We start from the raw sequence: 53130 nt of genomic DNA, 5'->3' as shown, positions 1-53130 counted from the left end.
CTAGCTTCGAGCTGTAGGCCGCCTCATCCGTCGAGAAATGGAGCTCATGAATGTATTTCATGACAGAGGAGGCCGCAACAGACCCCAACGAGCGAGTTTTCTCGTATACCTTCTTTGCCACATGAAAGTAGCACATCAGAAATACAAATTCCCCCTCTTGCCCAAACACGTCGTTCACCGCGTTCCATTGGGCTGCGTCAGCATCTCCCATCACATAGCGTACCCGGAGAAATTTACCAACTATGGTTTGGTACATCTTACACACGAGCGCAAGCACCTCGGTGTAGTGTAGTTGCTGCTGTTGCGAGACAATAAATATTGCCAACAAATGAAATCGTCTTGCCCTGTCCGAAATCCCGACAACGATAACTGGATACCCGACCTGCGTGAGCTTGTAGGTCGCGTCCAAGTGAAAGATGAAAGACTCTGGATCACGGTCGGCACGGCGTAGGAGTTTCTTCGAGCTAACACCGACCACAAACGGATCAGCGTCACTGCCATTGCCAGTGATTGGCTTACCGTCTGTATCACTGCGGCTTGTGAATGTGAACGGAGCTGCTTCATCTTCGTGTCCCGTAAACCCTGAGTCCTTGATTTTTCTGCGTACGGAGTCCAGAAGGTCACTTCCCCCAAGCCGTCCCGTAACATGGTGATGCGCAAAACGCTGCACAGTTGATAGAGAGGGCGCAGTCGCCTCGGTCAGGTTGAAACGCTGAAGAAGTGCATTATAGATGCGCTTGGGCTTCAGTCCCTGGGCTGCCCAGTCCTTCACCACCTCCTTCATTGGTGGGGTCAGCACCAGCTTGCGTGGCGAGCGTGCTGAAGTGGCATGGGTGTATGCCTCCTCGACCGTCACTAAGCCTTGCTCTTGACAGGACATGACCCGGGCTCGCCACGGACACTATTGTGCCGACGTTACGTCAGCGCAAGCCTTGCACGCGCAAAACAGGCGCTGAATTCTCATGGGATGCGGGGCAGGGGCCATGCATACGGAGCACGGGGCCAGCTCACTCTTCGCCACCCTAGTCTGCTTGAAACCATCCAGAAGGTTCGCTGCCTGGACGCATGGCATTGCTGAGGCGAGAAGCTGCCAGGGGTGTCGAATGGTCATTTCAAAATGAAGGAGCTGGAAGAATGAGCTTGATGCGGCTGGTTGGAAAATGATCTTGCCTTAACCCCCCCTCGCCGGGGAACTGCGCTCGTTGGACGATATTTCTGTGACGATCAGGCTGGGGATTGGGCAAAATTAGCGATTGAATTATGGTTGGTGCAGGACGTACTATTGCGGTGGTCAGTCTTAAAAATTGGTGATGCTCGTGATATTACTGTGCTAGCCGTGCTTTAGCGGTGCCGATAGTATAGTTTTGGTGTTTTCGTGTTTTTATTGGTGTAAACAGTACGTGCTCGGCCCAGGCTGGGGTCGGTGTTAAATAACATTTGAGCCTGCATCTTTTAGCATAATTGCACAAATCCCCGCATGTTTCAGAGATCTCCCGTTAAAATATTTTCCAACTATAATTACTCCGTTAAATAATTTCCGACGGCGTGAACCCATCTCGCCTTCGGAATCACTGTATGCCGTCGTCGGAGACAACAAACACGCCAACACCACCAGAATCGCTTCAACATGGTCACAACCTTTGGCCGACGGCGAAGTCCACTAGAACCGTCGGAAAAAAACTACATGTACTTCGAAGTACTAGGGTACGATGCTAGGCTCTTAGCTGTAGCTCCTTCCGACACAAGCTTCTGGTCACTGTTCATTCCTCTATTTGCCAACTCAAGTGCATTTGACCATCAAGGCTTCATCTTTTGTAATGGCCGGGGCTGTGACGGACTCTCCTACCAACAAACGGCCGCTCATGACGGAGACCGACAAGAAGGACGGCAATCGCATCCCCGTGACACTCCTATCGGGTTTCCTGGGTAGTGGTAAGACCACGTTGTTACAACACATTCTCAAGAACAAGGACCACGCACTACGCGTGGCTGTGATTGTCAATGACATGGGCGAGCTCAACATCGATGCCGACCTTGTGGCATCTGCCGGTGTACTCCAGCGCGAAGAGCAGCTCGTTCGCCTTGAGAACGGCTGCATTTGTTGCACGCTTCGTGTGGACTTGCTCGAGCAGATCGCACGTATCGCTCAGCAGGGTGAAGTTGATTACATTGTCATCGAGAGCTCTGGTATCAGTGAGCCTATGCAAGTGGCCGAGACGTTTGTGTTCGAGCTGCCTGAAGGCGCCGAGGAAGAGGTGAAGGCCGACCCTGCTCTGTCTCCCAGCAGCTCCAAGCGCTCTCGTACGGATTCCGGAGCGTCGTCGGGAGACGATACCGGTGCCAGTGCCCCGCCCTCTGCCCCTACTGGCATCCCTACGGTTCAGCTCGACGAGCTTCTTGTGCGTGACGGAGAGAAACTACCACTATTGCGTGACATCGCTCTGCTCGACACTTGTGTGACGGTTGTTGATGCTGCCACCTTCTTCCACGTCTTCGACGATCCGCGTATGCTCGCCGACGTTGAAGAGAACCGTAAGCAGCTTCCTGAGGGAGACACCCGTACCATCACTGACCTATTGATCGATCAGATCGAGTTCGCAGACATCATTCTACTCAACAAGACCGACCTCGTGCCTGCCAAGGACGTGGAAGCTATTGAGAAGGTCCTGCGTCGTTTGAACTCGTACGCCAAGATCGAACGTACGGTCAAGGGCCGTGTGAACCCCAAGATGATCCTCGGCACCAAGCTCTTCTCTTTCGAGCGTGCGTCACAGCAGACAGGCTGGCTTGAGTCTCTCACGGTTCCTCACACACCGGAGACGCTCGAATACGGCATTGGGTCGTTCCTGTACAAGGCTTCGCGTCCGTTTCACCCTGCACGACTGACTGGCATCATTCAGGATGAGTTCGTGATCGTCGAGTCTCCAACGCTGCCTCCGTTCCCTTCTGAAGACGACGATGGTCATGACCACGACCACGAAGAAGAAGAAGAAGAAGAAGAGAAGGAAGAAGAAGCCACAGAAGAGGACCAAGAAATGGAGACTGAAGAAGACGGGGAGCCTCTGGGTCAGCAGGAGATCGCGAAGCGTCTGGAAGGCAAGCAGAACGGTCTGTTTAAGAACCTGCTGCGTAGTAAGGGCGTCTTTTGGCTCGGTACACGGCCACACAACTACGCTACCTGGTCCCAAGCGGGTCTGTACTGCACTCTGGCAAACGGAGGCATGTGGATCGCCGCTATTCCAGAGGAGGAACGCACTCGAACTATGAAGGAGCTACCGAACTACAAGGAACTCATGGCGCGTGAGTATGGTGACCGTGGTCAGGAACTCGTGTTTATTGGCCGTTTCTCCCAGGAGGACGACGAGATTGCAAAGATTCGTGCAGCGCTGGACTCGTGCTTACTCACAGACGAGGAGATGAAGCAATACAAGGCCGATGACTTTGAGGAGTGGGAGGACCCGTTTGAGCCATGGGAGTACTATAGTTTCGAAGACTAAGTGTGCTAGGTTAGTACTTTAAAGTAGTAATAGAAAGCTCTTCAGTATTTTTTGTAACAGCGCCGACGATTTGGAAAAAAAACTCTCATTTGGCAATTAGATAAATGGAGTGGATGATGACCAACCTAACCCCTCACGATTTGATTAAACTTTTTATTTTGAAATGTCTCGCTTTTCTAAGCAATAGATAATATATGATTGGCCATTAATGCTTAAATTAAACTTAAGAGAGATCGGATAAGTGATGATATTTGTTATTTGTTTTAAAATACACAACAATTTCATCCACGCCGCCTTCTTGCACAAAGTGATGGTATTTCTAGACCAGAACGACGCCCTTAAAGTAGACGAGAAGGCGAACAGCACCGTCGACGACGTACTTGAGGCGAGTTATCAACTCGTAGCGGTGGCTGAGGAGCTCCTCGCGTCGCACTCGGATAACACAAGAGAACACACCGTCAGCTCTGATACGAAGTCATTCGAGGAAGACAAAAGCGAAACTCCTATTGACAAACTCTCCGACGAAAAGCAACGTGAAACACAGAACGCTCTGGCTGCACAGCGTCGACTACGCCACCGTCAAAAAATAAAATAGGGAGACATTAAAGCAGCAAGCGAGTGAGCTTTCCTGTCAGTTGAATGGGCTGCACGCTTCCCAAGCGGTGCTGAAGGCCCGACAAGCAAGTAACTTGATGTTCAGCGCATGGAGGGCATGTGCAGCGCGGCAGTTGGAGAGACGCATGCAAGCGGAACAGCAGCAGAAAGTTCTGAGAGCGCAAGTGGTTGGCAAAGCGAGACTGCTTCACCAAATGACTTTGTTACTGGAAGAGCGACTGCATAGTAACCAACAAGACGTACCCATTTCGATAGAAATGATCAGTGGGGCTGGCGACTCGGCACCTTTCAAAAGGATGCTGGTAGAACTGGACGTTGCGTATTTACGGTCCGATGATATGTTGAATTTGTTGGAACTCAAGTCTGTGAAACCCGCGCTGTACAATTTGACACGAAAGGAGAAAGACGGTGTGTTGTACTATGACGGTGCGGACCGAATAGTGTTCCCGTATAGTTTTGAACAAACTGTCGACGGTCTGTCAACGGTGATAATGAGCAGTCCTGACGTGGACTATACGACTGTAAAGGTTGAGGACTTGAAGGACACACTAAAGATCAAGTACCAAGTGAAATACCAGCTCAGTAAAACAGAAAGCGTGTCGTGTCGGGTCCATGGGACAGCGAAGAAATGGCGAGAGAAACATCGCTTGGTCTTTCTGTGGCAATGCTATACAGAGGGACTTGGGGAGTTTGTGGTGAAACAACGTGGATGGTTACTCGTCCGTTGGTTGAAAAGACAAAAGGGAGCAGCGATCAAAGCTGTAGTACTGTTCTGGAGAGCTATACGCGTTTAATACCCACTGGAACTGACTTTACGTCTGCGTGTGACGACTCAGTGGATCGGTTCGTAAATATCGTCGCGAGATCGGGTGAAGAGGAATTCAATCAAATGATGCAAATGATGGAGACGGTGATGACCAACGACCAGTAGCGGATTTATCGTGTTTTTTTTTACAATGACATCACATAATTCAGTATGTTATTCCTAAAATGGAACTGCAAGTATTAATATGAGACCACGCAAAACAAAATGATACATGTACTAGCGAACCATTTAGAGTTATCGAGATAATCGAGCTTAAAGTTGGCCAATTGATTGTCGCACTTAATCGGAACTGTGACATTTGGCGTAAACTTCCAGCGAAAAACCTGTAAAACTACCCTTCTTCAATTGCTTTTAACAAATGCTTTAAAATAATACTTGACTTTTTTAAATTGAAAAATATTAAGTCCTACATGTATCGTCATTTCGAGGGCCCATAAATGGAGAAAATATTTTTGATCGATCACAACTTCTTCGGTTTTAAGCATTCTGTTGCTTAAAGTGGGCTCAAGAGATAGAGCGCCCCGCTTTCGCTTAGAGTGCTTAAATCGCGATTCGTACTTAGAAGATTCGTAAGTATCATTTTGTTATGCGTGGTCTCATATTAAAACAACAAAACCGCAAAAGAATATAAGTCTAACTTCAAAGTGTTTTGCTTTTTTAAATGCTGTATATTTCTTTGTCTCTATCGCTAGTTAAAGCTGATCTTCAAGGTACTGAGTGCGATCGCTCTCAGTTTGTGGATAAGTACATGTAATACTACCACCGCTCTGCTTCAAACGTGCATTCGAAATTTTTTTTACGCATAGCGCCGCCTCGTTTTTTCGGTTATTAGATCATTTCCGCCGGTAGAGTGAGAGATAAGGTAAATATCCCCTCGTTTGGGGTGCGACTAGGTAGCGTCGTAAATTTACGCCAGACTAGTTCAAAGTAAAATCGGAGTAAAATAGCTTGCGACGAGTCTTCTGTACAGTGCTGGTAGAGACAAAGAACGTTTAAGACGTCCGTTTGTTTAAACATACGTCTATTCCCCTTTTTACAGACACTCAAAAGACACCTGCGGGTAATTACGGGTGCGGTTTTGACTTGAATTGATTATCATGCTTGATCGGGGACAGTCCACTAATCGGTATATAGCTCATGATGAACCATCCTGATTTTTTACTTGCGTCTGCACGCAGAGTCCACTATTCGGTCGCTGACAGTAGTCAATAGTACACAGTACCTTTTGAACAGACGTCTGTTTAGTTCCTTCAAAAGACAATGGACACTTTAGACACTGTTTAAGCATGTCCGTTGTAAAGACGTCGTATCTTTCCACTGCCAGCACTTCTCTGTAGCTATTGTATTTGATCGAGGCAACAGAACGGCGTAGAATAAAGTATGATTTCGGTTATTGCTCGTCCACTTGATGTGACGAGGACTGAATGGCTTAAAAAAGGGAAGGCTGTCGACTCACATCCAGCAGCCTGGTTCACCGCCATCGTCACGGTGCAAGACCTGCACTGCAAACACATTTTCAGGTACATTGCTGATTTTTGCTGTTGTCATACTCATCTGAGATCCCATTGAAAGACTTCCGAAAATCTCCTAAAGCAAGTACCAAACCCAAATTTAGGCTAGACATGATACATCACTTGGGACCGGTTTAGTCCCAGCTTGGTCGACGATGTGACACCAAAAATGGATCAAGGGCTCGCAACGTTATACTCTCCGCACAGCAACAGAGGAGGCGCTACGGAAACTGTATGCGATGTAGGCGGTAGGAGGGCGATCTAGGTGGTGTTGATGTAGGTGGTAGAGCCATTCAGAGGGCCTCCTACATGTACGCAGCTCTTGACCTAGATTTGAATTTGTATGGTGGTTTTCGTATAACACTGAAATTGGGGTTAACCCTTCTAATCAGATTGCTTGGTCCGAACCAAGCGCATGGGTTGGTAAGACGTAATTTGGGTCTGACCAACGTTTGGTACCAGTTTAGTACGCACATGGTCCACCAGATGGGAGAGGTTTGGTCAACGTGATTGGGCGATTTTTGGAAGTCTTTCATTGGCCAACCGGTTTGCCATTGTCCACCACAGCAAGGGACATATTTGACTCTGGGATCCTCTCATTTTACGCTGCCCGTTGGCATAAAAGCTGCACGTTTTCTCAGACCGCGCAGTTGTATTTTGAGGGAAAATACAGCTTCTGCTTCATGTTTATCTCTGTCAGTGGCAGTGCTCTTAAAGACTAAGAAGTTGCTTCCTCTCATCAATTTTGCAATTTCTAAAACTGCCTTCTTTCAGCTGGAGTTTTCGTAAACTGAGAGAAAAACATGATAATGCACCAGAGTAGAAATGAGTCAAGATCAGACGGCGCTTGGGACATAGGGCATAGAGGTTCCGCCTGGAGTGTTACTCGAGCGCGCTTGTAAGGGGAGTGCCGGGACGCATCAACTTGACCTTGTGTAGATGCCTCAGAAGGAAACCCGCGCATACAAATAGTGGTCTACGTTCATTGTCAGTTGCACTTAATTTGCGTATAACATTGGGCGGACATCCTTGTGCTGGGGTGTAAGTAGTGGGCGCGTCCAATGCAGAGCGCGTCGTAGATATTTTCTTTCAGTTATTGCTAGATGGCCTGCAGCAATTTGTAGCTACCAACAGGCACGCTTGCCAAGCGCTACTAGAGTTCCACCTGACCACTTTTTTACGAACGCGGTGACTTCACATCGTACGCTAATCTGCAGCGCCTATAGTGATCATGTTGAACTCAGGTCCTCAGACCATGGTGGGCTCTTGCAGTAGCGCTAACGAGGTTAGCAATGCAAAAGCTAGAGTGAGATTAAGGTGCTAATCCTATTTGTCGTTCTTCATCATCGGGACTTTGTGAGACACACAGATTTCAGTAGCTCAAGCCGTATCTTGCTCCTGGGCCTCCAGCACAGGTCTAGAGCAGCTGTTCGACGTTTATCATGCCGGCACCTCGCACAGACCTGGCTCCATTTCAACACTCCTCCTCGTCGAGCTGCGCGACCCTTTGTCTCCCTGATCATTGCAGAGAAAATATGATAAACACCCTGATTTCCTGATGTCAGCACCACAAAACCGAGCAAATCCCAGCACCACATCCGCCACTCGTCCTTCCACGCCCGTCTGTCTCCCTCGCCACAGAGCATCCCCTGCCCTAGAACGGCGCTGGCGACGCCGCCACCGGAGCGCCGCCGAGGGCACGCCACAGAGAGCTGGGATAGCGCCACCGAGGGTAGGGCGAGCACAAGCGCCACGAGCGCCGCTGAGGGCAGGGAAAGCAGGGCAAGCACGAGGACCGCCAAGGGCAGGGCGCGGTTTCTGCCAGGACACGAGAAGCCGGAAGCGCCACCAGTAGAAAAGGGTGCCGCCAAGACCAGGCGGAGCTCGCTCCCGAAGCAGAAGCAGCGCTGGGAGCAAGGTGTGCGTGACCGCCGCTGAAGGGCGAGCACGACCACTGTCATCACCGAGGCCATGAGAACCGCTGCCCCCTCACCGCAAGAAAAGCTGAGACCGTCTGGATGCTGCTCATGAGGCGCCTACTGCTGACGATGCTCAATTTTGCGCCTCAAGGTAATGGCATTGCATTGTTTCCTGTACGTTGAAACTAACTAACGAAGCTGACCTCTATTCTACTAGGAGAGAAGCACTATTCTCTGCTGGTCGTCCTGCAGGCTGTCCATTAACAGCGAGGCGCCGGGCCTTGTTTGGCCCTCGGTAGTAGAGGGTCTCCCGTCGACCTGACGCGCTCATCCCTCTGTTCGAAAGTATGAGCAGAAGGTGAACGCACGTGGCAAACTTCTCGAAGTAAAGGCACTCGCAGGTTCTTTCCGGCACGTTGACCGCCCAGCCAGACGCAGGCATCCCCTCCAGCTCTTTCCGAGCATTGCAGCTAGACATTTTAGCAGTGGTGAGAATGGCTTCGCTCCTGCGACCGGTAGCTGGATCAAGTACACGTTCACAGCGCGTGGATACGACACGCACGACATCCCCAGCGCCCGCTTCAAAGTCATCCTGAAGCAGATAAGCCATGCTGTTGCGAGGAGGGAGCGGAACGTAGAGCTTTCGCTCGCGCCTCAACTCGCGCATTCGTCGCTGCAGTGATGGCGATGGTGCGACCGACGTGCTGAACGGCTTCAGGGTCATGCCTTCAGCTCGACAGCAGGCGCTCAGCTGCATAAGGAGGCTGCCCATTTTCAGACGTGCATGCAGCGTGTACACGCGCTTGAGGGTGCGGTTAAACTGTTCGACGGGGTTGTTCGTCGTAGCAAACCCCCGTGGCGTATGGAACATTTGCCACCTCGTGAATCTTTCAGTAAGCCATTGCCGCACAAAGTAGGATCGAAATGCCTCCAGGTCGTGGTTGCTATCTTATTCGGCAAGCACCCTCTCTTTAGTAGCCAAAAACGTTTCATTGTTAGCACTGTAGTGCATGTCCCCGACATCCTTCAGTACTTTGGCAGCGACGGAAGGGCGTAGTGATCGAGAGCGCTGAAAAACCTTGGCAACAACGTGGTAGTAGCACATGAGAGGGACCAAATGCGGGCTTGCAGTAATCGATTCCTTATGGCTTCCACTTGACTGAGCCGACCCAAGTACAGATATCGTTGCCTCGTACTGGGCATCGTCGGCATCAGACATGGCGTAGCGGACACACAGCGGTCTACCCACCACATTTTGATTCACTTTTTGCAGTGAGGCATAGACTTGTAAACGATCGGAAATTCTGCGCTGGGAGATAACGAAGAGCGCGACTAGGTGGAATGACCGGCTAGTATCGGAAATACCGACAACGAAAACTGGATATCCTGCTTAATTCAGCTTGAACGTTGCATCTCCATGCAAGACAAACCTGTTGGAGTCGCAGTCCATTCGTCGAAGCAGGCGCTCCGACGTCAAGCCAACGATAAATGACTCGTCGTCGGTGCCGGAGCCGACCTGAGGAATGCCATCAGCATTGGTTTCCCACGTAAACGTGAACGGTTCACCGTCTTGTTGCCCCGGCGTAATCACCATTCGTTCTACTTGAGCTTGCACATCGTCAAAGCTGTCACTGCCACCTAGCCGCGTGCGCGCGAAATGCTGCGCAAAATGCTGAACGGTTGGCAACGATGGTGCGCTGGTTTCATCCAAGCGAAACTGGCGCACTAACTCATTACGGATACGCTGGGGTTTAAGCCCCTGCGCCGTCATTCCCTCTATCGTCTCCTTCATGGTACTGGTTAGGGGGGCCGAGCGTGGCGAGCGCAGCTCAGTCAGGTGCCCGTAGCACTCCATGAGAGCCACCTCGCCGAGTAGCAGACACGTCTGCGTCTTCCCCCGCCACGGGCACTTCCCAAGTGGCGCCGCTTCAGCACAACACGTAGACTTGCACGCTAAGATGCGTCGGCGCATGTTGTGGGGGAGCTGCTGCGACGAACAGTGACATGTCTTCAACTCACTCTTTTCAGTTTTATAGCTTTTGAAGTCCATAAGAAGGAGATCCGCATCCTTCTTAGACACGTTGTCGGCGAGTACGGTCCAGGGTAGCTGGGTAGGTATGGTGGCGTACGTGAAGGCGGCTTCGAGGTGGCTAGTTCTGCAAAGCACTTTGAGAGGAAAGTGCTGTACTAGAAAGGAAAGTGCTTGTCAATAAAAATCGGTGGTTGCAGTTGCACAATTTAGGGTGCTGAAACACAATTTAGGGTGCTGAAACACAATCCAAGGAGCTTGTGGTGTTTTTCTATTTTTGTCATCATTGCAGCCCCTTAAGCTCACGTAGCCAGTCCAGCCGCGGTGCGGCCAATCTGAGTGGGCACATTAACAGGTATCTTTCCGCTCTCACAGTGCTCTGGTTTCAATACTTCGCTCCACGTGTGGAGCATCACGAATTTTATGCGCACATCAATATGTTTCGCCTTCAAGGTCGCCTTTTCTCCTTTTAGCTGCTTCAGCGCAGCTTCCGCATATCGATCGGTTGCGCGCATGCAGCCTTCTGTTATCTTAGCAGCTCGTGTATCCCGAGCATGTCGCTCAGCGACGCCTGTACGATCACGGACGCAGCCGTGTACTCGACTTACGGTTAGCAATGATATGCCACCTTGTTTCCTGCAGATCCACATCATTGTCATGCCGTCAGCAATTTCAAACCCACCAGACACGGACTTTCTTTCCGTCTTATCCGCGACAAAATCCGTGTCGCTGTACCAAGTCACACTCATATCTTTTCGAGCGCTTCTGTTGCCCTGTATCCGCAAACGCAAGTTCTTAGTATCAACAAGGTACCTTACGACGCTTCGCGAGTTTCCAGTCCATCCCCGTCTGCAAATGTGCCCGCCGCGACGTCTTATGCATAGCGAACGCAGAATCAGGCCGTATGCACCTGGTAAGTCACAAAAGGCTGCCCACCAAAGCCTGGAACTTGGTGATAGTCACAGCGTCAACATCTCCAGTACCCTGCAACAACTTTGCATTAGTTATAGGCAGCTCGTTCCATTTCTCTCCGATCGGTGCTCTGACAGCATTCGCCATCTCCATTCCGAACTCCTTCAAAATGCTCAAAATCGTGAGCTCTTATAATTACCGACGCCATTGTACGTTATTCTCATCCCGGGAAACTTGTATGCTCTTCCGGAGCCTTAATCGACAAAGACGCCAATTCTCCGAGGAAATAATCCACAGCATCCTGCTCTTTCCCCGTGACCAGGCGACCATCGACGTAAGCTCCAACAACGGTAAGAATCCCCCTCTTCTCCGAAAGTACACACACAGACCAATTAGACTCTGTGCGAGCCCGATCTCGACCGACGTGAGGTGCAGGAGCTTTCTCCATCGCCTGCCTACTTGCTTGCTTGAGTCCGTACAAGGCTTTTCGTAGCGTCAAGGCTACTTCGTCCTCCCACATATCGCAAAACTTCATCAGGAATCTTCATTCCTTGTGGAATGTGCAAGCATATATCAAACTCTCCCTCGTTGTCTGTATCCACGTAGGTGCTTAACATGTGGCCATGTTTGGCGAGCACACGCCACTCTCTGGATAGCATGAGTATCACCTTTACGCTCGTCATCTCGATGACTGCGGAGACCGTGATGCTGCAATTGACCTTAAACCTTGCTCGTTCCTGCACGCCACCAGGCGCGACTTCAGACGATCAATCAGCCCCTGCATCACGCTTCGACTTGTAGATCCAGTTACGTGCGCGCCACGCGGCATCTTCACAGCGTGGCAGACCCCGTTCGCCTAAAAAAAACAAGCTCCTCAGCCATAGGCTCTCTCTCACATACAATGCGTAGTCTGCAGAAGGACGGATAGCCTTCATCCATCCGTCCTTCTGCAGACTACGCATTGTATGTCCATAGTTCTTAGGATCCAGGTCTACGACATTGTTGACCACGTGTTGGTCGTTCCCCTCCCGAGAGGCGAACTCGTCCGAGTTCGGTGCAGCCTTGCGACCAGTCGATCGCGTCACCGGCTTCTTCCTCGGCCATGACTTTTTCTTCTTGGACTTATTATTGGGTTTCCGTACGTTTTACGCGACCGCTCGTGGTCAGCTTATCCACCCCGGTGGCTCCCGCAATATTCCTCGCAGGCTTCTCCTCAGCAGCACTATCTTCCTCACTCAGGTACAGGCGCTGCACCTGCTCGTTCTTAGCCTTGTCGAGGGTTTCTATTTTATAACATCCTGAGCTGTAATCACTTTCTTGGTCACACTCAGCGGTTCACCATTCGGCTGCAGGCACACGTCATCACAGCACTTCACTTCGTCGAGCCACGACTTGTCACCAACGAGGTGACGCCTATTTCCGACATCCAGTGTCTGGACATCGTCGCCGACACCGGCAGTGTCAAGTATGGCCCGTTCGCTCCCCCCCCCCGGACAGACGGCCGCACCCGTGACACCGTCTCTGTCCTCTATCCCTTCCTTCGCCTACAGTGGCAACAACCTCACGCCCAAGGTTACGATCTCGAACCGGTCTAAGGTCCCTAGACTGTTCGAAGTAAGCGAGCTCCTCTACTTGCTATAGGTAGTCTGATCTTGTGATGTTCATCTTGACCATCACATCGTGCGTAGCTCCCCGGACGCGTACCGCACGATGTTGTTCAGCACCGAATAGTCAATGCCTCCTCCTGACGCTTCGAACACAACCACGAAGTGCATGTAACGCTCAGGCCACGTGCGTTTATCGTCTTTAGATGCCGTGAAAAAATCGCATCGCCTGAGCAGGTTTAATGTTGTTCTTGAACGCCTCCAGTATCGTTTCCATCGCTTACTGCAACGTGGGTTAGTGTCCCCACTAGACATCATTCTGCTTGTTGTAGTACCTTTCAGCCGCACCGGCTAAGCTGTGTCCCAATAGATCTACTTAAAATCCTCAGGCTAGCCTAATCCACAGGTCACCTGAGCGATGTTTACTTGGCGCTCGAACCTGCGTCCCCACGTGAAGATGCTCGACCACCCGAGTCCGACGTAAAGCTCTTTTCCATCAAAAGATCGTATAGCCAGCTTCTTATGTTGCGCGTCGGGGAAATGCACCCATAAGGCATCTCGATTCTGGACAGGGAGCCGTCCGACACCAGGCTGCGGCTGTGAAGCTTGATGCTGAGGAGCAGGACCCACAGGTCATTGTGCAACTTGCACTGTGTGGTGAGTAGCCCCCATTAGTAAACTACTAGAAACATCGGTTCCCACAGCCCGTAGTTGGGCAGCTCGTAATTTCCACTCACGACCTAAGCATCCTTGTAGCCACCTTGTCGCAGTCAGGTTTACATCAACGACATCTCAACTGCGCCTGGACCGCTTGTCTTGCAGCGGTAGCAGCGCCAATTCCCCCTGTCGTTCTTTACATTACTGCAGCCGTAGTGTTGCTCTGAATTCTTTGATTTTTTTCTTCAACAGTCGTCTCACAGCTCATATTTTCTCCAAGGGCCTACTACCTCGGGACTTGATCCTCGTGCTTCTTCAAACGCTTCGTTCAGTGTATATTCACATCACGGCCACATTGTTTCACAGAATTCGGTACCCTCGTCACTGCTGGTACGCGCACGATTTCTTATACGGAATCGAGCGCGTCGCCGTCGTCCTTGATCTAAGCCGCCGCACGCACGCCCCTATTTGCTTTCGTAGACAAACGCACGACACCGTTGTCACTTGCATTGCATTACTTGCGCCACCTGCGCCACCTCGAGCAATCTTGACCACTTTGCAGACTTCCTCCATTACCTTTAGGAGCTTGACCTGTCGTTAACGGGCGGTGCAAATATCTTGCACTTCCCGCAGTCCCGCAATGCGTTCCCGCGTGATTGATCGCATCGCATGTTTACCTCCGACCGGCGCTGTCTCCTTCTGGCAGCGAACTCTGCGCCACCACTCGTGCATGGACACACAATGGTCCTTATGGAAATGCCGGTGTGACTACCGCTCCATCGTCGTCTGAGCATCCTTGGGTTTCATGCACATCGCTACCGCCCACGTGAGCACCGTCGCTCTGCCTACTTCCGCATCCTTCGGTATTTTGATCATCGTCCTTTTTCCTCAGCGCACTCGTCGCATACATCGCCACCGCCTCCACTTGACGTGCTACCTCATCCACCTCTGTCGATTCGAACACCACTTTGACGTTTCCTTAGTGTATGCACGCCGGTCCCTTGCTCGTACCCGATTCTGCTATGGCTTTTTCTTCTGTATCCTCACTGAGGGATCAGAGCTGGCCGCACTCTCCCCTGCACCTTTCTTCACAATCCGGTGAGAATTCCCAGGGGTACTATAATAGGGGGGTATTTTTCGGAGGGTTTATTTAGGGGAAGGCAGGGTTGTCTAGATAATAAAAACTTACATGTTGGCGCCTACTTATTTCATAAAACGGACCGCTAAAAAAAGCTTCTGTTTTGTGGTCTTTTAATTCGCAAAAAATAAGTAGTTCAGGGACCTGCTTTTTCTATGGATCCTGCTTTTATATTGAAAAGGCAAGGAATCCGGCATCACAGCGGACAAGATGAAGGGGCCATGGACATCGACAGTGACACACCAAGTGCATACCCCGATACAGCTCCTCGGTCTATGCACGTCTGCAGCGAGATGAGAGCAGCGGATTTCGCTCTGAATGCTACCGTTCGCGCTGTAGACGTCCACAGAAGAGCATCAGCTGCATAAGGCTTTAACCCCGATGCTCTTTTTACTGAAATTGAAGGAGAGGTGGCAAGTGAAGCAGGCTTCGATGCTGATCTTTGTGCGGAGGATATCAACAGAGGAAGGCCACCTACAGCTATCTTTGCAGTAGATAAAGGAATGGCAGGTCTTTACCAGATTACCGAAAAGCTACATCAGAAAATTGCGAAGAAAAACGACCGCCTCGCACGGTGCGACTCATTCATTTTACGGTGTACCGGTAGCTGCATCACCTTGAACTACCACTACTCATTGTCGCGTTGATAGAACCGATCCGCGTGCATGCTTCTCCTTTGAATTGCTAAATTAACCTCCTCCTGCGCTCGCTCCCAACCTTGGTCAAAGTTTTCCATCACTTCCTAACTTCATGTCTTGTTTTTCTTTTTGACTCGTCATCGCTGACACTTTGTCGCCTATGTCAATCAGCAGATTGTGCAGCACCGCGGCGACACAGATTATCATCACATTTGTGATGTGGGCTTTCCGATCATTTACACCATGCAGCACTTAAACCTTGCCTTAATCTTGCCGAAGACACGATCCACGATGATTCGCGTTTGGGAGAGATGATAATTGTAGCTACGAACAGTTATATAAACACACATTATTAGCTTTATAATATATCTTGTAAGACTAGATTACCATCTCAGCTTCCGCGTCAAGCGCTGACCGCTACGTTCATCGGATGGCATCATCAGAAACAGCCACAGTTTGGAGCCAACATCTCCCAGCCAATTGACATTTGGCGGGCACAGATCTCTAGCCTTGGCTCCAAGAACGACAGACTGGTTCCACTTAGATTGATGCCACTAAGAAGATACCGAAACTTGTATCTGTAGTCGATAGCGGTTAGACAATTAAAGGACGGTTTCCCACTCACGTCGTAGAAGCCCTACAATGATGCAAACACACAATAGTCAATGTCCAAATGTGAAATTCAACAATGTTTGGAGGACATCAATACTTGGTGGTCGCGAGGCCTGCGCGTTCGAATCCGCGTGCCGTCAAGAACACATGCAAAATCTGAAAAATCGGCGCCACGCGCTGCAAAACCATTTCCCAACTCGCTCCACTCATCGTCTGCTCTTGGTGCTGACAAATAGATGACATCGTCCAGCAGCTCGAAAAGTAGTTTCTCTATGATTCTGATAAAGCCTCTGGAAGCAGCCCGAAACATCCCTAGCTGGGCCATCGCGCCTCCAATACCGTCCCCATCTTCTCCACATCCATTTCCGTAATATGCCATTATAATACGGAGCCCCAATCAAAAGAATTTTTAGCTTTTTGTCCAGGAAATCCGTATTTCTTGTAATATAACGGTTCAAATTAGACACATAGAGCGTCTAATGAAGCAGGCGAACACTGAATCGTCTTCCTGTAAGCAGTTCGGGATCTTTGTGTCTTCAGCTTGGCGTAGAAGTCTGATCGTACAGTAATCTTCTAACGGGGTGGAACCTGAAGAGATCCTTAGTCTAATGTGCCAAACCTGATAGCGAGCGCAAGGAGCAGCATAAATACGATTATGACTTCCTCTTCATCAAGGTATCAGAACCGTTTACATCTGCTGCGGATTCTTCTTCTTCCTGTAAATCAATAGATACGGCAACACCATAATAATAAGACACATCTCAAACGGTATAATACGACGTAATAAATATAATACCAGGCTCGCGTTCGGGTTCTCTGCATGGGCGTCAGAAAGCAGAGCTGCACTGGTCGCTTGTTGCGCAGCGTGGGCGGATTCCATCGAAGACATTAGATTGCCGACGAGCTGCACAACGTCAACATTTGGTTGTAGAGGGTTTCGGCGACCAGCCCACACCCTCTCAATTGATGCAAACCGAGCCTAAGTCTAGTGTCCACCAGACGCTTCAAACTTGTTCTTAGTGTCCACCAGACCCCTTAAACTTGTTCTTTGAGTCTGACGCTCAGATTGTTTCTTTGACTTCTCTGTTTGTTTTTGCTCTTTCGCGAGCTTGGCTTGGCGTATCGAAGCAACCACCGTCGGACAAATATGATTCACTTTGGCCACTGCTAGGCAAATCACCACCGGCTGCAGTGCCCGACTTGGTTAATGATTCACCAGTGCACCCCGGGCGGTGAAAAAACACGCACAAAGAAATGGCCACAATCCCGCATTTCCGCGCCCAAAGCATCGCGGTACCGCTGATGAACATTGAGGGGATCATGCGTGCGATTTTTGCTCGCTTCGAGTCAGTCAAAGTTCAATGCAGCCGGCGGAAGAGACTCGAGAAAATAATCCAGAAGCATTTCTGGATATTTGCGAATTTCTTTACTCTCATCGCTGTCGGAGTGGCTGTCACGGACGCGAGTGACCATTAAACGAGATCGCTTTAATTTGTAAGCTGATCGAATGCGTAACGGGGTTACATGGTGTAGAGCACACAGGGGTACGGAGTACCCGGATTGTTAACAAAATCTTAGTACATAAGTTGGAGAGTTAACAAGGTCTATCAGTACGTTGGCTGAAAGCCACACGTTATGCATTTGATTAGGTTTAACTATGCTTGAAAGTTAAACAGAAGGAAGTTTGGCCGCAATAAAAGTAAATAAAACACTTCTGGTTTTGAAGCATAAAAGTTGAGGTATTAACTTTAAGCCCTGGTCGTCGGCTGTAAGTTTCTTTGGATAAAGAAATTAGTAGTACTGACTCTTTGAGTCGAACGTCTTCCTCTGACGCTAAAGCCACGGCAGCCCCGCTGCAGAATGCTGTTCAGCTTGTTCTTGAGCTGTTTGATGGACATCACCTGGGGTACATCATTTTTCCATGCGTGCTCAGCCAAAACGCGTTGATTGAACACATTGATAGTATCCCCCACACGTCCCGGATTGCCTTCGTATCGGAGGCTTTCGAAGCAAACTTGTCCAGAATCAGCTTGTTCTTTAAGCGAACCACATCTGCCAGACCAGCAGGCTCAACAGTCCAGCGCATATTTGTTCCTTGCCTGGTCTTTTCAGCAGCGGGTTTTGAGACTTTACGGACCTTCTTGTTAGAGGGCTGTGCACTGATGCCATCAGCTGCGCTTCTCTCGGCTGAGGTGATCTTACTCTTCTTGACCTTTTCGCTGTCTTAACGGCTAACGACTGATTTTTTGGTCCTGAAGCTAGTCTAGTCCGTTACAGTATTGGCGCTGGATGCTGTATGGGAACCTTGGCGCCTCTTTCGTGTCATTGATAGACACTTGAGCTGGCGTAGTTAACTGTGCAGAAAGACTTGAGCCTCGCGCTCTCTTTGGTGGTGCATCGTGATCAAGCGTATATTGCGATGCGCCTGCTAGCTCGTGTCTTTCTTGCAAGCTTTTTCTGAGAGATGCTCTTCAAAGTGTGCGTAATAGGACGGCAACCCGAGCGATGGTGGGGGTTTGGAGGCTCCTGCTATGTGCAGGCTACCCACATGAAATTAGTCAGCTTGGTCCATGAGTAGAGAGGCAATCGTCGGCGACGACTGCAGCAAAACAATGCCTGTTACGAGCTTACCAGGATGAACCTTTTAATAAGAATGTTGTATGCAATATCATAGGTTTTGTCAACAAAAGTTGGCTGGTCGATTATTGGGTAAGCTTAGAGCGCTGTCCAAATAGAAAAGTGAGCTATTTTTCTCACTTTTTTTTTTTGTGAAGTAGCGCTAAGAAAAACGAGGTGCCGCAGACGCTTCATTTTAAAAGAAAGAGGCTCGCCACCTATTTCTTTCGAGTCGCGCTTTATTTTTTAGTGTTGAAGTGGCGAGTCGAGTGCGAAATGGAGGAAGCTTTCTGCGCGGAGCAACTTCTTTAAAGCGTGCATTTACACACAAGCGTCGCGGATGGCGTAACGGAGAGCGGAGGGTGTGATGCCGATGGTCATTGACTCTTGTGCGTCTAATCGTCATGATCCTACTTGATGCTTGCTTTAACTGGGATGATGCCGTCATTGTGCTAGAAAACAGCAACTATGAAACAAATACGACGCTGGCAAGGGAGCTAGGGGCTGTCCAGATTCCGACAAGGAGGACAGACCACGTTTGTTTAGCATAGAAGGTGGTGGCGAGAGAAGACTGTCGAGTAGCTCATCAACACGGAGCCAACTCGCAGACTACAGTGCCTCTCGCTACGCTGGAATGACACAGCTGCGTGGAGATCTTGATGAAGCTGCTGATGGCATGGACGACGAGGAAGGAGACCATTTCGTTGACCTGGACGTAGAGGAGATCTTGGCGCTGTGCTTGCTGTACATTCTTTTGGTTGTGTCGGTCGGTCAACTGGACGGAAGATCGATTCGTGGACCTACTCAAGAGAAAATCATAGTCCGGGCTGACGTTTTTGCACGTCTGAAGTCACAACGATCTCATACAGCCTACAGGAAGACAGTGCGCTGCAGCCCGGAGTCATTTGATGCCCTGGTAGCCTGGCTCGAGCCGTTGTATTACCGCAAGTATGGTTTACCTGGGTCAAACACTCAGTACAACTTTGATTTCGGGCTCGCTGTCTTGTTAACCTATTACGGCAATGGCTGTGGCATTGATGGTGACGGGATAGGAGGGGCAGCTGTGCAACTAGGAACGTCAAGAGCTGTTGCTGGAGTTTACATTAAACGCCTTGAAGATCTTCTCTACGACATGATGCATGATGTCATTTTTTTCCCAGCGCCCGATGCTGTAGACGAATGGGATGGACTGGTGGAAGGGTTTGCTCGACGCGGAAGTGATTTTCCGGATGTGGCATGTGTCTTTGACGGCACTATTATTCGAACTCGCCGTCCAAGGAATCACATGGTCTGGCGCTGTTTGATTTTGCTACTGCGATGCGTGCGCTAATGGTTTGATGTGGTCGCTTCGCTCAGGGTTTCTACGACAAGAGCGGAAATCCATCCTACAACTGTTTGGCTGCTGTCGACTATCGTGGTAAATTTCGATACTTTGGTGTGTTCACTGGAAGTAATTCCGATCAATCGATGTGGAATCAATCTGAAGTACTTGGGCCCCGCGCACGATACTTGTGTCCTCCTGGGATCAACTGGCTAGCCGATGCAGAATTCAAGATTTGGCCGTTTCTTACGGTTCCTTTTGACAAACGACGAGGAAATCGGTTGTCGCGAAAACAACGATAGTAAGTTGAACGGTGACCTCTGTACTCGTGCCACGGCCCAACATTGATGTATTAACTAATGTATTCACTTATTGAACAGCTTCAATTTTCACCTTTCATCAACACGCATATTTGTTGAGTGTGTGTTCGGGAAAATCAAAGGGCGTTTCAAAGTGCTGAATGGCGTGACAGATCGTCATGCACACACGACGAATGCACGAATGATATGTAGCACAGCAGTACTTCACAACCTGCTCGTTGACATAGGTGATGAAGAGGAGTTTGAATGGAATCGAGACGATGTATCACGTAGAACGGCAATGCCAGCAATGCACGCATTTGACCCTCACTGGGAGCGAACGGAAGAGGAAATCAATTTGGGTGAGGCGAAGAGAAACACGTACATGGAGCAATTTTACCGCCATGATAACGAATAAAGTAAAAGTATCGTAGCCCGGAATGGCTACAATTCCGGCATTTTGCATCAGACGTTGACACCATATAGCTGCTCCTTCACCTTCGCAAAAATTTCAACCGCAGATGCTGACATCTGCTGGAGACTCTCCATGCTTTGCCGCAATGCTTGGCCCGCATCGCGTTGCATCTTCAAAAATGCAGCTTTACTAGCGTTGGCGGCCTCAATTGTCGACGTCAACTTAACGATTGCTTCGTTTATACCCCCCCCTCACCAGACCTCGTAGACTGTCCAGTCGTCAGAATCCGCTCGATGGATCCGAATCCAGCTTCCAACGACCCTGCAATCGCATCCACAGGTAGATTCGAACTTGGTTTGGCTGATTGAGAACGGGCCTTGGCATTGGCTTTGGCTTCTTTGCGTGCATCCAGCGATGTATCGGAGCACGCTTCGTCACATTCGTCACCGTTCACGTAAACACTATGCTCATCGTCTACGTCTTCAGTAAGTCGGTCGCGCGAAACCCCAGACTCAATGATTGGTTCACCTGTGCAGCCGGGATTACCTGAAAAGACGTCGCAAAGCAGTGGCCACAAGGCCGTGAGCTCTTTGCCAAGAGCGACACGGTACTTTGGGTTAACATCCATTGGATCACATGTGAAGTTGCCGTCGATATTTTCTGACGACTGAAGAAAAAATTGCGCGGCATCTCCGCGTATTGTCCCTCCTCCTCCTCGTCTTCTGATCCAGACGTATCCTCCAGCGCTTTGTTTCCAGTTGCGAGCAGCTGCGTACGCTTCGCTCGATATGCAGTGCGAACAGCATTAAGCTTGTTTTTGAACTGGTCCACGCTCACGTCGCGTGGCTGCTCCGCATCACCCCAGGCGTTATCAATCAAGGCTTGCTCCAAACATGTGTGGACCGTGGCTTCCCACTATGCACGCATCATCTTCGTGTCTGCTGTCGACACTGCAAATTTCTTCAGCACACGCGGGTTTTTGTAGCGAGTCTCGATTGCTAGCGCTGTCAGCGGGACCGTCCAGCGCATCGGTGGGGCTGGGGTATTAGATTTTTTCGGAGCGGATGTCTTCTTAGCAGGAGCGCTCTTCTTGGGAGCTGCCTTCTTCGTCTTCTTGCTTCTTCTTGAAAACAGCCTTCTTCTTGGTCGGGATGCTCGTACGTGATGCTCTCACGTTAACTTGATCTGAGGCCAGTCGAGCTTTCATTGTCGGTGGGGCTTCAGTAGCTTCGCTTGACGATTGCTGAGAGTCTTCCCCGCTTTCGATGCTGGAGGCTTCAGACCACAGCACTGGATCCATTTCCTTCCCACGGATCACCTCGAGTCTTTCAGATAAGCCTGCAATTGGAGGGGTCTCTTCACTTGCCAAAGCGTTGCTGCACTCCTGCGTAGACATAGCGTGCTCCAGCTGGCCGTCTTCTTTCAGCAATGCGCGTGCGGAATTGAAGTGCAAGGGAACAACCTATCAAAATGATTGTATGAATTTAAATAGGTTTGGTGGAATAAATTTGGCGGAGCCAATTTCTCACTTGGACATGCGACGATTTATTTGGCCTCATTTTTTTCTTCGCAGAAAAAAAGTTGTCGGGGGAAAATTAATCACTTTTTCTATTCGGACAACGCTCGTGGTGACAGCTCGGTTTTTTTTCTGTGTACTACGAGCTCAGTGATATTTAATCTATCACTTTTTATCTGGACAACCCTCTTATATCGAAAGAACCCAGAGGGCGGGTATTTTGGGGAGGGGACAAATTATTATACATGTAGTTGCTGTACACGGTACATGTACACGTTCGAGCACCCACCCATCTCACTTAACAAGTCTTAGCCTCGACGATGGTGCCACGCTAACGTTCCGCGGCTATCCGCGCGGATGGCGGAAATCAGCGTGTCTTTTGTGGCAGTGCAGAAAGCTACTGTATGATACATGTACGCCACTATGCTCGCTGCTTTTCTCGTGCTCACTGAGTCAGTGACACTGATGGGCCGTCACCCACGGGCTGTGCAAGAAACCCGGCCGTACCACAAACGCAAAAAGACCGGCAATCTTTACATGTAACCGGCGCCAAAAGCAGAGTCATTTTCGGTTACATTTACCAAGTTACAGTGATTAAGGTGTCGCTAATAACGACCGCCGTCGTCGCACCTTAGTACATGTAGTAGTTCCCTTACGACTAAGGCTCCACCACCAGTTACGACGCAAGTTGCGCTGGCTCAAGACATTTGCCCCAAAACTTTTGGCAAAAGGAGGCAGCAGATCCGCTCACAGCGGATTTTTTTGGGCATGGCGGTGACTGGAAACCGGCTAGCGGGTGGCTTTTTTCCACCCTGTCGATTGTCAAATGGCCATCTGGCGGTGCCACCCGTGCGCTTTGAGTCGCGAAGCAGCTCACATCGATGTGCAGGGCACTTCCTCGAGTATCTTTCGCCAGCCATAGATCTCTAAAATGCCATGCATGACACTTGTGTTCTAATGTGTCACCTCCATCCTTAAGTATCGGTCGCCGATGCGAAAGTCTCTTTGTCATCTCGGCCGTGGCCGCTATTTGCTAGTCGACAGCCATGCAAGTCATTACTCAATTCGCTTTCTTACTCGCATCGATCTGAATCGCCTTTAGAGCTCTATTGACAATGGTGTGCACGTCGTACATGACCGTCGTCGCAGTGCTGGCTGTCCTCGCTACAGACGCTGTGGACGCTACCCTGCCCGGCGTATGCTACGCGCCTTGGCATCACGACACCGTGACTAGCGACGTGCTGGCCACCGACATGGCCCAGATCGCCGAGTATTTCACGGCATTCCGATCTTTCCAGGCGCAATACAGCGGTATTAACGTCATTGAGACGGCGGCCAACGCAGGTCTCAAAGTGGCCGTGGGTGTACAGCTCACGGACTCGTCGGCCATTGCCTCAGAGATCCAGGCCGTGTGTGACGGCTACTCGTCGTATCCGGATGCTATCGAAGCCGTTGTACGTGGGTAACGAGGACCTGGTTAGCGGAGACTATGGCTCTTTCAGCGCCGACACCCTAGCCGGCTACATTTCGCAAGTTAAGGAATGCACGAGCAATGCTGTGCCCGTCGGCTCCGTGCAGCGCATCAACGAGTGGCTGAATGCAGATGACGCCTCCACGCTGGCGGCCGCTTGCGATGTCATCGGCGTTAACATCTACCCGTTCTTCACCCAGGGCGACAGTACGTCGGTGTCCAAGCTCGAGACCCAGTGGGCCCAGATGCTGGCGGCTGGATACGACGAGAGCACAATGCATGTGACCGAAACAGGCTGGCCGTACGAGGGCGACGACTACGAGGGCAACTCGCCATCGTACGATGGCATGCAGCAGTACCTGGATGACTGGGCCACCTGGTCCTCCAGCGTGCAGTCGAGCTACTGGTTCATGATGTACGACACCACCACGAGCTATACGGGCGCCAACTACGAGACACACTTCGGTATCTTCGGCGACGACATGGTCGCTCACGTGACCATCCCGGGCGGCAATACTAACTCCACCACGACGTCAACGACCGCTTCCACTAGCGAGGACACCACGCAGCAGACAGCGCAGAGCTCGACATCGACCTCGGAAGACTCGACTCAGCAGACTACCCAGAGCTCGGCCACGGATGATTCAACCCAGCAAACTACGTCGTACGCCGACGATTCGGCCACGGAGGAGGCCACTTCCGCACCGACCACTACGACGTCAGGCGATACCCTCGCCTCGGAGGAAGAGGACACGACGGTCGCGACTACAGACAGCCCTGCCGTGACTCCGGCGGTTACGACTGCCACGACGACGACCGCCAATTGCGCGATGTAAAACGCGTGGACGATCGCTGAGACTTTCAGTCTCTTAAGCAAGATCCTGGTGGGTCTGAATTTTGAAAGAGACACTTTGGATGGACCGAATGCATTTTACGAGGACAGAACTGTACGCTTTCCAATGGAAGTTTCTCGTAATATCAACCGGTAGATTTTCTTCTTCTTCTCATCTTACCTCGCATCGTTGATTTGTATCTACATGCGTCACGCTTGTCGATCGTCGGGTCTTTCCTAATAGGAAATTCCTATGCGAAGTCCGGTGCAGCGTGCGTGCCACGAACGCGCGGTTGTAAGCAAACGAGACAGCGAGGACCTGCCTCTGCAAATTGCTTTGGGACTCATCTAAAATAACTGAGTCTCCTGGCCGACGTTACTGTACATGTATTGGGGAACTCAAGATGACTTCTTCCATTACAATTGCTTCTCCGAAATCCAGTCAGCTCGGTGTGAACGCGTCGGACGATAGTCGTCGTTCCCTACCATGTGCCACGCTTAAACCTGCTGTCACCTCGAAGTTTGAGGACGCTGGCAATCTCTGCCAAGTCTTCGATTGTACCACATGGATGGTCATGTGTAAAAGACGACGGTCTCTTGCCCGCAGAGGCGAGTGTCTCTTACCGAACGTCAGTTCGAACAGCAGAGCGCTCGCTCGCCTCCTCTCTCGTCTCCTCAGAACGGGAGCACAGCTTCACGAACCTGTTCATTCCCCAATTTTCCTCGTCCAGCGCAAGGAACTACCCAGCACCCGCACCTCTCTACATCTTCATCCCTTCGACTTGTTTCAAAGATGGTGTGTGCTACCTACAAGACTACGTTCGCCATGATGGCCGCATTGGCGATCAGCTCTGCCGATGCCACGGGCACTTGCTACGCTCCGTGGCACCACTTGACCGTCAACAAGGACGTCCTCAAGGGTGACATTCAAAAGATTGGCCAGTTCTTCTCGAGCTTCCGTACGTTCGAGACCCGCATGAGCGGGCTCAACGTCATTGACATTGCCGCCGAGGCTGGCGTCAAGGTTTCTCCCGGTGTGCAGATGAACGACCTGGCTTCGGTCGACGCCGAGATCCAGGCCGTATGTGACGGCTACAAGCGAAACCCCAGTGCCGTCGACACCATTTGGGTCGGTAACGAGTGCCTGCAGAACGGCGACTTCGGCACGGTCAGCGCCGACCAGCTCGTGGGCTACATCCAGAAGGTCAAGGAGTGCACAGGCGGTGGTGTGCCTGTTGGTACGGTGCAGCGCATTAACGAGTGGAACTCTGCTCCCGGTGTCGACCAAGTCGCCGGTGCTTGCGACAAGCAAGGTGCAAACATCTACCCGTTCTTCACACAGGGTGAGCAGAAGCCCATTGAGAAGCTCGAAGCTCAGTGGAAGCAGATGACATCCAAGTACGACGCCGGCAAGATTCAGCTGACTGAGACTGGCTGGCCTACGGAGGGTGAGACCTGGTCCGGTAACACTCCGTCGCTCGTGATCATGCAGGAGTACCTCAACGACTTCGTCCAGTGGTCGGCTGGCAAGGGAGAGTCGTTCTGGTTCATGATGTTCGACACGACCACCAGCTACACCGGCGCCGAGTACGAGAAGCACTTCGGCTGCTTCGACAAGGACGGCAACCCGAAGGTGTCGATCCCCGGTGGCTTCAAGGATGGATCCACGACGACGACGCCTACGCAGGGCAGCCAGATTCAGGGCAGCTCCACGGGCAGCCAGACTCAGCAGGGCACCCCTGTCCCGACTGAGCAGCAGTACGCTGTTGACGTGCCCGAGTACCGCACGGAGGCCCCTGGCACCCCGCCTGCTAACGACGGTGGTGACCAGACCCAGCAGGGCACCCCTGCCCCGACTGAGCCGCAGTACGCCGTTGACGTGCCGGAGTACCGCACGGAGGCCCCGGGCACCCCGCCTGCTAACAATGGTGGTGACCAGACCCAGCAGGGCACCCCTGCCCCGACTGAGCCACTGTACGCCGTGGACGTCCCCGAGTACCGTACGGAGGCCCCTACCAACCCTACTGGTGAAATCCCTGCCCAGGACACCCCCGCCCAGGAGACCCCTGTTCAGGGAACCCCTTCGGTCGATGTCCCCACGCAGGACGTTCCTACCCCGGACACTCCTTCGGTGACCCCTGCTCCGGTGGTGCAGTCTGGCAAGGACTGCGCCATGTAAGGCACCTGTAAGTTGTTGATGTAAACGACTCAGCTACGTAGCTAGGAAATTGGAGCATGTAGCGGAGGTGCATAAAGGAGAAACAAAACAGTTTTTGTACACATACCACTTCAATCGTTGTATTTCTTTTTTATTCGAAGGGACAAGCCTTTACGCTAGAGCGTGTGCAACTTGAAGCCATTGCTTAGTTCATGAAGTACCGGGGACCTGGTAGTCTGATCCAATTCTCTTATGTTTCGCTCGTCTTTTTAAGCCTAACGCATTGGACGTCGCACAAAAAAGACATAAGGGCCGACATATCGATCGCAAGAGTACCAGTATCTGCTGCATTAAAGCCCGGATCATTGCGCATGTACCTTTCTACCTAGCGACATCTCTACATCGAGACTACTCTCCAGAAATTCTACCATTAAGTGACGGTGGTGTCGTCGTTGTCGAAATCAGAACGTTTAGCGAGCAGATACAACCAGTGAACTGCCGTTACAAGGCAAGATCAGCTTCGAGAAATAGCTATTCGATCGATCCTTCGTGGAATCCATGCGGCGGCCCAAGTGCCGTAAGGCAACGCAACTTCATCCTCCGCTCCCCACAACCTTCCTGCCCCTCCACATTCATTCCGACTACTTACTGTCCCTTCGGCTCGAGCGAGCGGCTCGAGCGAGTGTGACCGATGGTGCCGTCCATCCGAGTTCTCACTTCTCAACTGTCTTTTCAAAGCACAAGCCAGCTCATTCTCAAGCGGCCATGGTCTTCTCTTCCAGCCTTTGTGTCGCTGTGGCGATGGCTACACTCGTGGTCGGTGCGGATGCCGCCGCATTACCGACGGGTGTGTGCTACGCCCCGTGGCACCACAGCACCGTTGATGCCGCCGTCGTCGGTGCAGATATGACTGAGATCGCGCAATATTTCTCGAGCGTCCGCACGTATCAAGCGCAATTCAGCGGTGTCAACGTCATCGAAGCAGCAGCTGCAGCGGGTCTTAAAGTTGCTGTCGGCTTGCAGCTTACCAACGCCTCGGCCATCAACTCTGAGATCGACGCGGTGTGCCAAGGGTACAAGTCTAACCCGAACGCGATTGAAGCGGTGTATGTCGGCAATGAAAACCTCAAGAACGGCGACTTTGGAACGTACACAGCTGAGCAATTGGTGATCTACATTAACCAGCTTAAAACGTGCGTAGGGGATACGCCTGTTGGTTCGGTACAACGCATCAACGAGTGGCTCACGGCCGACGGCGCGGCAAAGTTAGAAGCAGCGTCGGACGTCATCGGAGTCAACATTTACCCGTTCTTCACTGTGAGCGACCTGACTCCAGTGAAAAAACTAGAAGCTCAATGGAGCCAGATGACGGCAATGTATGACGCAAGTAAACTCCACTTAACGGAGACGGGCTGGCCCTCCAGTGGCGAGAACTACCAAAGCAACACACCGACACTTGAGACAATGCAACAGTTTTTGAACGACTACGTCACGTGGTCCAAGAGTGTGGGGCAGTCGTACTGGTTCATGATGTACGATACGACTGTCAGTTATACGGGAGCAGAGTACGAGAAGCACTTCGGTTTGTTCACTTCGGACGGAACGCAGAAGGTCACGATCCCTGACGGTGACAGCGTCACGACGCAACAGTCCTCTTCGGGCTCGACTCAGGATACTACCGATGCTCCTATCACGACAGAAGCTCCGGTGGCCACGACGCCTTCAACGACTGCCCCTGTTGTCATTGACTTCTCGGCAATTACTCCGACAGAAATTCCTATTGCAGCTGATACACCTAGTACGACTGCCCCTGTGGTCACTGATGCTCCTACCACAGCTTCGACGACTGCTCCAATCGCAATGGATACCGCAACTGAGTCTGTCCCTGCTGCCACGACGACAGCTCCGACGCCTGTATTCACTGACCCGGAGACTCTTTCGGAAGGTTCGATTCAGGCTGAGGCGACTCCGGTTGCAACCACGGCTGAAGATGCCGGCAAGTGCAGGGTTAATCTCCGCAAACGGCAATAGTGCACTTGTAAACACGGAGCTGTCAGTGTCACGAACGGCATCCAATTAGTGTACATGTATCTCGACATCAGATTCTGTTCATAATCGCACAAATAGTTGAAGCTGATCGTAGCCAAACCATTTCTTGTTAATCAAGTTGTCTAAGTTACAAACCCCTTGATCAACTTGGAGTTTCCTGCGACTCCCTTACGTTGAACACAAAGCGAAAGCCGAGATTCACTTCCCTAGAGCTACAAAAACACATCTCGATGACGTTGAATCTACAGCTTCGGTGATTTCCCTTCAATCGAGGCACAGTCGACGAACTTGGACGATGCCGGAGAGCTGACTTCCTTGCAGAATCTGCATATCTTATCAAGACACCCGACACCTCCAGACGCGCAGCTCTTGTCAGTGACGATCTTGATACCAACGGCGGCGTCTCCAGACGATACGATCTGGCTACAGGTTCCAGTTCCTTCTTCAGAGAATGGAGCTACAGTGCCCGCTGCTTCATTGCCCGTGGAGTCTTGCTGAAACGTGTAAACAGGGGTACCCGTGGTAGCGGGAGGCGTCGTACTGGTCTTGTTAGTAGGCGCATCCTTCTTCACGCTCGCAGGAGGATCAGCCGATACGCCTGGTTTCTTTTGCTGCTGCGGTGACGAGTCCGTCGCGTTGGATTGCTTCTGGGCGCCATCACCGCTTGGGACGGTGATTTTCTGCTTTCCATCGGCAGTGAAGACACCAAAGTGTTTCTCGTACTCAGCACCCGTGTAGCTCTTGGTCGTGTCGTACATCATGAACCAGTAGCTCTGTGGGACCTTCTTGGACCATTCCACGTAGTCGTCCATATACTGCTGCATCCCTTTAAGCGAGGGCACGTTCGCGCCATAGTTCTCGCCTTCCGATGGCCACCCAGTTTCGGTCACGTGCATCTTATCAGCGTCGTATTTCACCGCCATTTGCTCCCATTGCGTCTGTAGTTTTTCCACGGCCGTCTGCGGGCCATTCGTGAAAAACGGGTAGATATTGACACCAATAACGTCGCACGCCGCAGATAGTGTGGCGGCCCCTTCGGCCGAGAGCCATTCGTTAATACGCTGCACTGAACCCACAGGTGTCTTTCCGACACACTTCTTAATACGCGTAATGTAGCCGACGAGCTGGTCGGCCGTGAACGTTCCGAAGTCCTTGTTCTTGAGGTTCTCGTTACCAACGTACACCACTTCCACGGCGCTCGGGTTCGCTTTATAACCGTCACACACAGCTTCAATTTCTGCGTCAATTAGGGCCGGCTCCGTGAGCTGTACGCCTACAGCCACTTTGATTCCTGCTGCTGCGGCCGAGTTGATGACGTTCACGCCACTGAACAGCGTCTGGAACGTACGGATGCTGGAAAAGTACTGGCCGACCTCGGTCAAGTCCTTACCTACAACATCGCACGTGACGGTGGCGTGGTGCCACGGTGCGTAGCAAACACCTGTGGGCAGCGGACCAGCGTGTGCGACGCTGACTGCGACTGCGGCTGCAAGAGTGCAGACTCGCCAGACCATGGTGTACTCCGGTTTGGTTTGAAAAATACGAAACCTCGACGCTTTCAAGTGGAGTTGATCGGGAAATGGTGCACGTTCCGCGTCTCCGCTTGGTCGGCGAAGCTACGGACACCAAGGAGCCAGTATCGCCACGGCGGACCAACGCGACGTTCGATGAACGCGGCCAGTCCAGTATGAGAGAAAGAAAGCAAAGAGATTGGGAACGTGATTCTCGACATCGGACAGATCCCAAGCTGCACAGATGCCGTACAATACGACATCTGTACGGTATCTTTGCTTCATCGAAACCTTCGAATCGAAGTTCGATGAGTCAAAAGCATGTTTTGAGTCGACAGAAGTTCCATTGGAACTCCCATCAATACAACGCACCAATTTCGAGACTTGTGGGGACAAACTAACGCGTTCGATGTGCTTGTTGTTTTCGAACATCAACGCACCGAAAACCCAGCGTCGAGCAACGGTGGGACACAATTCTTCACTAAGTGAGTTTGAATAACAAAGACTTACATGCTGCATATGCAACCGGTAACTAAAAGCTAATGCAAGTTCTTGAGGTGCAGCACAATCCATTGAACTAGGTTAGCTCACCTTTATGCCTTTTTTAAATTACCGGTAGATTTAAAATACTATTCTCGTTAAACGTGTTAATTTACAAAGTGCTACTGCCCACGACGCCCCATTCATAGTCGGCAGAATCAGCCAGCAGCATTGTGTGGGAGGACGCGTGACGATTAAGTGCAACCTGCTCCAGTTGGCGACGCCGTTCACGCCACGCGTACAGGTTACGCCTGCGTTCAGCGGCCTCCGAGCTCAAACCAGGCGGCGTGTTGTCATTAATAGACTGAGAACTGCCGTACGGATGCGTACCCACGCGCTTCTTCAGTGTCGTCGTGAATTTCTTCTTGCGTTTGACCAGCTCCAGTGGAATCACCTGGAACACCTCCACCGTCGCGTTGATCATTGGAACCGTGTACTCTCCCACGCGATCAACTGAACACGGGATGACCACCAGATCCGCGTACATGAACAACCAGTCCGCTATGCGTCTCGTGACCAGAATCTGACCGCCGTCGCCGATATCTCCAATCTCGTTCGCAATCACTTCGGACGCGCCGGTGTACGTCATTTTCCCCGTCACCGCGTGTACGTCCAGTATTAATGGTCCGTCTGAATCCACGGCGTCGTGGATCCCCATGCGAACACGCAGGCCACAAAAAAGGAGGTGACGGCCTGAACGCACCTTCTTAGTCGCCGGTAGTAACACGTGCAACTCTTTCGGCCACGGAGCTTCCAGAAGCTGCATCTGTACGTCCAAACAGTACTCAATGGCCTCACGAACTGTATGGAAGGCCAACTGGAACGCGTCACCTGCGGTCGTGATTTCGTATCCTCGGTACTTCATGAGTGAGGATCGTAGAATATTGTCGTGGATCTCGGTCGCCCGTTGCATGATAAATCCGTCGCCGACGCCCCATAGCGCACTTGATTGTTGGATATCTGTGAAAACAAACACAGGGTTCGCTAGAGGAGGCTCGACCGACTCGACGAGCACCTGCGCATCTTGCGGTGACAGCAGTTCTCCGGGTTGCATGAGGCGCGCTTCAACTTGGGCTTCAACGTCGTCGGGCAAACACCAGCGGCAGAAGTCGAGGACGCAGGCTTGACTACACATGGTCGTAACAGAGAGTGCCAGACCGGAGGTGCAGTAGATGACAGCGCTGACGCTGATAAAGTCGATTAGCTTGTACTCTTGGTTCGGCATAGCGTACATGACAACGGAAGCGATCTGGAACTGTAGCATGAAGATGGCGTATACGAACCTGAGTAGCAAGTCGTTAAGATAGAAATCAGCGTAATAAACTTTAAGTTTCTTTCGTACATGATCCTAGAAAGTCGCTGATAAATGGGCGACGTGACAAACTGGCCCTGCACATTCTCGTACTTCCGTCCGACCCATTTGAGGCGGATAAGGTTCCACACCATGTACAGGAAGCTGGCGAACTGCGTGAAATACACGGCCAGTAGACACCGCTGTGTATAGGTCGTGTATCCTTTCTTCACGGCTGCGAGTGTTGTCTCGACGACGATAAAGCTCGCTATGACGATCCAGACGCGCCAAGAGTACCATTGGATCTGGTCGTTCTCCTTCTCGGCCCCACGATCCATGGATCGGGTGGCAATGAGTCGGAGCTCGTAGGCCAGTGGGAAGGTCCACACGGCTACTGCGAAGAGCGCACAGTCCCCCCACACCAGCAACACAGTAACCAGCCCGTCATGGGACACCTTAAAGTTTAACACGGAAAAGACGCCCAGCTTGCTGTACCGGTTGGCCAAAAGCTGTTCGCCCACTTCCGTCGTGGAGTCCAGCGGCTTGATGACGCCAGCTATCATGAACACTACGCGGCCGAGACAGAAGAAGAAGTAGCATAGGAAAAAGATGAAAAACAGCCAGCGGACACTTGAAATCTGCAGGTCCCAGTTACGCCGCAGACTGTAGGTCGTGATCCCGGTGGCCACGCAGGATAACCCCATGGTAACGAAGGCCAGCATCGTCCACTCCATCCTAGCGACACGGGCCGAGACGTAAGGACGAGATTGACGAAATGGCCGAGCCTGTAGAGAGTCTTATTGGGACGTTGCGTGAGACTTTTTTGTCTAGTAGAAGCCGTTCGAACTTTTGGAGGTTTTCTTGTTTGATAGAATGTTGCCGTCTTGGGACGGGCGTAAGAAACAGCTGGTCACTTGGCTGGCCTTACAAAGACCCTGTACAATACGAGATTCGCTATGTTGCCAGCGTGACGCAGAGTTCTTGTATTCACTGTAATATTGCCGTTAGAATCCTTATCCGTTAAGCTACGCGACCGAGTATTAGCGTAAAGTGGTCTTTGAGTGGGCAACATGGCTAAATGGACATATGTGACATCATCAGCTTCAACGTGGACCATCATGACGTTAGCCTTCCCTGCTGGCTTGCATCCGCCAGCGAGTTCTCTTTTTTCTCATAAATAGTTTACATGCTTGTAGTACGCGCATAACTTGGGCGCGTGTCGAACGCGAAGCTCGGCCGGGCACTCTCCGTTCGCATCAGCGTCTGGTGGGAGGCTGGACGGCCGAAAACGCCCTGTTCCAGTTGGCGACGTTGTTCGCGTAGAGCGTAGAGATGACGCCGACGCTGAGCGGCCATACTGCTCATGCCCGGAGGAGTCCCGTCGTTGGCCGTGAAGGAATGTGCGCCGGCCGCTCCGTTTTCCCCGTGGCCGGGACGTCTCTTTAATGTCGAGGCGACATTGGTCGTGAATTTCTTCTTGCGTTTGGCCAACACAGCCGGAAGGACCTGGAATACGTCCACCGTTGCGTTAATCTGCGGGACAGTGTACTCGCCCACACGGTCGACCGAACATGGGATTGCGACCAGGTCTGCATACATATTGACCCAGTCTGCTACGCGTTTGGTGACGAGGATCTGGCCGCCGTCACCCAAGTCTCCGATCTCATTGGCGATGACTTCCGACGCGCCTGTGTAGATCATTTTACCGGTAACAGCGTGGACATCCAGTACCAGTGTACCATCCGAGTTGACGGCGTCGTGGATGCCCATACGTATGCGCAGTCCGCGGAAGACCAAGTGTCGACCTGCGCGTTGTTTCTTAGTGGCTGGCAACAATCCGTGCAGTTCACGTGGCCACGGAGCGTCCAGTAATTGCAACTGCACGTCCATGCAGTATTCGACTGCCTCACGGGTAGTGTGGAAGGCCAATTGGAAGGCGTCGCCTGCGGTTGTGATCTCGTAGCCACGATATTTCATCAACATTGAGCGCAGGATATTGTCGTGGATCTCAGTGGCCTGTTGCATGATGAGGCCGTCGCCGACTCCCCATAATGCACTCGACTGCTGAATATCTGTGAAGACAAACACCGGATTTACTAACGGCGGCTCGGCCGATTCAACGAGGATCTGGGTATCTCGAGGGGACAGGAGTTCTCCAGGTTGCATGAGTCTGGCCTCGAGGTGGGCTTCCACGTCGTCGGGCATACAACAGCGACACATTTGAAGCACACACGCCTGACTGCACATGGTTGTGATGGCCAAGGCAAGGCCAGAAATATTATATATGACGGTGCTGATGCTGGTATAGTCGCTAAGGTCGTCCCTGTCGTTCGGCCTCGAGTACGAAATGACGGACGCGAGCTGATACTGAAGCGTAAAGAGTGCGTAGATAACACTGCACAAACAAAATATATACTGTTAGATCTTTCCAATATTATAAGTAAAATTCGAAGATTTTAACGTACAGGATCCGCGAGATACGTTGATAAACGGGCGACGTAACGAACTGGCCCTGAACGTTTTCGTACTTTCGGCCGCCCCACTTGAGTCTTAAGACGACCAAGAGCATGTACAAAAAGCTCGCGAACATGGTAAAGTAAATGGCCAGCTTAAACGCCTGTGTCGTCGTCGTATAACCCCCTTTATCTATGGCCAGAATGGTCTCTGCGACCGTGAATCCGCCAATGACGGGCCACACACTCCACAGATACCGCTGAATCTGTTCTCGTTCCTTCTCCGCGCCACGGTCCATTGTCTTGCTGGCTATTAGGCCAAGCTCGTAGATTAGTGGGAATGTCCACGTGGCCACTGAAAAGTGAACCGAGTCGCCAAGAACCTGAAATACCGTCACGAGGGGGTCACTGGACACCCGCGAGTGCAGCGGTGCGAAGATGCCGAGCGTCGTGTAGTGTTCGTCCATGTAGTCGTCGTTGATCGAGTGCCCCCACTCGGTCCTGAGACTCACTATGACCATGCAGATGACGCGCGCAGCGGCGTACAGGCAATAGCACGCGAAGAAGATGAAAAAAACCCACCGTACGCAGGAAATCTGCAAGTCCCAGGACCGGCGGAGGCTGTAGCTCGTGATCCCCGTGGCCACGCACGACAGCCCCATGGCCGAAATGGCCAGCGTCGTCCAGACCATCGCCACTATGTTTTCCACGCGCGCTCACTGTGTGTCAAGGGCCTGTCGTGAGTAAGAATGACCGCACCTTGCCAGTTCCAACCGACAGCACTGTTTTTGTGGCCGACTTTTGCGATTATTGCAATACTCCGAAGTATGTAGCAATTCTCTTAAATTTTAATTAAAATATTTAAAAACGTCGGCCAGCTGAAAATTACTTTACATTTGATCGCGCGTTTTTGCTCCAGAGTTTGCTCATGCCTGGTCGCGGAAGTGAGGGAATTATGTATCGGTATTGAGGTCATGGATTTTATGAAGGTGCAGAGGATAACTCGCGAATGATCGCGATGCACTCGCTTGACAGCTTGTAGTGGAAACTTAAAATGAAGCCAAGCACGACCTTCTCCCATTATTGGTATTGCGATTCTGCAATTATGAAAAAATAACATTACCGGTATCCGTTTTTTTACGCTAGCAAAGCGCGAGATTACATCAACAATCGATATTCGATACATGTATTGGATACCGGTACTGTTATTGACTGGTAAGTACTTGCCAGGCCACTGAGGAGCACCAGAAATCCGGTTCTACATTTTAGGACCAATGGCTTGTACATGTATTAGCCTTCGTTCTAATAATAGAACCTCTGTTCAGAGCGGCCCCAGTATTAATCTGTTTTGCGCTTCAACGGCTTACTGGAAAATGGAAAGATGTCGTAGCGGCAACCGGCTTGCCGAAACGGCATCCACCAGAAACATCAAAAATGCTACCGGTAATATGATCGTTATGCGAATGAGTCAATTTCTAAATTATAAAGGTGACATAAAGAGAATAGGTTGTCGTCGTAGGCTGGTGTGATAATTGTCAGTTAGAGCAGAGAGAGTCCACAACCGTATGAAAAGCAATTTCTTGATTGGAAAAGGATTTTAAGTTCATAAAGGGGGTTAATATTCTTCATCCGTATTTAGTTTGACACCACTCAGTTGGGTCCTTCAATGAGCCACTTGATGCCGTTGCCGCGCTTGACGTTGTCGAAAGCCTCCTTCGCTTCTTCGAACGGTACAGTCTTCGAAATCAGCCTCCTGACTTCCAGCTTGCCACTTGCAACCATGTCGAGCGCTAGTTGGTAGTCGCCTGCTGAGTAGCGGAAACTGCCGGTCACACGTAACTCCTTGCCACACATGATGCCAATTGGGAACATAATGTCCGTCTTGCCCATTCCTCCCTGTGTGAAGGTGCCTCCGTTGCGTGCGACGTAGATTGCCGTCTGGATGCAAGACTCAGCACCACTGGCATCGATCACGATGTCGGCGCCGTCGCCCAGTCCACACTCTACAATAATTTGCTCGGCCGTCTCCTGAGGCGTCGTACCCAGTTTCCCCTGAAACACGTGCGTCGCACCGTGTTCCATAGCGACCGCAAGACGCTTCTCGTTGACGTCCACTGCGACTACCGTCGTAGCCCCAAACACGTTCCGAGCCACTTTGCAAGTCAACAGACCCACGGGGCCGACACCAAACACCACAACTTTGTTGCCAGGACTCACTTTAGCTAGACGGCAGAAGTGAACGGCAACAGCAGTGGGTTCAAGCATCGCTCCTTCCTGCATACTGACGTTGGACGGCAGTTTGTAGCAGAAATCCTCGGGGATGCGGTAGAACTTGGCCAATGTTCCGTCGTACGGGGGTGTAGCCGCGAATGCCATGTCCGGACACAAGTTGTAGTTTCCCTCGCGGCAACGCTGGCATCGTCGGCACGGAACTCCAGGTTCCATGGCCACTTCATCGCCTACTTTGAGAGTCTTGACGGCGGACCCCACAGCGTGCACGACACCTGCGGATTCGTGTCCTAGAACCATGGGTTTGTCCACCACGTACTTGCCAATACAGCCGTGCGTGCAGTAGTGCACGTCACTGCCACAAATTCCAGTGTAGCGGACGTTCACGATCACGTCGTGAGGGTCCACGATCTCAGGCACCGGACGGTCTTCGAACTTGACTGCGCCTCCCTTTTCGAGGACAAACGACAGGTTTTGCATGGGGGCGCACGAGTTCTGCATTGTGGTCAAGCTGCTTGGAGTCTTGAGCTTCGGATGAAGAATACAAAACTGAGCCACTCTACGCAGGCTATCGCTGCACCACGCTTGGTGTCGTCACCGCTGCGAGACATCGCAATGATCCGTTCAACGGTGACGATACCAAAGATTTTCTTTTTCCACTAAATCAGAATGACGTTGCTGAAAACCGGCAAGCTGTCTGACCAACCGCGTTGCCTTTAATTTAGCAGGGATGGGATTGTGCTCTCAACCAAACCACGACCAACGTGACAGGTCCTACTGCCACTCAAAACTTTAGTTTTACGCTGCAACGTAAGTCGGGTTTCTTTTCGGCAACGAAAAACATGCCACCACGCTCGTTTGCATTTTCTGTGAGAATTGCCTCCATTCTTAGCGTTAGACTTGTCGTGGTTGTCTCTGATTTCGTGAAACCGCCCTTGTCTTTGTGGCATCCAGACAACAGTAGAGATGCTCCAACTATCCGTTTGCTTGCCTTTTTTAGCGTTTATTATGGACTGGCAAGCTGGACAGAAGGAATACTCCCACTAGATGGTATAATTGCTGCCAACTGGCCAACTCTTGATGGATGCTCATTCCAAAAAATTGCTGCACTACAAGCTTAACACACGGTCATGGAAAACGCTATAAATAAACTTTGAAGTGCGTAGTTTGCTTTAAGAAAAACTAAAAAAAAAACTGCGTCTGGTATAGCAACTACCAAATTTTTTTGCCGGATGTCATTCTATTTTGTCTGAGTACAGCTGTTCATCTATCTGAGCGAGTCCAGCGCCCGCCTTCGTCAGCCTTCGTTGCCGAGTTGTTGCTTGCAATGCAGGAACGACTAGTATATTCTCTTTGTTTAATAATAAGTTAGTAACCAGACTACATGCTCGTGGCGCGCGTGTAGAACGAGCCGTGATCGATACGCAAGAACGACCGCTGCACGCGGCCGAATCGACTGAGTCCGCCTTGAACTGGCGTGCGATCGGGCGGCGGCGCTAACGGCGGCGGTCTAGACATCCGTCGTCGCTGTTCAGGAAGTGGCAGTTGTCCGCCGTTGCTTGACAGTCGCGACCGGTTGCTGGACGCGACCGAGTACAGAGACGACGCTGTGGTCGCTCTACGCTTCTTTAGAGTCGACGAGAACATTTTCTTGCGTCCACTCAGCACTTCCGGCAACACCTGATACACTTCCAACTTGGCTTTAATCTGCGGAATCGAATACTCACCCACTCTATCGACGATAAAGTCGATGGCCACCAAGTCTTCGTACATGACGAGCCAGTCGGCTACACGCTTGGTGACCAGGATCTGACCCCCGTCTCCCAAGTCTCCGATCTCATTCGCGATGACTTCAGACGCACCGGTGTAGATCATCTTGCCGGTCACCGCGTGGACGTCCAAGATCAACGCGCCGTCTGCGTCTACTGCATCGTGAATACCCATCCGTACACGAAGACCTCCGAAAATTAATCGATGCCCTGCACGTTGTTTCCTGGTAGCTGGCAACATGCCATGCAGTTCTTTGGGCCAATTGGCAACTAGCAACTGGAGTTGCACATCCAAACAGTACTCCACCGCCTCACGGACCGTGTGGAACGCGAGTTGGAAGGCGTCGCCGGCTGTAGTGATCTCGTACCCTCTGTACTTCATAAGCGACGCACGAAGGATATTATCGTGGATCTCAGTGGCACGTTGCATCACTAACCCATCGCCCACAGCCCACAGCGCACTGGACGACTCGACATCAGTAAACACGAACACGGGATTGACCAGAGGTGGCTCTGCCGACTCCATGAGCACCTGTGTGTCTCTAGGAGACAAGAGATCTCCCTGCATGAATCTCGACTGGATCTGAGCCTCCACGTCGTCAGGCAGACACGACCTACACATATTGAGGACACAGGCTTGACTACACATGGTCGTGACGGCAAGCGCCAGACCCGAGAGATGGTAGACGATTAAACTGACACTGATAAAGTCCAGCAACTTGTCTTCGTTGTCTGTGGACGCGTACATGACCACCGACGCCAATTGGTACTGCAAAGAGAAGAGCGCGTACACGATCATGATGCGTTTGAGTCGCTGGTACACGGGCGACGTGACGAACTGGCCTTGTACGTTCTCGTACTTCCTGCCTCTGATCTTGAGTCTTACGATGAGCCAGATCATGTACAGGAAGCTGAAGAACTGTACAAAGTATACGCTGAGTAGACAGCGTTGCGTATACTGTGTATACCCCTGGTACCCGATAGCCAAGGCCATTTCGACCCCTGCAAACACGACCACGACGCTGTGCACACTCCACGCGTATAGTCTGATCTGTTTTCGTTCCTTTTCCGCGCCTCTGTCCATGGATTTCGCGGCGATATTGGACAATTCGTACGTAAGCGGGAACATCCAGAGCGCCACCGCGAAGAGCGCAGCGTCTCCGAAGCATAGTAAGGCTGTAGCGAAGGCGTCGTGGGTCTCTTCTAGCTGTAAGACAGTGTAGATTCCCATGCTACTGTAGCGGTCGTAAATTACTTCGTCCTCGTTCGACGAGGACGACGCGTAGTCGGACGTGGTGGTCTCGATAGGGTAGAAGCTCACCCAGAGCAGATACAAGACGCGCGTGCTACTCCAGAGCCACAGGTAAAGGAAGAAGAAGAAGAAGAGCCATCGGACACTGGATACGTGCAGGTCCCAGCTACGTCGGAGGCTCACCATAGTCATACCGGTCGATAGACTGGACAGCGCCATGGTGGCCACGGCGAGGGCCGTCCATATCATAGCCACGCCGCGGAGAGAGACGCTGGAACTTGGGCGGAGAGTTCTTCGGCGTATTAGGGGGAGGGCGGCGCGACGTGTGGGCTTGGGGGAGACGGCGTTCGGACGACACAAGGCGCGAGACAGCGGCGGTAAGCTAATATGCTGCTGTTCTCCTCGGGATTTGGTCTAAACATTTCGAGCAAAGCGTTAGGGGTTTCTTTTACCCGGATGGATAGAGTGGCATAGTAAATGCAAGTGAACGGGCAGTCTTTTCAGTACAGTTAAGTCGTGGAGTTGTGTCTGTGTGCTTCGTACTTGGAAAGCAAGTGCGCAAGTAACCAATTAGTTGCATTTTGCCACGAAGGACTTGTTCGTATTGGACAGCCCAAATCAGCAACTTTTTGTGGGGCCGGACCGGAATAAGATGGCGGTCAAGGCGTTTGTGGCCGGCATTAGAGAAGAAGGGCGCATACAATCATACATCGACTTTTATACTGTAGTAGCTCTCAAGACGCTTGCCAAGTTAGTTGCAAAACTCTAATACTAGGATAACCCGCTGGGATCGCGTGTGGTCCATGAAACCTTTGGCGTGAGCCCGGGCGAGAAAACTACCGGCTAAAAATTGCAGTAAAACAAAGTAGAAAATGTATTTAGAAAGACTTTGACACGGTAACTACCGGTAGTGGAGCAGTAAAATCAGGCACATAACGAAGCCCAGTCAAAACGCAAACGAGGCCGGCCAAAGAAAAGAAAGGTAGCAGCTACCGTCTAACCCCGCACAAAGCGCCCAGGCGTACTAAAAAATATGATCAATGTTAGAGGTACATGTACCGAGTAGCTCGTACTTAAGCGAATGTATGGGTTACACTGTGTGAGTGACTCGAGCCACTTCGTGTTAATTGGTCCCGAGATACGTACTAAAGGTACTACGCGAAAATATATTACGGTAATTTAATTTTAACAGATTAAAAAATTCATCATTTTTAGAGATATCGGTGCTTGCGACGACAGCCAGTCACGCGACTGGTAGCATGAAGTGTTGCTGTAATGTAACTGGAATGCATGAATGTCACCCGAAGGTACGAAGCACTTAGTGAAAATTTGCCTGACGAGTACTGCTAGAGTAGAGCAGACCATGACCAGTATCTTTCACTTTACGCAGATCAACAGTATCACCGCAGCACGCACACATTGGAATCAACAGACAGAGGCATCACAATGCGAACTACAGGGGTACATTATCTTCATGTTATCGACTTCCTAACTCGCCTACTGCAGGCACTTTAACATGTACCGAAGCCTGAAAAAACGCATTGAGGCATGGCTGAGCTTTTCCGGCATATCGATGCCGGTGAGGTAGCACTCAAAGAATAGTAAAACAGCTGCTCCACAGCTTGAGAAGTCCGGCTGGCGTACATTCGTGACTCTCTGAATCGGCAAGGGTATGGAGCTGTCTTCACCTTCTAAAAACACGTCTTTCAGTAGTTCTTCGCATTTGGCGTAATATTTTGACTTGGGGTCTTGCAAGGGGTCGAACACCAGGACTCCTCGACGTTCGCTGCGATAATCGAAAATTGCTCCACACCAGTGGTTGTTGTCTATGTGTAGCGGCAACAGAATGATCTGGTTCGTTTTCTTGAAAGGCTTGCCTGCATTAATAGCCCTGAGCCGGGCGTCTTTATTGTGGAAACGATTGAAGATCGGGTTAACGATGCCAACATCCGGGTGTTCTCGTTGGAGTAGAGCAATCCCATGCCCCATGCATGAATCATCCATCCACATATTTTCTCGAAGCGTTAGTAGTCCGTTATAGGGCACACTACCGAACGAAGTCTCGCGGCCACCCTTCAGAAGAAGTCGCCTGATAATAACTTCCCATTTCTAGTAATCCCAATTCACCCATGTCCTTGTCAATCACAATTACCCTGACTTGCTCCCACGAAGAGTTGTTAAACTTGAACGACCCGATAGCATCTGAAAGACACTCTGCACTTTCGTTCTCCATGAGACTGTGGTGTACGTATTGACCCTAGCATTACGTTAACAACTCATAAGTAAGAATTTGTACATATCAAGTACATGTTGTAGCTGAAGCTACGCAAACAGTAAAAGTGTAACTAGAGGCACATAGGATGTAACGTCAGGTACATTTACTTACATGTCCGTACACATCGTTAACCATGAACGAGAAGAGCTTGTAGCGCGATTCGTTGGTGTTATGCGTCGCGTCAATGAGCATCACTTCAGGAAAAGCCTTGAACCAGCGTCGCATTTGTCTCGTCTGCAACGCGATGGTCTGTGCAGTTTTGGATTCGTCGATGTAAACGGTTGCTCGGTTTCCACGACATTCGCAAATCCCTCGCAAGACAGTCTCCAGCCGTTCTTCAGTAGTCGCACCTCCCCTTCGTCTCTCCTTCATCCTCGCCACCATGTTGTGTACATCTCGAAGCACCACATTTTTTCCTACATGAGTCCAAAACAAGAAAGCTATCAGTCACTATATATAATTCTGGGTTGAGTTAAGCGCACCCACCTGTCTTCTTTCGCAGGAACTGCATAATTAGCTTCGGCTTAGAACCAGCAGCTTGGAGTTCATCCACGAATGCCAGTATGTCCGGATCCTCCACGCAACGGTTCGACACATGGTTCTCAAATGTAGCGCGAGACACATTGTGGTTGTGTCTGACGTCAAAGTCAGTGACGCGTACCATGAACGTGTCGTGTTCATCGTTCCACACGACAGCAGCCTTAATGTTTGCCTTACAGCCTGTAGTCTTCTCAAAAAACGACCTTCCTATCCCCTTTCCACGGCTCTTGCGCTTCCACCCGTGAGTGCAGACCAACTTAATCCAGAAATTTCCGAACTCCTCAGGGATCAATCGATCCGACGTCTCATCAGTAACTGTGTTAGTCGTGCCGGAATCATCTGGGTCCTTCGCATTAACACTCAGGTTTGCTCGCGCCTTAATTTCTCGATTTCTCTTTTGAACCGACGTGGACGTGCGCTGTGGAAAGATCTGGTGTGTCTCCTCTTGGTAGCGCTCCATGTATTTGCGGAAGGCATCCCAGCTCTCATGCCACTCGACATGAACTGGGGGACAGAGCCACGAGACCCCAGGAGGGACTTGCCGCTCGGGCTCACTGTCGCTCATTCTGATTGCACACATGAGAACCACAGAATACGCTCTTAGCTTACCTCCCCCCCTCTAATCTACATGAACATGCATGCTTACCTTCAGAGCTGTCGTGTGTCTTCGTCTCGTATTAGAGTTTAGGAGGGGCGCGTGGCTGATGTAGTGCGCGGGAATTTTTTGGAAAGAAAGGCTCATAGATTTTGGGGATGGGAGAAAGGGGGGAGAGGGGGTGTCTTTTTCAGAAATCTTGTTTTTCAGAACTGAGTTGAAACTTACCTCGGACAGTATTTTATCGTCAAAATTACGAAGGTACTACTGTAATGTTTCGTGTAAGTACTATTTTACTCGGTGCCGCTAACCAGTTCCAAAAACTATTGTGATGTGGTTTAGAACAGCGTGTAACCTCGATTACAACGTAAAGTAGAATACAAGGACACACCGCGGGAATGGTTCTATTAAATTAATGAGCTCTAAGTTAATGTTTTAAAGCGACTCTAATGCATGTAGAAATCTACTCTCCACCAATTTTTTTATTGTAGTTGAGACCATCAACGCTCAACTGCTCATTCTAAAAATATCTGAGTATCTTTGACATATATTTTGTGTGCGGGGCATGACATGTACCTCTTCCCTGATGGGTCCTCAATTGACACAACCAGAATCGATCCATGGACCAGCAGTATGCCAATCCATCCTTTGACCAATTGAGCCGTCAGCACATAATAAAGTGACGTGCATGCATATATATTTGTAGCTGTAATCTCCACCTGACCTGTGCGTTCTTCAAAGTTAAGAAGTTAGTTCGTAAAATAGCGCCTAGGCACTCAACATAAATAAAGCGCTCATATTTTATTAGTACGCCTGGACGCTTTGTGCGGGGTAAGACGGTAGCCTCCATTCTACAGGTTTTCACTCTGCCCGAAAACCTTTCTCGAGCTAACAAAAAGTAAGCATTCAATTATTTTTAAAAAATGGGTCGATTAATATAGTTCGGTGGTTCTGGATTGCTTACTATATGGGTCGATTAATATAGTTCGGTGGTTCTGGATTGCTTACTAATCAGTAAATACTGATTCTGGATCGACAAGTATTTAATTAACGGATAAACATTTCATTTTTTGTCCGATCGATCCTTTATTGGGCGGCGCGGTAGATGCACACTGTGAGAGCCGCCCACCGGGATAATGCCTTATATTATGCGACGGGGTCACACAGCACCTTGCGCTAGAGGAAGTTGACTTCCGAGAGCATACAAACTCTCAGTGAACGGCAGCTCACAGGTCCGCTTTGCCTAAAGGGAGCGAAGTGACCAATTTAAGGTAGGTTGTAAGCTGAGTATCTTTAACCCTTCCGTCACTAAGGCTTGATAAGGAAGCATGTGTTTTTTTCCACATGCTTGATAATCAAGCATGTGGGGATCGTCATAGAATGGGCGTTTAGTCCGTTTAGTCCCCGGTGTACAGGGCTTGGGGTCCTAACTGTAAAGAGAAAGTTCCTTGGAGATACGCTATCGTAAAGACGGTGCTTCAAGCGAGAAGCCTCTGAGCCATCCATTCATTCTCCAAAACGAAACGCGGGACCAAGATGCCTCCCCGCCGCGTCACGCGCGCTGAAGCGGGGGCGTTCCTGCGTCGTCTCGACGGGAAGAAAGGCGAAGAACGCGCCCGGCTGCTTGAAGAGCACCGTGCGACCCACATGTCGACGGTACGCGTAACCGCGATGCTGACTTTGGCGACGACGTTGCGGGTGAGCCGCTTGTTTCAGCTCCTACGTTAGCAACGACAGGAAGGCGGCCTAGGATGACAGTGGCTTCACTCTGGTCCAGCAGCAACGTTACGGAACATGAACGCTGTGCTTCCTTCTAAAAAAGACGGGGTTTTCTACGCGGTGGCAACCGATCGGGTCTACACATCGATACAAAGATCGCTACAACTCCTTGAGAGGAACGTCTATTCTGTGGGCACCGTTCAAACTAATAAGAAAGGGTTTCCGCCATCGCTGAAGCAGGACAAGAAAAAGCGGATGAAAAACATCGCTCGCGGCACAACCCAGATTGTGGTGTCAAAGTCAGTTCCGAAGCTCTCCGCTCTTGTTTGGTTCGACAATACCATCGTGTACATGCTGGCTTGTGGAAGTAGTTATGCAATGGACTCTTGTGGTAACTTATTCAGTTTATTTTTACTGCTACTATTTTCTAACCATGTAATTTATTTCAATGTAACAGAGCGGCGCCTTCCAGGTACATTAGGACAGAAGGAGACGGTGCCTTGCCCCGCCGCCATGGCGACGTACCATCGGTGTATGGGCGGGGTCGATGTCCACGACCAACTTCGTCTTCAGCGCTACTCGCTGCAACTCTCTCTACGTTTTAGGAAGTATTAAAAGAGTTTGGCCATGGGCCTTTTTGACATGGCTATCGTCAACTGCTATATTGTGCACCGCGAGGCCTGCAAGTTGAGAGGCGATCCTCCGGCTGATCACGCCGGTTTCATCGCTCAGTTGCAAGCCAGCTACTACAAGTGGGGTCAGCCGAATTTGCAAACACGGTAAGTAAGGTGCTCATTCTGCTTGTTGTTCTCATTGCTAACTAGTACTGTATGTGTTCAAAGCTGTACTCACCTAGACCAGTTACACCACTGCATGGCGACGCTCCACCGTCCACCCACCAACTAAAGATGGACGACGAATGGGTGGAGGTGAATGGAATTCGAAAGCGACGTCAACGGCAGTGCAAGGTCTGTACTATACGGAAAACAAGCAGTACACAGCGGCAGGTGACGCAATTCTACTGTCCTGGCTGCAGTAAAGGCTCAAAACGGTACGTTGCTATGCTCTATGTTTCTTACTACTGCTATCTAACACGTATAATGCAGTGTCTACTTGTGTGACAAGGTGCGCCAAGCACATTACCCCAATAACAACCAGACTTGCTTCGCCATTTGGCACCAACTTTGGCGCAATGGAAGCGAGCGCCCACAGCCGCTCCACGGCCGCGGAATCCAGCTGAGCCCCCCCCCTTAAAAAAAAAAGCGGGCGGAAAGACAAGAGGGTCGTGAAGAGGAGGGGGCGGTGGGGACGAGGAGGAGGCCGCAGGCCTCGGCAATGAGGGAAGTGATGGTGGTGAAAATTCTGATAGTGATCAGAACGAGACAACGAAAACTGGGGGTGACGACGCGGTAGAGAGAGAGCACCAAGAGTAGGAAACAGTGAAACTGCGTAGGTAATAGCCCAAATGACTTGCTTTTAGCAACAGATGCAATACACAAATTTGATTTCGTAGCCGTTCTGCACGTGACTCCGTCAAAAACGATTCATTCCCAATAAAAGAGCCATTTGCACATGCATGATGTCGCGTATGGGCTTTACGGAATTTACTCACCATGCTCGATATAAAGCATGTGGGTTCATAATACGTACGATTGCAGGATTTTGTACAAATATACAGACACCGATCTTTTTTTTTTCCTATACAAATTTTACGTTAAGATTTTTTTAACATGCTTGATATCAAGCATGTGAAAAATAGTCTGTGCATTCAAGATTTGCTGTCGAAACGGAAGGGTTAAAGGTAGGCCAAGCTTAAGTTAATTCTTTAAACTATAAGTCACCTATATACAAGCAATGTCATCAGCCAATGGTTGGCCTCGGACGACCCTGGTACCGTTTATCAAATATCCCGAAGTATGACGTGTCACACTCCATGAAGCTAGGGGTACACTTAGGGATACGTACATCTTCACCCCCCCACACACACACTTAGGCTCGGCTTACCGACCAATCAGAATGAGGGAGTGTACGTCACAAACTTTCATTCCTAAAGTCAAAATACATCGGCTTGGCTGCGCGAGCGCGGCGGAGGCTCACTTCACAGTTAGAGCCTCGAGCAACGGTTGAGCGCTCTTCTTCTAGGTCTCCACGTCTACCGTTATCATGCCCCGCGGCACTTCGTAGAGACACGCTCCATGGCCGCTGCCGGAAAGGCGCTAGCCAAGATCACTAAGCCTCACGGCAAAGTCTCTGCACTCCAGGAGGCTTCTAAGGTGGCCTCGGAGGCGATCGGCTCAACTGGTGGCGCGGCTGTGGGTAAGCGTGCGAGCGAGCGCCGCAGTCCGTCACCCTCGGTCTCCCCAGACAACCGTCCGAACCCTTGATTCGCTGAACGTGAGTTCGACTCGAGCAGTGAGGACGAGGCCGAGTCCGAGAGCACTCACGATGCTCCTATGGGCTCGGTGGGAGGGCATAGTTCAGTGCCCAGTAAGCACAAGGACGACAGCGTGCATTCGCTTGCTAGTGATCACGATGACCACAGTCCCAGGACGTCTGTGCGCTCTGAGAGTCCTGCCGTCAAGGCTAAGGGCATTCTTAAAGCTGGCGACGACGAGGAGAAGAAACCTCACAAACATCTCTCGCTTGCCGAGGGTCTTTCGCGTGCTAAGGCCGCTCAAGCCGAAGGCGCCAAGCCCTCTAAGAAGCGTACGACCTCGAAGTCTCCACTACGCAAGGAGAAGGAGACTGAGTACTTCTATCGGAACCTCTTCGGCTCCTCGGATGAAGAGGAGGAGGAGGAGGAGGAGGAAGAGGGTGCTATCCCTGAGCCCCGAGAGATCACTAACTAGCAGCAGGAAGACTTCCAAGCTGCCCAGCGAACGCGTGGGGGTTCGGTAGTGGCACCCATCAGCCAAGGAGCTGCCATCAACTCGCGAGGGTGTGGTGTAGGGATTTCCAGATTCGACCATACGCCGACCTACTTTAGGTCAAGAATCGGCTCGGTCTGATAACCCAGAGCTTAGGAGCCAAGGATCACGGTAAGTACTCGGCGATCTGTCCGGATATGCTATCCGGATAGCCGCTGAGCTCAACGGCCGCCTGAAGAGTCGGTAGAGATCCGAAACGACTACATTTCACTAGATATTTGTATGAGAAGCATAGGATTAAATAGGAGGAGCCGAAAAGGCTCCCAGAAGATAAGAGAGCAGAATTTTCCTAGTCCAAGACACGTGTACACTTTTCCGGTAAGTCCCTGCATAGGGCTGGATTATGCCTGCCGTCAATACTCGAGAGGCATAGCTTGTAGGGTATTGACTGGTAGCGCCAAGAGATTAGGTCGGTCCGGGTAGGACAAAGTCTCGCTACGCGCGAAAGAAAGTCCCGCATACTCAGCGGGCCGGTACGTCGGATAGCCCGGGTGCCGTAACACTTCTAGCTGAGCAGCCTCTGCGCTCGGTGACCTGTAAAAGCGCTCGCGCGCCGTCGTCCATCCTTTGGTGGAGGGCACAGGGTTGTGAACGAGCTCAGCCGAACCAAACTCGGCGGAGCCTCGGAAGTGATCTGACTTGGTTAGTCGGAACCGAGTGGAAGCGAGCCACTCGTCTGTCCCGGAAGGGCCGGACCGCGAGGGGACCACCCTCTGCGCAGGCCATACAACCGCCGACCTAACTCGGCGATTCGTTGTGGTTTGTGTAAGGAATCCACATCTGACGATATTTGTGTGTTCTACTACACCACAACTGGTGCCGCGACCCGGGAACAGGAGTGTGTGCTTGTTTTTATAGGTGCCAGCTAACCAAGTTAAGAGGAAGAGAAGAGAAAGAGAAGAGTGAAGATGGTCAAGGGATCAGCAACTCCGAGCGATGGAAGCCCAGCGACGGCTGGAGGATCGCCTCTCGTGGAGTCGGACCCGGCGGATCAACGACTCATCGCCATGACGATGGAGGTGGGACGAACCGTCCAGTTCGACGAGGATGGCCAAGACCAGGAGAGCGAGAACGGAGACGCAAGTGAAGGAGAGTATGAAGAGAAGGCCGAGACCGCTGAGCTCGGAGAAACGAAGACTACCGCCGAGCTACTTGGCGAGGTGGAAGAGTTGACGCTGCAGGTGGGACGCATGGGAGCCCCACGTCCTGTCGAGCGCAATTTATCCGCCGAGCTCGACGAAGGTGCGGACGATGAAGAAGATGAAGAAGACCATGGCGTTGCTCAAGGGGACCGTCCGCCCCTTATTCCAAAAGCGACGAGGAACGCCGATACGCCGAGCGCCAATAAAGTGTTGGCTCGACTCGGCGAGGAGATGAGAACGAGATCGGAATGGATGATGATGTTCGCGCCTGTGGCGATGGCGCAGGCGAAGTGGCCGATGTTGGGTCCCGAGCTAACTCAGCCGGTGCGTGCAGCCAACATCAATCAGTTGGTGGAAGAAACTGTGTTGCTGTTGAAGGCGATGGGCTATCGGTGCAACAGCCGACCAAACAGCCTCATTCTGTCCGACTGGAGTCTGACCCGTGGCGGAGCCGAGCTCTGGCAATGGAAGAAGAAGCTCAGAGTGGCGTTTGGATTGGAGAAGGCCCCTGGCGGAACGAAGAAGGTGTACAGCCGAGTAGCCGAGTTCAAACCACTCGACGAGGACCCGAGCAAGATTCCTTTGCCGAAAACCCCGGAGACGAAGAGACGTGAAGTGTTCCGCGCTACGCAAGGGACTCCGTACTTCGAAGACTCTCACATGCTGACTTCATTAAAGCTAAACCCGACTCAGCGAGCGCCGAGTCGTGGGCAGCGAAATGTAGGTCGTTATCGTGAATTGTATGACGCTGCAGATGAGGCTGAGGCTTACGAGGAGGATGAAGAAGACGGCGACGCCTTCGACGTGAGAGGCAACCGTGAAGAAACCGTGAAGGACTACATTCGAAACTTGAGCTTTGACGCGGCTGAAGAGGACTCGACGCAGTACCTAGAAGTCCGAACCCACGCCTCGCTCGACAAAATCGCCGAGTTCGAAGGAAAGCGCTACCGCTCTGACGCGTCGCTCCAGTGGCTCAAGCGGTTCATCTACGAGATGAAGAGCACCAGGATGCCTCAAAGTGCATGGTGCGAGCCTTTCTCGCTATGCTTGGGACGCGCGGCGAAGAGTTGGTACAGGCAGCTGCCGAAGAAGACTCAGCGACGTTGGAAACTACTCAGCGAGGCGTTCCTGGATTATTACTGCTCACAGTTCGACCAATCCGCCCGCACTCGTTACTACTCGGCGAGACGTAAAGTCAACGAACCGATCTGCGACTTCCTGATCCGACTCAACGGGTACGCTCGGACAGCCAAGATCCAGTACGAGAGGGGTGGCGCCGACGCAGCTGACCATGTCGAACACTTCTTGCTGCATTGTGGTGATGACGATGTGATGGATTTAATGTACCCCTTGCAGTTGGAAGACATCAGTAAGGTGGAACAGATAATCAATCGTCGGATCCTCGGCGAGAAGCGTAAGAAGCAACGCGACCGACTCGTGACCGCACGAAGCCGAGATGACAAGCGGAAGGATCAGAGCCGCCGAGATGAGAAGCGCAGTCGCAAGGAAGAAAACCGCGACCGCCGAGTCACTGTCGTTGACGCTGACTCCGACGGAGAGGAACTCATCGATCAGAACCCGCCGAGTCCGTACAACTCCGAAGACGAATGGGATGATGAGTACCAGTCCGGAGGACACGACTCAGCGGAAGACGACGACTACATTGACGCCGGCGTTTCCAATGATAAGGGAAATACACCGGACCGCCGAGAGAACTCGGCGGGAGACCAGAAAGGCTCGAACCGAAGCTGGGGAAACTCAGCGAACCGACCTCCGCGACCGTACAACCAACGAGAACAGTCGAATCGTGGAGATGGATCACGCGACAACACCCAACGAGGACCTTGTGCAGCTTGTGGGAGAATGGGGCACTCGGCTCACTACTGTCGACGACGCTGCAAATTCTGCAGACAAGTCCATGAAGGCGGCCAGTGTGAGCTGTTCCGTCAATATGAGAAGCTGGCTGCGTTCGTGAAGAACTCTGTCGACAAGTCGCAAGTGCCAGAAGACCTGCAAAACCTTTACGCGCCGAGTGATTTAAACTCGGCGGCCCGCCAACACTGACTGGGTTGGAATATGCCGGGCTGCCACAGTCAGCTGAACCTGCAGTTGAGGCGAACTTCTTGTTTGCCTTCGTAGGCGAAGCAGGACGGCCCGAGGGAAGAAGCGGGGATGGCAATTGGATGTGTGAAATCGACGGAATTGAACGTGAGCTCGGTGAGTTAGATGATAACAACCGAGCGATTGCAAGTGTAACTCGGCAGTCAGACCAGGCTGTGCATCGTACCAGGATAATGAAGCTGCTTCCGGGAGAGCGGCTGGGATGGTGGTCAGCACAGACGTTTGATCGCCGAGTTAGAATGAGAGCCCTCGTATTGGGTGCAGTGAACGACCGAAGGACCAAGATATTATTGGATACCGGAGCAAATGTCTCGGCGATCAGTGAGTACTTCGCGAGGAAACTGCGTCTCAAGAGAGTGGCCAGCCGAGATAAGCGAATTGACATACAAGGAATAAGTAAAGACAGGATGGTGACAACGTCAAGAGCAGTGGTGAAGGTGACACTCGGCTGGGAAGTGGCATACGAGTTTGAAGTATGGATAATGCCTCATCATGCCGGAGTCGATTTGATTCTCGGCACCGACTTTATGATCCCAGCTGGAATACGTCTGGATCTGTACAACTCGGCGGTCAAGCTACCCGATGAGATGGTGATACCACTCATCCGGTCAAGTAATGCACCGACCAAGACCGAGTTCGGACCAAATGTACCATGCGGGCCACCAGACGGGTTGACGATCGAAAGTCGAATGACCGCTGAGTTCAAATTACCCAGGCGACAACCCAGTGAGTCGACGCATGACCTATGGGTGCGACGGACGAAGGGTTGGATTCCAACGGTTGTTTTTAATCGCCGAGGAAGACCAACCCATGTCCTGATTACGAACGTACGACAGACGTCAGTCTGGTGCCCACCTCACTTTTATGTGATAAAATGGCAACCACACGGAGTGCTGGCCAACGAGGGATATGTCCGCGTGAACTCGGCGAAGTACCGTGACTGGCAGATATTGGCCTTTGAGTCGGCGATGGATAAAGATTTGCTGCAGAAAGAACAACGACTGTACGACGACTGGCTGTCACACCAGCCGCCAGCTGTGGAAAGACGAAAATACCCAACTCCGACGGCGGTGGAAAGACGATCTCCAGTGGAGAGTGGACCAGAGTTAACATGCGCCGAACGCTGGAGAAGGATCGAAGCCGACACTGAAGCCGGCGACTACGAGAAGCGTCGCGGTAACGCAGACGTCATATCGACTTCAGGGGTGACAAGGGGTGACCCGGCTATAAACTCAGCGTTCAAGCTGGAAGATGTCCGAGCGGACCATACGTCGGTGCTACACGATGGCCAAGATGTCTCCTATCAGCTGTCCAAGTTTGAAGACGATGGCGCCATTTCTGACGTCAACACGAACTCAGCGGTCGAAGGAACAAGTGAAGTAAGGGCCACGGAAGACGCGTCGGCGACTGACGACTCAGCTATAACGGCAGGAGGCCTTGAAGAACGCTCGGAACAAGCCCTATGTGACGTTGAGCCCGTTGCTGACAACCGAGCCAAGTACGGAATAATAGGACCAAGTTCTGCAGCCGTGGTGAACTCAGCGATGGGTACACCGGAAGCCTGCATTATCCAGTCGGCGGCGGCAGACTCGACGTCAGAAGATCTAAACACTGAGAGTGCCTCGGACGTGGTTACAGCATGTCGTCAGGATGTCAGCTATACTGAAGGCGCGTTTACACGCACGGAAGACAGCTCTGCCGTCATAACCGACTCAGCGGATGAGCACTCCGACGCGACCAAGGAATATGATAGTTGGGAGGTATTACTACCTGAAGGAATAAAGCCGAACGACGACCCAGCTACGGCGGACTCGGCGTTGGAAACTGTGGAGGCTGAAACCGGTTCGGAAGTGGTTAGACAGCCTGACGACGATACCATCAACCTCGGGAACAAGTTTGAACACGAAGGAGTAAGATCGTCCGTCACAGTGAACTCAGCGAATGAGAGCCTTGACGCGGACGACAACTATGAAGTACCAGAGGTATCATTGTTGGAAGGTACTATAGCTGAGGTCGGAGTAATGAACTCAGCGGCGACGGGTGTTTGACCCTGGCGGAATTTGACTATGGCTTACGACAAGCTGAAGACGATGAATGCAACTCGACGAGAGACCCGACCGAGACCCTGAGA

General features: G+C 51.3%; 8 protein-coding genes across 8 annotated transcripts; 5 read left to right on the top strand and 3 right to left on the bottom strand.

Annotated features, from left to right (window-relative positions):
• Positions 1 to 1817: 1817 nt before the first annotated feature.
• Positions 1818 to 3497, top strand: PITG_04129 (cobalamin synthesis protein, putative; the record flags this gene model as incomplete). Its single annotated transcript, XM_002905787.1, has 1 exon — positions 1818 to 3497. One exon carries the CDS (start codon positions 1818 to 1820, stop codon positions 3495 to 3497), a length of 1680 nt encoding a protein of 559 aa, XP_002905833.1.
• Positions 3498 to 19250: 15753 nt separating this feature from the next.
• Positions 19251 to 20612, top strand: PITG_04127 (uncharacterized protein; the record flags this gene model as incomplete). The annotated part of the gene is made up of 7 exons (XM_002905786.1): positions 19251 to 19334; positions 19425 to 19490; positions 19551 to 19872; positions 19948 to 20087; positions 20129 to 20196; positions 20276 to 20442; positions 20503 to 20612. The coding sequence occupies 7 exons, from the start codon at positions 19251 to 19253 to the stop codon at positions 20610 to 20612; spliced, it is 957 nt and encodes a 318-aa protein (XP_002905832.1).
• A 2628-nt stretch (positions 20613 to 23240) lies between these two features.
• Positions 23241 to 24432, top strand: PITG_04126 (carbohydrate-binding protein, putative; the record flags this gene model as incomplete). The annotated part of the gene is made up of 2 exons (XM_002905785.1): positions 23241 to 23534; positions 23596 to 24432. The coding sequence occupies 2 exons, from the start codon at positions 23241 to 23243 to the stop codon at positions 24430 to 24432; spliced, it is 1131 nt and encodes a 376-aa protein (XP_002905831.1).
• Positions 24433 to 25154: 722 nt separating this feature from the next.
• Positions 25155 to 26702, top strand: PITG_04125 (glycosyl transferase, putative; the record flags this gene model as incomplete). Its single annotated transcript, XM_002905784.1, has 1 exon — positions 25155 to 26702. One exon carries the CDS (start codon positions 25222 to 25224, stop codon positions 26605 to 26607), a length of 1386 nt encoding a protein of 461 aa, XP_002905830.1.
• Positions 26703 to 27351: 649 nt separating this feature from the next.
• On the top strand, positions 27352 to 28211 carry PITG_04124 (glycoside hydrolase, putative; the record flags this gene model as incomplete). Its single annotated transcript, XM_002905783.1, has 2 exons — positions 27352 to 28135; positions 28198 to 28211. The coding sequence occupies 2 exons, from the start codon at positions 27352 to 27354 to the stop codon at positions 28209 to 28211; spliced, it is 798 nt and encodes a 265-aa protein (XP_002905829.1).
• A 666-nt stretch (positions 28212 to 28877) lies between these two features.
• Positions 28878 to 30149, bottom strand: PITG_04123 (glycoside hydrolase, putative; the record flags this gene model as incomplete). Its single annotated transcript, XM_002905782.1, has 1 exon — positions 28878 to 30149. One exon carries the CDS (start codon positions 30147 to 30149, stop codon positions 28878 to 28880), a length of 1272 nt encoding a protein of 423 aa, XP_002905828.1.
• A 649-nt stretch (positions 30150 to 30798) lies between these two features.
• On the bottom strand, positions 30799 to 35122 carry PITG_04122 (uncharacterized protein; the record flags this gene model as incomplete). The annotated part of the gene is made up of 4 exons (XM_002905781.1): positions 30799 to 31969; positions 32029 to 32712; positions 33164 to 34372; positions 34443 to 35122. The coding sequence occupies 4 exons, from the start codon at positions 35120 to 35122 to the stop codon at positions 30799 to 30801; spliced, it is 3744 nt and encodes a 1247-aa protein (XP_002905827.1).
• A 958-nt stretch (positions 35123 to 36080) lies between these two features.
• On the bottom strand, positions 36081 to 37160 carry PITG_04121 (sorbitol dehydrogenase, putative; the record flags this gene model as incomplete). The annotated part of the gene is made up of 1 exon (XM_002905780.1): positions 36081 to 37160. One exon carries the CDS (start codon positions 37158 to 37160, stop codon positions 36081 to 36083), a length of 1080 nt encoding a protein of 359 aa, XP_002905826.1.
• Between the last annotated feature and the right edge of the window lie 15970 nt (positions 37161 to 53130).

Source organism: Phytophthora infestans, genomic scaffold, assembly GCF_000142945.1.
Source record: "Phytophthora infestans T30-4 supercont1.5 genomic scaffold, whole genome shotgun sequence".
Taxonomy (NCBI): domain Eukaryota; phylum Oomycota; class Peronosporomycetes; order Peronosporales; family Peronosporaceae; genus Phytophthora; species Phytophthora infestans.
The sequence above is the reverse complement of the archived record's forward strand: the minus strand, read 5'-3'. Positions and strand labels throughout refer to the sequence as shown.